Below are 63,923 nucleotides of genomic sequence, written 5' to 3' on the forward strand. Positions count from 1 at the left end.
ACACACATAATGAAAGGCTATTTGGCCAGGCCAGTCACCTGTGGCCAGAGCTGATTTCTGTTGATCTGAAAGTTAGATTGGTTCTGTGATGAATGAGGCTTGTGTATGTGAGTGAGCAGGGTGAGTGTGTGGACTATATGAACTCTATTACAGTAATCAGATTACATTGTGTTCACTTTTACATTTTTTGAGTTAATAATATATAGAGATTGCAATTGACTGTAAAAGTTGTGGGTACTGGTTGCTTATGGTGTTATATAAGTAATGAAATTAAATGTAAAATAAAGTAATGTTGATGGAAAACGGGTTTCTTATTATTTCAGTACCTATTTTACCAGCAAAACACAACAGAAATAAGTATAATATACAATGATTTTGTTATTTTATTTAGAGCAATCCAGTAGACTACCTTTGCATTTATACAACATGCCTTACGAGAACATTTTAAAGCAGTAGTCCAATCATGGTAATCAGTTAGCTGTGAATGGGAGTGGGAAAACAAATCTATCTGTGGGGTAATGGCCAAAAGGCCAAATGCAGTCAAAGTTCTTTGGACACACACAGTGAACCACAAATTCAAGTGTGTTGATGCGTGTTATAGAGTGGTCACTGGCAACCAGTAAGTACTTCACATTCAAAAACAGCCCGAGTCAAGCACTCTCTGACTGCCAAAGACCACTAAAGTTCACCATATACTGTCTCATATTGTAAATGCTGAAAACAATCCAAAATCAAACTGCCAAGCAAGGATCCTTAATTAACATGACATCATTCATATGACACAACCAAAATTCAAGGATTACAACATTTTCAACATTTTTATTTGCTCCTTTACAGCAGGTGATTCACTTCATTAGGTTTATCCCTCTTCATGCATCTTTCTGCACTCATCCCAGTTCTCAGCATCCATCACAGATCACAGATCACAGCAGAAAGTCATCTTCAATACAGAGCCCCTCATTTAATTTGTGTTCACTACTTTGCACAGAGGAACTCCATCAATGTTGGTTAATGCCTTAGATGTAAGACTGAAAACCTTTCAAGTACCAGCTCACAGCTGGGTTATAAGTGTTAATGGTGTTTATGTCCAGTATGATAAGTTAGCTGCTTTGAGCTTTTTGTGTGGGACTTTGTCAGGTTATGGCCATGTGAAGCATTATGGCCACACATACAACTGACACTGGCTGCACCTGAGCATGCACATTAACACTTAAGAGCAAACATATTATGTTCAGTCCCACATGTGCACATACAGCCACCACACCCACACCTACACCCACACACCACAAACAGATAAATGGGATCAGGGGCCTCTGCAGCCCGTGAATCATACATAGAGGCCCATAGGAGCCAAAGGTCAAGGTCTTTATGAGGAGCTGAAAGCCCCCTGCTCTGAAACAGAGAGATGTAATGTACTTTTTGCCCCCTCCTTTTCTCTTTTGTTTCTCTCCCTCTCTCTCTCACTCTCTGGTCATACAAGTAATTCAGGTAGAAAAAAGCTCTATACATCCATAGGGTGGATAGTTGCTATAGCATTGGTTTTGGTATCAGTTTCGGTTGGGATAGGCTGCCATGGCAAAACAGTCTACAGCTACTTTCAGTTGTCAGTACACCTTAAACAAATTGGGGTGCGCAACTCCCTTTGTGGTCCTGTAACTGCCAAAAGACAATGAACCTTATCATAGTGGTAGCCAGTATGGTGGGGTGCAGAATATGGACTGGCATATTATCTGATTGAAACCTAATTCCTGGGCACCCATGGAGATGCCTGCATGGTCTTCTATGTGGGACACAGAAGCAGCCACCAAAGTCTATATAAAAAATAACTTTACCACAAGGTGTTTCCTACAGTCTGTGTGGTTAATGTCATCATTGTGGCTTACAACTGGGAGCAGGATCTGCAGATGGTGGCTGCGGTCCTGGAGTCCCCATGGCAGGACTCACGGCCAACCTCTAAAAAGTGTGTAATTGGGCAGGGGGGAGATTCAATGTCTGGGGAACATCCTGGCCCAAAGGCAGGTGCGCCCCCAGCTAGATAAGTCCATTGCCATTACCGCCCGCCTGAGGTCCAGACTTACAAATGACGTGAGGTGGTTCACATGGCTGGCTGGCTATTGGCTGTTGGTACCTCATTATCAAATTTTTGGTGATAACCAGTCCCCAGACTACGGTTAAAGTGTCCCACTGGTGAACCACTGCTGCACACTCCTAACTTCTCTTTCATGTTTTGTCTCTGGACATGTGACAGACTCTGGGATGGGAGCTTTTTCGTCCTGCTCACTTCTAGGGAACAATAACAATACTTTCACCATTCCCTGGGATGATCCTAGTTAAGCAAGTTATCATGAAAGTGGTTTTGATATGAATCTGGGACAGGAGGCAGAAGGGGCTGCCATGGAGCTGCAGTCGTAAAGTCAATTGGTGCACTGAAGTTGGAGATCTCCTTTGCTTCTTTACACAAAAATGCTCTGTAAACTGGTTCCTTGCTCAAGTTGGCTTCAAAAGGGATGATGTTTGTTAACACAGGAAGTTCAACCCAGTGTTGAAGTTCACAAAGCTACACTGATGTCCCATCCATGCCATGGTCTATCAGGCATTACATGTATAATGATAGAAAACATAGAAGTCAATCTGCCCTGCTTTTATATTGCATCTAAAGTGTATTATACTGTCTACTGTAGCCATACATAAATCCTCTACACCATACAGTATAACATGCACTGATGCTATGCGATTGTTTAAAAAAAAAAAAATCCTCCGGAGGGGCTGAGCACAAGCTAAGCGAGCATGCAAAAAGGAACTTTGACAATTGCAACATATGTTGGTGCAGATGTTCGCACAAGAAGAGATTCAATTAATCATTAAGTCACTCCACATGTCACTGCCTCAACTAAACAAGGTTCAGTGTATCTGAGCCAGAACCACTATACGTTCCTGTGTGTGTGCATGTATGTGAGTGTGTGTGCATGTGTGTGTCCCTGTTTGTGTGTCAGGGCTGATTGCTCTTGACTTCATTAATCTCTGCAGTGTGGTTATGATTAGCTCTCTGAGGCATGCCAGAGGACATCTGACACACACACACACACGCTCACACACTCACTCTCAGGTCTGGCCACCTCTCCAGCCTGTCTCTCTCACGGTCCAACCAATTAGCTGGAAGCAAAGAGAAATAGACTAGCTCCAGTGGTGGCAGGACATATACACTCACATAGGCACTCTAAAGGTTTGTTCTACTTCACACAGAAGCAACAGAGTGTCTTCTGGACGTCATTGTTGAAGACAAAACAAGTAGGTGCTTTGGAGATGTGCGCAATGTTATGCTCCAGGAATGTAAGATAGTCATTTGTGCTTTAAGTGAAAGGTGAGTGAAGCATGTCTATTTATGAAGATTAAGAATTAGCTGCAGGAGAAGAGAAAGAAAGAAACTCAAACAGACAGAGAAAGAGGTTAATGTCAAAGAAACAGAGTGAATGAGAGACAGAGAGAGACAGTCTTGTGCAAAAAGCTCAAAAGCTCAGGCAGACAAAGATAAAGCTAGTAAGCGATGCAAACCAGACAGACCAGAGCAAGCAAAAGACAGACACGAATCAGAAAAAGAGAGAAAGAGATGAGCGTAATAACAAATGGGTACGGCCAGATGAAAAGAGCAAGTGAAGTGTAAGTGGTGAAGTGCTACAGAGAGGGAGAGGAGGGAGAATCCTCAGATGCGTGCCTACACCCTGCCATGATCAGAGTACAGACTGGATGATTTATTTTCTGTCTCCAAAATTGAGTTCCTGGAAAAAAAATCTACATCCCATTAAACTACTAAGGGTTTTATTTTGAAAGGAGAATATGATTGTGGGTGTGGATGTAAAGGAATGACCAACAGATGTGGCAATCATGCAGCTAAAAATGTCTCCCCTATCTTTATTCTCTTCTTCTCCTGTTTGATTGCTGTTCTGTTCTTCTTGTCCCTTGTTTCTTTAAAAAGTGTGGTGAATATACCAAAATAATAATAAAATGAAATAAAAACATATAAATTGCTTCCAATTAAGAGAGACAAACTCTTGCAACCACATTCACTAAGCCTTTGTTTCTGTGCCTTGTTTCTGGTGCATCGTGCACCTGTAGACCTACATGTTATTTAACAGACTTGCACAACAGCTGAGAAGCGCTGTTTGTCTTGAGTCAACCATGTATGTCAGGACTGAGGTGCACTTTTCGCAATGTTGCATATACACTTGAGGGAGGATTATACAAAAAACAGGAGGAGACCTCTAAAGTTTGACTGTGGGAAGAGATGGCAAAGGATCACACAATTTGTGAGGGTAGATGTGGGAAGAAAATTCTGCACCATTGAAGAGCAGATGCCAAAAGTAAAGTTGTAATCAGGGAGAGAATATTGGACAATTTCTAAAAACAGCGGATGGGGAGTTTTTAAATTAGACTTGAATTTGAGCTACACTCTGCTAATTGCAATCTTTTCTTTAAAACAAGTCTTGTTCATTTCCTTAAAAATTATTTGAATAACTCTTACTGGATTAGTTTGACCTTTTTAGAAATGATATCACTGAAATTGTATCAATGGGTCAATGGATGTCTGGAAAATTTCCACACTGAGTTTAGTTGCAACCAAATTGCAGTATAAGTTTTGGATTGTTATGATTTAATTTGATAAATTTGGCATCACTACATTTATTTTTTTCAAATTCAATTCCATGTTTTTAATTCTGGCCTTTACAGAAAACATACTGTCATATGAATCTGTGTGTGTGCATGTGTTTGTCTGTCAACACAGACAACGAAATGACAAATTGTTGAAAAGAAGAATGAGAGGAGTAATGATGGAACAATAATGCCACATGTGTACTGTAGCCTGTGTGTGTGTGTGTGTGTGTGTGTGTGTGTGTGTGTGTGTGTGTGAGACACAGAGACAGAGAGAGAGAGAGAGAGAGAGTGTGTGTGTGTGTGTGGTGATGAATCTCTCATTGTGACAGTGGGGCCGGCAGCAGCGAATGTCCTTCTGGGTGACACACACACACACACACACACACATGCATACACACACTGAGACATGCATACACAGATGGAAACGACCACACTAATGGATCACCCCTGTCTGCATGCAATCCGCCACAAATAATGATGAACCACCCCTGCATTAAACTATTTTACACAATGCTCAATTCATTACTTCTCTCTCTCTCTCTTCCTCTCTCTCTCTGTCTCTCTCTGTGGGAATAGGTGAGCTAATAAAGGTATGATATTTCTCCTCTACCGGCACAATCATAGTTTTTATCCATTAGTAGGATATTAGGATGTGGAATGAGGAAAGGTGGAAGGGAGGGGATGGGATGGAGAGGGAAAAAGAGATGGCTTCAAATTGGTTTAAAAGCATTGCCACTGTAAAAAGTAACAGCAGCCTCAGGCAGAAAATATGAGGGAGTAATTTCCATAGGTTTACTAAGAAGACCACGACCAGCTTCAGGCCTTTACAAGCCTTAGGTGAACTTTTGGTTTGAGGGCCAGCTCCATATCTTAACAAACATTTTAATGTCATACAAATGGCATCAGGTCAGAGTTGTGTGTGTGATGGGAATGCATTACTATGCATTACAAGTGAAGTAAGCAAACATATTTTTAATTTTAATAATAATAAAACTGTGAATATGAAACCTATGTTAAAAAAAATAGTCTGAATTATCCTATAAGGAAGATACAGTAAAACCTGGATGGAAACAGTGTCTGTAGTTTATTAGATACTAAACTCATTTTAGAGAGACAAATATCGTCTCACCAGAAAGCAAACTACAAAAAAGGAGGGCTCAGAAACTTCCCATCATACATCTGAGTTGAACATTTTTTTTTGAACGTTGTTTTTTTTTTGCTAGGATTTTATCTAATTGTTATAGAAAATGTCATCGTGAATCTTTTGTCAGCTACATATGTATTCTTTATTTTATTCAAAACTGTCTTAGACAAAGAAATCTAAAACAAAACATATAGATATAATTTGCCATGTAAATCCTTGGGACAAATATATTAACAAAAGTGCACTATTAAACACAGTAATTTTATTTATTAGAGAAATGTTTCAGGAATAATAGTCACTGTAATATGTTTTGTTTTACACATAACTAAGATGTTGTCTGTTACTGTACCTTAAAGGTGTATCAGGCTATTAAAAGATAATGGCAATAGCTGATAGAATGATTTGATAAAAAACCTCCCTTTTTGTGTAAAATATATTTGCCAGCTTCACTTTTCTCAGTGTGGGAGAGAAGAGAAGAAAGAGTCATTATGGATTTCAATTAAGTGATCCCTGGGCAGAGAGGGATGCATCAGAGTGGGGGAATTAATGTGCTGCGGACAGATGTTTAATAATAATGGCCGAACTGGCCCTGCCGAGAAACACACATTCCATCCTCTGCACCCTACTGTGGCTGTAGGAACACACATGCACAGACAGACGCACACCGACAGGCCCACATACACAGACACTCACATATAATCACTCATACACTGACACCCACACAATAACGATTCATACACACGCACAGTGCAGAGCAATGTGTGACAGTCTCACACGCATACATTCAAACACAGACACTGGTATCACCATGTAGCGTGTGTGTGTGTTTATGACCAGTGCTGGCCACAGCGCATATGGCCCTCATTTAGGAACAATGGGCATGGAGAATGACTGGTTGGATGAGCTTCCTGACTGTGAGAGGTGACTGGAGGCATGTTAAATGACATGCCCCGTATGGAGAGATAGAGCGTGAGACACAGAGAGGGAGAGAGAGAGGGAATATACGGGTAACACTGGATAATTATTGGCTCACTTCACATTGAACAACAAAAATGTTTTGACTGAAGGCGGACAGAGGATGCAGAGAACAGAAAACCAGCAGATAAAAGGACAGAAGAAGAAATATGCAAAGAAGAGATGAGAGGGGAGGAACTTGATGAAAAAATGTATTACAAGAGAAGGATGAGACGATGATGGTCTGGTTGGGTCTGGAACTGGGTCATTAGACAGTGTGTAAACAGCGTGTCTTTCCATGAAGTGCACTCACTCTCCTTTTTGTTTCACTCTCTCACCCAGATACACACCTGGTGACACCTAATCAGTGTTGAGGCAGGACAAATGGCTTCTAGCCATCCTTACTGTCTTGTCAAAAACAACACTTCCCTAAAAATCTTTCTCTTTCTCTCTCACTCACATGCGGTGTTCATACTGTCTTGTCACAACAACATTTCTCTGGTAATTACCAGGGTGGCCGCCCTCCCGCCGCCCCTCGATGGATGGGCTGAGCCACCATGGGTTCGCCCCTCTAGCCATAACTCTACCTAGGACATCTGCCTACTGCTCTTCACAACTGTGGTGGCCCTAAGACAGCAAATTGGCCTGAAAGAAAGACAGAGAGACAGAAAAATATACTCAAACAAGCAGGCATGCCGGTACACAGACATGAAAGAGCATGGAGACAGACACACACACACACACACACACACTCATTCACTTGCACTATTTGTGGTTTGCCTGTCTCTAAGGAGTAATCTATAATACAGACAGTCTTTTCCTCTGACCGTTGGCCAGACAGATATCTTTCCTTGCACAGATACTGTGCACACACAAACACCCCCCCCCCCCTCCCCGCTGATGTGATCATTTTGACAGGTGAATATGGTTGAAGAGGAATAGAAGAGTGAAGAGGAGGGGAAATACGGAAGGAAGAGAGGGGAGAAATAAACTGATAACTGTATGATGATGGGTGATAACGTCAGGAAAGGAGGGAAATGGATGGAGGGATGGATGCAAGAGGTGAGGCTGGCACTGGCAGATCAATACTCAGATGCACAATCTGCATCCACAGAGCAGGCATTTTTCTGGGATTTTTTTTCTCCCTTTCTTATGTTATTTACACTGCATTACTGCTTCAGTATAGTAGATAGTGAACAGTGCTGGAAAAGGTGGTGAAAGACATGGAGGAAGAATAAAGAGGATAAACAAGATGGTGTATTTTTTGTTATGTATTAGTGTTGGTGTTTAAAATGTATTATGGAGACTAGTAAATAAGGCTTTTTCTAAGTATTTTAGTTAAAATGTACAATATATGCTGACCCAATTTGTTAAAAACTTTTAAACACATCAGATTAAATTGGTGGTAGATTTGTTGCTCTCTTTAAAACATGTGAGAGATGTAGGAGAAAGAAAGAGGAGTCTGAAGGGTAAAAGAGAGGTGCATCAGTGTGATTCTACAGATGAATGGACAGCTACATACCAGAAGGACCCGAATAAAATACTGGTCAATGTTTAAATAAATTAAAAGAAACAAATAAACTGAGGCTGATTTTGCAAATCATCATTACATGCTGATTAGTAATAGAAGCTATAAACATATGCCTTTGACATCACAGATCATATCAACAGAGACTTCCCGTACATCACCAGAAGGTAGATATTTTTAGTGTTGTTTGGTACTATATAGCCTCCTTTTCAGCTGTTTGTCTTGTGGGGAATTCCTACTTCCTACATGTTGTGAACGCATCTCCAGTAACAGCTGTGTTGCCAAGACAACAGTAAACTTATGCCTGACATGGCGGAGTTACTAAAATTAAGAAGTGAAGTTGAGGACTTCCAAAAGGAACATTTCTACAGAAACAGGTATGTATTATACAGGTGTGAAGGACCATTGTGACCTTTGCTAACCATTAGCTGAATGACTGCCAAACGATAATAGAAATGTCAGCTAATGCTAGCGTTATGCTTTCACTAATTTACCCATGGATCCATGATTTTAGCTAACTTAACGTTAGCTATCTGACAGTTAGCATGACACGTTTGTTGTATCTCTTATAACTTAACGCTACGTAACGCTACTAGCAAACAGCCGTTGGTCCTCACTAAACGCTTGTGTTGATGAAGACAACATACAGGTATATTTCTGTGAAGTTTGAACAGAAACTGTGCTACAGTTGATACCACTGGTCTATAATTTCAGTTTAAAATGTAACATGTAATTAACGTTACTGCAATCCCAGGGGTGCCATCACTAAAGTAATGAAACAAGCAAACAACACATAGCACTCACAGCAAAGCCGGGCTGTGTACTTTGCAAGTACAAATAGACCTATAAATACTATTTCATGCATTACGTTAAAAGGCAACACCAGTGAGATAATGTAGCTACAGACCATTATTAATACAATGTGTGTGTGTGTGTGTGCCACAGTCTCGCTGAAGAGAACAGAGAGGGGGACAACCAGGCCGCTACCCAGATTCAGAGCTGGTTCAGAGCCTGCAAGGTGCGGGCTTACCTCAGGTATTACGTGTGTGTGTGTGTGTGTGTGTGTGTGTGTGTGTGTGTGTGTGTGTGTGTGTTCAATTTGAATCTGTAAACCAGAAAAAGAGACTTTTGGTTCTCCTTCATATGCCACAGGCAAAGAAAGAATACAAGCCTTAATATTTTATGTACCAGTTTGAGGTTTGCTTTTTCCTTCAGGGGTGGAAAAACATTCAGGCAGGACTCTTAAGAGTTAATTTCAAGGGAAACCCTGATACTAGCTCACTCCCATAATTATCCCACTTCTAGAGCTTTGCAAATGGCCTTGAGGAATAAATGTCACTTGTACTCGGTGCTCCTTTCACACAGAGAGAAATGAATGTCTCTATCTCTGTGCCTGTTCGTATGCTGTGACCCCAGCGCCATTCTGCAGGGTCAGCAGACAAACTTCCAGACAGTAGGTTAATTCAGATTACTTTAGTTAATTGATCAATGCGTTAAGTGGATAATTAGCAACAATTTTAGCTGCCTAAGTGCAACTCTGGGGTTGTGCTATCCCCACTATAAGCATTGATTTTCTGGGCATATAAATGGCCTTTTGGAAATTGATGGCCTCATTGGAGGCAGAGAATCGCAGTGGACTTGCATTTAGAGTATGTTTGAAGATGAATACAAATATGTGCCACTGACTAAAGGAGGTGAAAGGCTCATCGGACATGATGGAAAAGCCTGGAAGAACAGCAATGTTCTGTGTGTGAGTGTCTTTGTGAGAGTGTGTGTTTGTCAGCTGACCTTTTAACTGAAGTCCTTTACAACCTTTGAACCAACATTTGAAGCACAAAACAAAATCACAATTTTCTTTATTATTTTCCAAAAAAGAGGTCACAGTTGATTATAGCAATAGGGATTTTAGTGATTTTCTGTTAAATTAACTTGCATATATGTCATACAGTAATGCATTTCCCTTTTCTTTTAGTGTTTTTACCATGTTAGGTTACCACAGTTAGGTTTTTATCTAATCCTAACCCTAAACCCCAAGAAAATTCTTGCTTTTTAGAGTTTTTGTACTGAATTATATAATTGCAGAACATAAACTAACAAATAGATCCACAATTGCATTTCCATCCATGTGTATATGAATACCTTTTTTCAGTGTTTTCCCTCATTTCAATTACAAAAAAACCAAAAAAAAAAAACCAACCTCATCCAATCCTCTCTCCAATATGACTTTATTACAGCCATCTGCACAAGAAGGCAGTCATTATACAGAAGATATGGCGGGGCTTCACAGCAAGGGCGCGTTTCAGACAAATGGTGAAGGTAAGCCAGAAGCTGGAACGGCTATAGATATATTGATTATGTTATGATAGCATGCATTAGAATTCAATTGCTATATGCCTAAGTCCCTGCGTCTGACCTTAAGAAATATAATTCACTCATTACACATTGGGAAATTAGCACTTAGGAAATATGATGCAATATGATAAGGAATTCCATCTATATAGCAACTCCTGGGATGCATATAGAAAGAGTGTGGAGAGGAATAGAGAGAAGGAAAGAGTAGAGGAGTTTGTGTGTGTGTGTGTGTGTGTGTGTGTGTGTGTGTGTGTGTGTATATATGTGTGTGCTTTAGTAAAACAAGGCCCCATTTTCGGCATATTGCCTCCAACTGCTTCTTAATTGAACAGATTGTTGATACCGGATCCAATACCCAGCGCTCTCACGTATAATTTTCCCCTGGATTGAGTTTTGTAAACGTATCACAACAAGCTATTTATCATGCCTGTAAATTGACTGTTTGCTAAAGCATAACTGCCAGCCGCCGTTTGGGAGGCGTTCAAGAAATGGAAAGGGGGTGTGGGGGACGGGGGTGAGGGGTGTTGAAATAAACGATGAAGGATGTGTCACAACACACATATGGGCTAAAAAGAGGCTGTTTGGTCTCATTTGGAAACAGACGAGCACTAATTTGAATCACTCACAATTGCCACAGTGTACTATTTTGAATTAGCCCTGAGAGATTCTATTCCTCCCCTCCTCTTTCTCTCTCTCTCTCTTCCCTTCTCTTTTCTGGCTTTTTCTCTCTCACTCTTGTGGACCTTATCATGTGTAATGTGACTGGCACAAAGCCTCATCTCAAAACATCAAGCTGAATTTACAAGCTCCTTTCAAGTCTTTGTCTTCTTACCCCTTCCTCTCCTCCCTCTCTTCCCTGTCGTTATTAAAAAAGACGTGTTGAGATATGAATCCCTTTTATGGCCGACTCTCCAGTTTGCTCCTGAAATGTGCCCCCAGTGGTCGGCCGGCATGTTTGGTGTGTGACGGCTCGTCGAGTGCGCCGCTGAATATTCTCTGGCCTTTTGTTAGTCTCTTCTGGCAGTGCTGTCATTGATTATGAAATCCAGAGGAGAGCGTTTGGCCGTCATACATCTCCATTAGCTCACTGCTTGACTACCATAGATTTTCTTGGCCCTTGTCTGTGTTGGTGTATTAAGAGAGTACCGTCCTCCCCTTGATACAAAGTCCCCCTAATCACTCTCTCTCTCTCCCTCCATACCCCCTGACTTTTTCTCTTGTTCCTCTTGTCGCTCATGCTTTCCCTCTCTCCTTTTTTGCCTCCTTCCCTCCTCCCTCCCCTCTACAGTGGCCCTATCTGTGCTGCCTCTGTGCAATGTATTATGTATAAAGAGCTCTTTATCTTTGACGCCTGCTGTGGACAGATCAGAGGGCTGGGAGACAAGATGTAACGCCATCTTTTCCTTTGTGTTCACAGGCGGCATATTTTATCATGAAGATGAATTTCTACGAGGAGATGGCGGTCAGGGTAAATATCACCACAGTGTCTTGTTTTAGCAAATGGAGTGTCGTGGTGGGGGGACACTCTGTGTGCGCTGTGAATGGGAGGCCCCATGAATAGCAGCTTGTAAGCACTTCATCACACCACTTGGTTGCAAAAATTGTCCATCATAGCAACTTCTTTAATCTAACATCTTTTACTTTATTATTTTTCAACATGTGTCATCATGTTGAGGTTTATCTATTTGATTTTATATGCCATTTAGGTATATTAGGAACACGTAAAAACAGAGCATCTGCAGGTCTTGAAAAGTCTTAAAAAGCATTGAATTGAATTCAGTTCCCTCAACCAAAGGCCTTAGAAGATATTAAAAAGTCTTAATTTTCATTTACAAAATTCTTAATTATTTTCTCCTTCCTGTTATAGACAGTAACATTAATTACATTAATTACATTAATTTTTATTTTGGTTTTTTTTGTTTTTGGGATGACGAGAGACATTCTATATCTTTAAACTATGAATGAGATTGGTGTGACAGTGGATTGCACTGCAGGAAGCTGTTAATCTGGTTGTATTAATTTGATTAATTATATTATTGAGAATTATTGTTATATACTGCTCAAATATACTGTGATACAATAATAAATAATTGTAGGCCATGTCATACTTTTATACTTTTGCTGGTATGAATGTAAAAATGGTTAAAGATTGCATTCTGTGTGTTATTGAAAAGGTCTTAAAAAGCCTCAAATTTAACTCAGTGAACCCTTGAGAATCCCCCAAAGCACATAAGAAAAAACGTCTAGCTAATATGCTGTTTTCACTCATTTTAAAATGTCTTGACACTGTTAGTAGGTCCACCTACACTGACAGCATTGTCCACTTGTCACATATAACCTTCAACCTTCATTCTTTAGTTGCAAATTATCCTCTGAATGCAAGCCTATATATTAATATCTAGCTTGTGTCTCAGTTTTAGCTTTTTTTTTTTTGTCAGTGCTCATACTTATCAAATGTTCCCATTTATCCGGTTAGCAGCTACTACTGTTCAACTCATAAATCATAAATCTGTGGCTGTGACTGATGCTTTGGCATTTTTACACAAGGAATTTGCACAGAAACCTTATCTTTTTACAATTCCATACAGCCTACTCTTTTGGCTAACAGTTTCATTCTGCCGAAACTATTAAAGGATTTTATAGGCCAACAAAAAAATCCACTACTGTTTATTGGAGAGGGTGTGTCAGTGTCCAGCTGGACAGAGATGATTACAATGTACATTGGTGGAAAAGCTTGGAAACTGAGGGCTTCAAATTTTACACTTAATAGAAACCCAAACACATAAAGCTGACCACCCCATCGTTTCAGTAAGTGTCACATTACGGGGAGACATACATCCAGTAGTAGTGTTGGACCCAGCTGTTTTAGGTCATGAGGTGAAAGGTTATGGGTGATGTCACCATGTAGAGTAGAGCAGAAGCTTCTGAAGTTAGAGAAATGAGGCCTTTATTACCCATATAAACTACCCACAGTTTCCTATAGGAAGCAATAGGAATTTTAATGGAAAGGAAAATAAATCCGAATGAGGCAGCAAAGTGGTTCAGTGGTTAGCAATGCAAGAAGGTACACAGAGTTTGAACCCCACAAGGGCCAAATGAGACTTTTCTCTGCAGAGTTTGCATTTTATTTGCTGTGTTTGTGTGTATTTTCTTTGGATTCTCCAGTTTCCTTCAAACGTCCAACATGAAGATATTAGGAACAGTCCTGCTGTTGCCCTTGACCAAGGCACTGGCCATAGAAGTGATGTCAGTCCCTGGACACTTCAATGTGCACTGTCCACCGCCCACTGCTCCTAAAGAGATGTCATGGGGCAAATGCAGAGACAAATTTCCTAAAGTTGATTGATCAAGTGTAACTTAAAGCTTCAAAAGTGAAAATAGATATTAATAATAATAAAATGATTAATAAACCAGTCCCTTTTTACGATGCCACCTGTTGCAAGATATGCCAGCCTTAAAGATAAAGTATGTTAGGATTTCTCAGTTCATTTTTATGCTACAAAATATTGGCAGGTCTGTGAGAACTACACTGTAATCTCCGCAAGAGTGTGTGTACATGCGTATGAAACCAGTGACCCTGTGCAAAAATGAATTACTGAAGGACATCTGTACTCACAGACCCTCCTTTACCAAAGAAATATTCAGTGTGTGAGTGAAAGGGAGAGGGAAAGAGAAAAGGAGAGACACCAAGGGAGAAACAATCATCTCAGAATCCCCCTGTGACACTTCCTTTGAATCAATTTTGATTCTATTCTTTCTTCTCTCCCCTCCCGTTGTCTTTATCATGGCATGGTAGCTAACAGAGGATAATGTATTAGGGCCATAATAGAAACCAGTGTTTACATGCCGCACCTCGGATTTGTATTAGATTCAACAGCATCGATTTCACTAGTCAACAAAGGTCAGCAAGAACTCGGGAGGCGGCAATTACTTTATTTAAAATTATCTATTGACTGGCAGATCAATGCTAATTCTCATTTTGCTCTTTGTTGTTTTTCCCCATCCTCCACTCCTCTTCTCTCCTCTTCATTCTTCTCATAGTGTGATTATTCTTTTACCTGCCATTGTTTTAATCTCTTAATTAGTCTGAAGGACATCCGCCCCCTTGCTTTAAAATGGTCCACTGGTATGTGTGGGTGTGTGTGTGTGCCGGCTAATCTGCAGCCTCCACAATCAATGTGGACTGATACAGTTAAACGTATGGAGCTGTGACAGCTGTCTGTCCCACCTTGGATTGTCCCTCTATCACTTCAGGGGAAAAGAATATATCATTATGTATGGTTGAAGAGTGCTCTCCCATATACTGTTAATAGCATCATATGTGTTATTTTTATGTTTAATGTGTCCATCATGAGTTAAAGTAATAAAAGACTTAGTAATATGCTGGTCGTTTTTCTAATATTGTATGTTGGAAGAGCAGATAAATCAGAAAAATGAATACTTGAAAAGACAGTAACATATTAATGACTGATGAATTGTTTTTGACCTTACCATCTGTGTAAAGCAACCCTCCTTTAGTGTAATCATTTAAACAATTGCAATGTGAAACTAATTATTTATTTCATATTTATTATCAGTTAAGCATCAAAGTTTCCACACTACCAGATTTCCACATTGTAGAAATACCTCTAAAGAAAACCTCTGTCATGTCACTTTATAGATTCAGCGAAGATGGAGAGGATTCTTTGTGAGGAAGTATATCCATAACTTTTACGCACGCAAGAGCTATCTGCAAGGACTCTCCATGAAAAACAAACTAGTCAGGTAAAAAATAAAAAAGGAACACAATGCTGGTTGCTGTGTTGTTGTGAGGAAGAGGGCTGACCTTTTGACAACACTGCAGCTGAATTAATGTGTGCTCCTCCTTTTTTACTTTACTTTTTTAAAGTACGGGTGGCCAGATCATTTACAGCAATTACAAGATTTCTACTTGTCATTTTTTGAATATTTCATTCATTCTGTCTCCACTTAACCTTTACAGATTCTCACACATTTGCCTTATTTTCCATCCAAATCAAGTTCTGCTGTTTTTGCTAAATTTCTTAGTAATGCAGTTGGGTCAATGCAGCTTCAATGACAAGAAGAAGTGTGTTGCACATTTTTTTGAAAATGTTGTACACTTTTTTAAAAAGGAAATACAGAAAGGGAATATTGGTAAATACAATGCATCACTACTTCTCCTCTCTTTTCGTTTTTCTCTGCTCAGCCTAACGCTGTCTCTTATTTTAAAACCATTTCCCCATTATGTACTTTGGTAAAATCTATTTCTGCCCAGGGACCACTACAGGACCAGGAATGGACTCAGCTGGTACATTTCAGTCAAGATTAATTCATTTGATTTGTGTAAAAGCAGTTGGTTAAAAGGTGCACTTGTGTATTGATAACTGTGTGTGTGTGTGAGAGAGAGAGAGGGAGGGAGAGGGAGAGAGAGAGAGAAAAAGAGAGAGGGAGAGAGAGAGAGAGAAAGAGAGAGAGAGAGGGAGAATGTGTTGGTAAGATCTGTACTTTCATAGTTGTTACTTCAGAGGAAAAGTGAGGGAATGAAAGTGACAGAGAGACAAAGAGACAGAGAGGAAAGAAGAGAGAGAGAGAGAAGTCCTCTAAAGCGCTCGAGGCTAAGAGAGAGAAGTGAACGATGTGAAGAAATTAAAAATTAGCCTCTGATTTGAACCGCAGCTCGTGCATTAATAAAACATCCTGTGCTCCAGGGCTTACTGCTAGAGATACGCCATCTTTTATTTTTGACAAAAAAAAAAAAAAACATCACGCTTAGCTAATAGTCACATTTTTAATGTTGCTAATATATTTTACCGGAAAATATCTTTAGGCCTCTGCTAAAATTAAATGTAAATTTGTTAAAGTGCTCCTTGGATCACTGACTTCTCCCCTCACTTCCCCACCAGCGTTCCACCTTTCCTCCACACTCCTTGCCCCTTTTAGAGGTAGGGGGACTAGGCTGTTAAAGTCCATTAAGGAAGTGTTGCTACTTTAGTATTATAACACACAAAGACAATCAGACACACACACAACTTCCTAAAGAATTCTGACAATATACCAGTGATGAAAGATGTAAAACCGGCAAAATTGTACTTATAGTTGTTTATCTTCTGCTATAGGCTTTGTATAAACAGAAAACAGTCTTAGCCACCATATTAATATATAGCATATAAATACTTGACTAAAAAGTACTTAGTACTTAGAATGAGCATTTACATAAGTCAGTGAAAAGTATGTGTAATTACTAATATGATAATTTGTAATATGAAAACCAGTGAGCTAAGCAACTAATGTTTGTCTCAAACAGGCCATTATTTTTTAAGTCTCAGACTGGATCAAATCAACAGCATATTGCAGCTTTTCACAGTAACATTTGTATTTTGCAGTATTAATATCCTGCCTGCCTAGACAAACAATAAGGTTAAAATATTGCTATACTGCCATACACATCTTTCCAATCTCTGTCTTGTCTTCTTACACAGTATATTTTGAAAGCAGTCAAATACAAAGAGCAGTGTTAGAACAACTTATAGAAACGTGAAAGTAAATAATTGTAAAACATAATTGAAAGGAGCACAAGGTGTGATGTCATTTGTCATTTTACTGGTTTGGTCGCACATCCTCAGTCTCTTCACACACACACACACACACACACACACACACACACACACACACACACACACACACACATACACAGGGCCCCTCCTTCGCAGTGGTTTGGGGTGTTGAGGTCACTTTCTCTCCAGTTAATCACATGTTTATTTAGTGCTGCCGGGGTCACAATCAATTAACGCCGTGCCGGCATTTATTTAAAATATCCTTTCTCTGTTAGCTGCTGAGCCCTCGGATCACACGCTGCCTGATCACTCACCCCGCAAAGGTCCGCTTTTTAATCCACCAGCATGCTCCCTCCCTCTGTAAGTCTGTCTGTCTGTCCAACCCGCTGAATAAATTATTCAAAGTTGGACTAATGGTCTCCATTTAGTACAGGCTGATCGGCTGTGCATGGTAATGATATAGGAGTAATGCATAGACTGCCAAACCTCTCTCTCCTCTCCCTTGCTCTGACACTCTGTTTCAGTCAGTCTCTCTTTCTCTCTCATGACAGATCCCCCGCACGAAACCATCTGTATCATTTCATTTGGTACAGCATCTAGCTAATACACACTACTTTCACTAACCTCTTCTATTCCCTGCCCTCTCTGTGTCTCTCCTTCTTCTTTCTCCTTCTCTTTCTCAATCTATTTTCCTCTATATCTCGCTCTCCCTCTCTCTCTGCCACCGATTCACTGTGCTTCAGTGTCCATCCTCATTCATCCTTCCTCTCCTTCTGCATAGCCTAATGAAGTCAGGACCCCGGCACAGTCCCCACTCTGCCACAGTTTTCCTTGGTACCCCAACAATTTATCACTTTGTCAGGGAGACACTTAAAGTTCCTGGGCTTTAATAAGGGCATGCAGTGGGACGATGGGGGCAATTAGGAAAGCGGAGCAAGCCCGCTTTGCATATTTACTAAATGTGCTGGTGTCATCGCTCTCGCCACCAACACGGCCTGTTGACTGCATGAATTATTCCTCTATCTGCAATAAACAGCTGGGTAATTATTACTGCCATAATCAGATAAATAAGTCTCCCTGTGATGCTGCAACGACATGGCAAAATCATTTAACTTATCCTAAAGATAACAGAAAAACAAGGCTCAGGGCGAATTTATGGACTTGGTGTCGCTACACTGAGCAGTACTAGTGTTTTTTTTTTAATTCTCTTCTGAAGCTATGCTGTCTCTCTTCTTCTCTCTACTTTTTTCCTGTCTCTCTTTTCTCCAGCCTTCTTCATTCCTCCCTCTCTTGTATCCCTCTCAAGGACATTCATGAAAGGAGAGAGCTGCTATGGTGAAGAGAGTGGGGCCTGCCTGCACGCCTGCCCTGCGATCAGACTCTGCTTCTATGCGTCAGTCTTTCTTTTGCTGCTTCTTTCTGATCCAGTTTGGGTGGAGACAAGTTCACTCCTTCAGTCTGATTGGATTTGTATATGCAGTGTGTGTATGTGTGTGTGCATGTCTGTCTGTCTGTCTGTCTGTCTGTGTGTTGAAGTATAATCTGGATGCTGTGCTCTCCCTGCCTCTTTAGGAAATTACTTTTGAGCGGGAAACAATGGTGGGAAGTATTGAAAATGTGAGAAGGTTATTATCCCTTTGTAAGAAACATTGATTGGGTATAATTTCAACACTGGTATCATTGTTTGCTTCCACACCTTTTCACGGCATCAGTTTTAGTACTTTAGTGAATTTGTTAATCAGTTGTCGGTCACTTAATGTAAACCCTCTGTTTTAAGGGTGTTGAAGGCTCAATACATTGAGCTGTCTAAATTGACTAGCTGACTACCCCCTCCTTGCTAACCTATTGAATCATTTAATTGGAGCAATTAAATAAGCCAATCAGGTCAAACCTCCATTAAATATTTAGGACCTGGCCAATTAGCTGCTCTGGTACTGGCCTGGATGACCGCAGGTGTGGCCGGCTGTCCTACAATGCCTCATTCTCTGATATCCTATCAGCCCTTGACTAACCGTTTTAAACCAAGGTGTAAATTATTAAGGAAGAAGTGAGAATTTTAGCTGTACTATATTAGCCACTTAAATAAGTTAACAGTTCAGGGTGAAACTGTCAGTTAAGGTTTCAGTTATTTGAAAGTACTTCAAGTATGCTTGATTAGCATGTCTAACAGTTCAGCAGCCTTCAAAAGTAATCTGTATTCAGAGTGCTTATACAGCATAATATGACATGCTAAACACATTAAAAGCATCCAATAACCTTTATAATGTAATTAAATAATGCTATAATGTGGAAAAATAACTATAACTGTAATCTATATATCGATGAAAATTTGAACATATCTATGTATAATGTAATGCGCTGACATGATAATTAGAGCACATTTTCAGTGTAATGATACACTTATCTTGTCTTCCAATGCAATTACGTGCATGTATAATCATATCAGCTCTAAATATATTTTCCAGTGATTAAAAGTGCTTTAAATTACTGTTTTAATTACTTTACAACCCTGTGGTCCGAGTTGTAAAGTAATCATATACAAAAAAACCCTCCCCAAAGTATTTTCAAAAGCAACGTTCATGCTTTTTTAGAGTCAGTTTATCTGATGTAAAAAATTTTTAATAAATTGGGGGAAATTCTGGTTTTCCAGTCTAATGATATTAAACATGTCTGAAGGCTAAACAACTTGAAATAAAACCACTAGGGCCATATGATCTTGTTCATTGTAATATTGCTGCTAAAAAAGTTTTCCAAAAAAAATTCAAATTGGAATGTTTTGTCTCAAAAAGTGGAAACATTATTACATACTCACGTTTACATTTTGCTTTGCCACCTTTTCATTCCAGGATAATATAATCATGACTTTATCAGAATTTAACCCAATATGGTTAATTAGTATATTGTCTGTATAATAAGTCAATAATTAATAGTAAGAAAAACCTTAAATAGAATAGTAATAGCCTAAATTGTCACTCCGGAAAGATGTTCGATATTTCTACGCTAATCAAAGACTAATAAAAAATGTCTTTTTCAAACCTATGCAATTTTCATACAATTTTTCATGAATGTAAAATTTTTCATAACATATATCAGCTAAGATGATTCCTATCAAAGCATCAACCAAGGTTAATAAACCTTACATATAACAACCTAGAGAAGTTACAAGCCATAATACCAGTATTCTACAACACTCCTTCTTTCTTGCTTTCACTTTCATTCAGTCAAACACATACTCACACACACACACACAAACACACACACACACACACAAAGAGCAAGAGGGCACGTGCAGCGTGCCGAACAGGGCTAATGAGGGTTGTATGTTGTGGCGGCTGGTTGGGTCGACACAGATCGAGGTGCCTTCAGCCGTTACAAATCTGTTTGGCTTTTGTCCACTACACAGCAATTAATAACATTGGGGCTGGGGGCAGGGAAGCAAAGGTCAGCCTGACACACACACACACACACACACACACGTGTGCACACATACAGACACACACACACACACACACACACAGGGACACAGACGTGTGGACACATGTACAAGCAAAAGTGTGTGAACACTTTGTATGAACATTGATACACACACACTGATACAGTCACAATTACACACTAGCTAGTCAGGCACACACAGACATGTGAGAACAGGTCCTGATCCCCGAAAGCCTTGCCAGTCAGTTTGTAAATCAGTGTTAATGCGTGAACGAACATAAATACACACATATACTGTAGACACAAACATTCACCAATTGGTTTCTGAACCAGACTGTCCCACAATAAACCAGAACTTTATATTTTACATTAATAAGTAATATCCCTGTTTGCCAGCTCTATAAATAGAGGCCAAGTAACCTCTACATTTACACAGACACATACACACACTAGCACACATAGACATATGGCCTCACATTCATACACACAGTCTTAAATTACCGTGCTTCATATTACATAAACACACACATTTATACACACATCTCTCGCGCTCTTTCTCACCACACACACAGAGACACACACACACACACACACACGCACACACACACAGAACCACCCACATACACACAATGCTCTGCATATTTCATTTATTTTGTAATTTAATCTGGTGTTGAGGAAGGAATGAGAGTGCAAAGGCAACAGGAACAGTGTTGTGATTTCTTTTTAAATGTCAGTAGCTGCTGAATGTGTTAACCTCACTTTACAGACACACTATGAATATTCTGATTCCTCTGGAGGTTCGTAATAGAAAACAGGAGTTGGGTATAGAACAGTAAAGAAGGATAAGAAAGAGGAGGTATAGGAAAAGAGACGAAGGATTGTTGATGAGCTATGACTAAACTCTTATTGGTATTGCTCTCATGGAATTAGATTGGCTTTACCCCTAGCTTTGTGTGCGTGTGTGTGTTTTCACATTACCATGGCGTGTGTGTTTTAGTAATTGTTTCCAATTCCCTCCTTAAGTTATTACCCCCTTGTAACAATAAGGCTGTGTGATTGCAGAATGAAATTGCTGTGTATGGGCTTTTAATGCATCCCATTTAGCCAGCTTCGCTTAACAGATGTCACAGACAGACCTGTCCTGGCTGCGGTGATGAAATATATCCATCATCCTACCACTTATTGCCTTCCGCTCTCTCACTTTGCTTTTTTCCTTCCAAGCAGTCTCATTCTCTTGTTTTTCTCCCACAGCTCCTCTGTCTCTCCACGTCTGTCCCAGTCTCTCTCATCATTAGGAAGTTTTTTATCCATCTGAAGGACACTTCAGGGAATTATGTTATAATGTATGCACAGGCTCACTTGCATGAAGTGTACATTGTGCAAAAGTCTCTCATTTATATAATGTTAAGATATAAGGTCAGCTCGTTGTAATAGGTTAACTTGGTGTTGGTCATCAAGTTTATGTTTGCAGATTCTAAACAGATATCAAAACATTAGTCTCACATGATCATTATAGCAAGAGATGTAGAATTAGATTAAATTAAATTTAGGCCAGTCAGTTGTTGTCATTTAGAAAACATACATAAGTGTATGAATATGACAAAGTATATGATTTATATTTATTTCACTACATATGATGCCATAAATTTATGTCAAAGATGTTTGTGTAAAATAATGAATAAACTTTATTCTCTAAAGACAAGCTAAAGTGAGTTCAAGTCAGTTAAGGCTGATATAATATGCACCCTTGCAATCAGTTACTGGATATCATATAAATTAATGACATAACAAAGGACTGAAATCAGAAATTTAAAAGAACAATATTCTTTTGTATTTATTGTACAATGTATGCAGTTGAATAACTCACATGTTTGACTGTGATCTCTGTTAAATGCTCATCATGTGAATCATTAAGGAAGAAGAAACTTACTAGTTAAGGAAGTTTGGAATTTTAATTACAAAAAAAAAAATGCTTATGGGTAAATGTGTCCTGTAGGAGAGAGCTGGATGAACTTGAGGAACTCCAGAAGAGAGAGCGATACTGTCAGGAGATGGTAAAAGAGCAGACAGCTAAGATCTACCAAGCTCACCGGTTACACCACCTCCTCAGTACAAAGCAGGTTGGTCTACAAGAACACAAACACACACACAGTGTCACACCGCTGACACAGAAATTACTATGAGAAACGACTATTAGACCAATATCTGACCAGAGGCCGATATTAAATCAAGGTTCCTTGTTTACTACAGCTACATGAAAATAGTTCAGTCAGAAACATTCTTGTCATTATGGCAAATACATCAGACTTGACTGCTTTATTCAAAACAACTTTCATGTTCAGTCAGAAAGCTGTCTCATATTGAGCAGGGAAAATAACAAATCAGACATAAAGTATCTCAAGTATATAGCTGCAATGAGCATCAAATAAGTTTTATGTGTTACATGGTATGTGGTCTGATATATAAAGGAGTGAAAATGGGTAGTGGGTGATACTCTGGGAGATCAGCTGATGATCAGTTAAGTAGTGCAAATGGCAAATGGCAAAGTGCATTTTTTTAGTTTTGTGGAATATAATTATTTAAAGTTTCTCTAAAGCATTAATTTCAAGTTTGTACCATTTAATTGGCAGGAAGTGATTGAATTTCAAGTTAATCCCTAGTAATTGCTGTTCAGTAGTCGCTGTGCAATGCTTAATCCCAGAATTATATCTGACATTGTAAAAATATATTTGCTCTTCAGATTTGTCAAATTTGTGTTTGCTATTATATTTAAACTACAGGTAAAAGTGCAGGGAAACAGTTATATATTTTTAATTCTATCACCTAAGAAAAGTCAATAAAACAATCTGCTCTTTACAGTCATGTAGGTACAGTATCTCTGAGACTGATAAATGTGATAATAACACAATTTATGGTTGCAAAGGTTAAACATCACTACCAATAGTGGGTCGTTATAATCCTATAATAATTATTAAGTAATATCTCCAATAATTACCATATAGTAATTCTGGTTATTATAGTTACAGTATAATAGTCAGTAGTACTCACTTATAAACCCATGTTCACCTTATAATAATCCAAATGCAGAATAGTGACCTTAACCAAGGTTGCATGCATAGATGGGAAGCCATGTCAGATAACACACTGTTAACCCTTTTATACTGACAGCACCTTTGTGGTTATCTGGTGTCACTGTGTCGGTCTGTCATATGACGAAGGATTGTTGATGAGCAACAATCACATACCCAAGACTGTCTGTCTTGGGCATGTTAGTGATTTTCTTTCATGAAAATAATCTCATTTTGGTTGTCAACAAAGGTTCAACAGTACAAAACTGGCTATCAACAACTAATGAGGTGAGATTACTACCATAAGCCTCCAGGAGTTTTTCTAAATCTCACCTGCACAATTTGTTTCTTTTCTTTTGTTGTTGTGTTTATGCTGCTTTGTTTTTACTGTGCAAAAAAAAAAAAATCCCAAAATCTCAACTCATTTATGTGTGTATACAACTTCACAGACTCACTAGAAACTTTCTACTTTCAATGAGATAACAGTTACAGATATAGAGTTACTCCAGAAACTGGCAACAGGGAGGAAAACAGAAGAGTCTTCGTTCTTTCCTTCATTAGATAACACAGGCAAGCTGTGTGGACTCGAGTTGAGTGTGTGCACACATGAGTAAGTATGTGTCCTCATGGCTCCTCTGATGTGCTGAGTGGAGTATTTTAGTGCTTCCCTGGCACAGGTGTGTGAGTGTATGTGTAGGTGTGTGTGTGTGTGTGTGTGTGTGTGTGTGTGTGTGTGTGTGTGTGTGTGTGTGTGGCATGCGCGCATCTTTGTGACTCCCCACTGGGATCATAATGAAGACAAAGCACACTGGTCACTGTTGATTCAGCACCACCACTCGGCATGTCCCATCGCATGTTGACACGACACACACATGCACACAACTTTCAAACACCTCATTATGAAGATGGTCTAAGTTGATATCCATTAGAGTTTGTACTGTCAAATCTTGACTGACTCTCTAAATGCTTTGGATTGGCTGTGTACCCGTATATTCATTGTTTATATTAAGTATTTTATGAATTAGCATAAAGAATAGAAAGCAAGAAGAAAGTTTGTGTGCTCTACCCGCCCTCTGTCCATCTTTTTCTCTCTATATATCTTTCTCTCTCTTTCTCTGCATATGGCAGGGGACTCTTTCCCTTCGTAGCTCTGACCTTGTCAGCAGTGAATAGATGGCTCTCCCACACAGTTCATCCTTCCTCACTTCTCGGACCCCAGCCCACACACACACACACAACTTACCAAAGGGCCCCAAGTCCCTCTGACAGAGACAGAGATGGTGTGTTCCTGGGGTCAACATCATTGCTCTTCCCGTAGCTAGGTTGGTACTTTTGGGCTTGCATGTGCGCATGTGTGTGGTTGTGTGTGTTTGTGTGTGTGTGTGTGTGTGTGTGTGTGTGTGTGTGCGCGCGCGCATGTGTGTGTGTGTGTGTGTGTTAAGGAGTGGCAAGTAATATGTTTGTGTATGTGTTTGTGTGGTGTGTGTGTCCCCAACCTTCTGTCCCTTCCTGTTTAAGTTAGATGTGTAAACTCATCCCTAATGTATTTTTAGGCTTATACTAAACTAAACACAAAAGAAATGGCATCAAATACCCAGAAATTCATTATAGGAAGGATTTTAGGTCAGTTGTTTAATATATATATATTTAATATATTTAAAGTGACATACAGTTATTAATATATTGCTGAGTGGTTTATTTTCCTAGTTGTGTGTGTAGAGATAAACAATTTTAAGGGTCCATCGTATTGCATTTTAAAATAATGTACATAGGGTTTCGTAAAAAAAACATTTGCTTGTTAGCCATTTTGTTTTTGTGATATTTTTAAAGGATCAGGGCCTTGATAAGAGGCTGTGTGTGATTGTACTAAACACAGGCAAGTGCAATGCTGGTGCAGTGCAGTGCAGTGCAATTTGAAGAAAATAATAGAGCAGGAGTAATATTATACATATGAGGAATGGGGTCAGCTTCTTTTGAATGTTGCATTAAATTAGTCATAATTTGGTGTGTTCACATGCTAATACTTCAAATATTGTGGTCACAGCAATAGTGCGGCCACTTACATAATTGAATAAACTGAAACATTCCCACAATAATTCTGTTGCTGCTGCTCTATGGTGGCTAAGGTCATTCTCTTTTGGGTGTGACTTTATACATTCTGTAAGCAGTTGTAGAAGGCATTGGAAAGAATCACCCATTAATCTAAACCAATTGTGACTGTACCTTAATCACATAAAAAAAATATATTTTGATATATATATATTTAAATATACACTACATGTGAATGTATATCAAAGTGAAAGAGGCAACTCTCAACATACATGAAAATGTTTTTTTGATGTTGGAGAAGTCTGTATGCTTCTGCTAACTAGAGTCATACAACTCATGGTCAGTGGAGTTGAAGTAATTGCTCTCTATTCATTCTCAAATACTTGACATTAACATCAAAAGAAATTGTGGTGTAATAGTAAAACATTTACGAAATTAAACAATCTGTTAATATGTTATTTTAAAAGAGTGGACACACTTTCTCATTCAAGTGAATGGGAAAGTGTGTCCAAAATTTTGACTGGTATTGTAGTTGGAGCAATTTCCCACTTTTACCCTTTCGCTCCCCCCTCTCCCTGTTGTCCCAGTCTTTTACTTTGGCCTAAATAGCAAGCGGTGTTATTAGCATATAGAGTAGATACAGAGTCCTCCAACTCAAAGCTTTGGTCTGGTAATTAACACACATGCAAAAGGATCACTGTGATTTGAATAATTATTACTAAGGCCGTCTGTGGCAAATCTCTACCCCACTTCAGAACAGAGGAGGGCAAGTTTTGTGTACACACATGTGTATTTGTGCTTGTGTTTGTGGACAACTAAATTCAAATCTTGTATAATGCCACTTTTGAGACAGACTCAGCTAGGTTTTCCTTCTCTCTCTCTCTCTAATAGTAATAATATGATTTATTATCTCCGCCAGGCATAAGCCTGGAGGGCATCATGCATTTGGTCATGTGTATGTGTCCATGTGTTTATCTGTCCGCAGCTAATCTCACACACTACTGGACCCATCAGTCTGATATTTTTTGTGCACATTTATGACTGTATGCTTAAGGACCTCTCGTGGTTGTGGTGTTTCACAATTTTTGAAAAACCTATTTTATACCGCCATTGATTGCTGACTCCTCACTCCTCTTAACTGGCCGGTAGGGGCCGCAGGTGATCAACATCTACTTCAGTTTGGAACCTCGTTGCTGCTAGGGACAACCAATCATAAGATTCCGTATGAGCTGAGACTTTCATCTTTTCAGCAGTCCTTGCCATTTTACAATACAAGTTCCGACATAGCAAAAGGCATTTGTGGCTATTGGCTAGGCTAAAAAAAAGACTTAACTAGTCTGTTGCAGGCCGCATTTTGGCCTTTTTCATGGCTCAAAAACTGAAATCTATAGAGAAGTTTGGTCTCATCTTGAACTGGAGCATCTGCAGATTAATTCCATACCTGGTATGTTACCATCCACTAAAGTTGGGCACGATATAAGATGAATAAATCCCCGTTATTGTTATCTTCACTGCCATCTTGACTGTACACACCTGGTGGAGATATGGACATATTTTCAAATGTAGCACTGTAGCACAGTATTTCTACTACTATTTCTATTACTTTTCAGAATAACTTGAGACAGACTCCATCTGCAGTGTGAAGTGTACACACTGAACTACTCCAGCCGAATATTTAACCTGGCAAAAGCCATTTGGTTGGCCAAGAGCCATAGTGTATGCATTTAAGGCAGTGAGGATCAACAGCTGTTGTCAGCTGGGACACAAAGTGGTGAATTTTTCAGGAGTATTAGTTTTACAAAGTTTTACAAAGTTTAGGTTAATATGGATAATATGAAGGGCGATAAAATAAAAAGTTAGTTCAAAACTGTATTAAAAAGTTGTTAACAAAACTGATGTTTCAAATTACCTCAGAATATTGCCAGTAATAGTTTAAATGACTAACAGTTGTTAGTTTGATTTTAAGCTGTCCCATGAGGTTCCATCATTTGATGCTCTCCCTGATGAATAATACTACATTTTGGTTTTCCCAAACTCTAAATAGATTATAGTGTTTGGGGAGTAAAACACCCAGGAGGACAACACCCTTGGATTGAATATGGTCGGGGTCCTTTGTTGCATGTCTCCCACTCAGCTCTGTCTATCATATCCCTGATATTTTCTGTTGCATTCTACCATTATTAAAAAAAGAGAAAATTGATAAGGAGAATCGAGTAAGAATAATAACATTGCAGCCATTCTGAAATACATGTACCTGTCTAATCATATCACATTGCTCATACTGACGCTCTGTGTCTCTCTCACTTGCTCTATAATAGAGGATTAACCTTAATCTCTCTCTCTCTCTCTTTCACTGAACTGATGTTAATATATGTTTTTTCTTATTGAAAAAAGGGGAAAAAAGAGTGACTTTTGAATTTCCTGTTTGTTCCAGCAAAGTTGGCAATTTATTTTAGTTGGAAAGAAAAAATGGATAGAGGACATTTATGTGATTATTTATTAGTTTTCAAGAGTCTAGTTAGAGCACAATTATTACATTGTTATTATGTTAAAATGGAGGATTTGAATGCTTTTCAAAGTGTGTGGGATTTTGAAGGCATATTTTTTTTCTTCAAAGGACTTGGGAATCACTTTTGTAGATGTGTTGCTTTAATTTAATTTAATTTATTTACTTTTGGTTTCCTATTGTAGTCTGTGATTGTCTTTGTTCTAAACTATTGTAATTGTAGCATAACTTTTATCTGAATAAATGATTGTTTAAACATGGGCATCTCTCTCTCTCTCTCTCTCTCTCTCTCTCTCTCTATCTCTCTCTCTCTCTCTCTCTCTCTCTCTCTTTTTCTTCAGTGCCCAGGGGTCTTCAACTCTCCATTCAGGCCGGCCCCCCATGAGATGGAGCTACTGCTGAGGCAGGTCAAGTACCAGGCCCCTACCAAGCTGGCCTCCAGGGAAAGGGCTTGTCTCTTGGGCACGCCAGCCTCAACAGCCCCGAGTTTTCCTGGGACTCTTGGATCCCCGTGGATCAAAACTAGAACCCCCTGCTGCCCCAGACCCATACTGCCCCCCATTGCTAACAAGAGACAGCAGGTGAGATGGTAAAAGCTATAAGGTGGAGGCAGACAGAGAAACAGATTGCAAGAATAAAAAAGAGAGTATACAGAAACAGACTGTAAGCAGGAAGAAAGCAAAAAAAGAATAGAGCCTTTGCAACAGGTGAAAAAGAGTATTAGTTTTACAAAGTGTCATTCTAATAATTAGAGCCCCCCAACATCTCCTTCTCGCCCCATGGGCGATGGTTCTTAATGAAAGCAGAGACCCTTTAAAACTCCTTTTTAAATAAGAATGACATCATTAAAACATGGCAGACAGCTCTCCCGGGGCTACTGCAAAGAGCCATTTGGTGTCTGTATCTCAGTGAGTATTGTATGTGTGACTGTGTGGTTGTGTGTTACTATCAAATGTTTGTGTACAACAGTGTTTAAATCATAAATGGGTCTTATGGAAGGAAATACTACACAGTAGATTTGCTAGTTGTGAATTGAGTTTTTTTAAAATCAAACAATTAATGTCAGTCAATGTTGTGCTCCTTGGCCATGGACAGTAAAACTTGGTTACTACTGAAGGGAGACATGCTAACAATCTCAGCTTATGTTATAGTGGATAAAAGCATTGTCTCTCTGCTCGTTAAATACAGCCCCGTGCACACTGCTCTGGCAAGTGGAGAAATCCAAAACAGGCCTCCAATGCTTAGTTATGATTGGACAATTGTGCAGGGAAGGAGTTCAGCAAATTTGAATTAGTGAAATTTTCTTGAATATATTATGTAATTCATTTTTTTTATATGTTAGGGCACTGAAAGAGGATATCCCATGCTTATAAGGATATGTAAGAGTTCATATCATATATTAAAGCTGCATGAGGACAATTTTGACCACAGTCATTTTTGAAAAAGACAAAATCACAGGAACAGTACTATCAGAACTATCATTTTGGGTATTTAGATCAAACATCAAACTGCTCACACATTCAGCAGACACAGAGTGACATGGGCATCTTTTTCTTTCTGGCTACCTGTTGGATGTTAGTCCAATATTCAAGTGAGTCGCTGGTAAAATGAGCAGAATGTGCTGAAAAGATACAAAAAGCTGAAGTAACATCCTGATTCTCAGTGGGATCGGAAATACGAAAAACACTTTCACAAAAAAAGTAGTGAATTAATTTAGTGTTAAAATAAAACCCCCTTTAAAAAGAGGCTGCAAAGTAAGAGTCCTTCAGGTGCTCTGAAATGAGTATTTATCTTCCAGAAATTCATCAGACTCCAGTTATGTGTCCATTTTTGTTGTGCATTTATCTATGTAGGTATGTGATTTTTGTGCATGTATATGTGTGTATGTTGATGATTTGATGTTGAGTCATTTCATCATTTGTGTTATTTACGCTCTGCAGCTCTTTATGGCAAAGTGCTTTCCCTATTATTAGTTTCTAGTAATGTAAAACATAAGTGAGCAGAAATGAGGCGTGGATTTGTCTCATTTTATTAGTTGCACTTCCCACACATATACTGACACATACACACACACACACACACACACACACACGTTTCATTACGAGTTCATTAATCGAAAGTCTCTTGGTGCTGACATGGAGAAGAATACATTATTATTATTATATTATTCATCTATATTTATACATATCTGTCTTTCTCTGTCTCCCCATGTTTCTGTGTTTTCTGTGTGTGTATGTGTGTGTGATTAGTGCAGGAAATCCCCCTTTCTTTCTTTCTTTCTTTCTTTCTTTCTTTCTTTCTTTCTTTCTTTCTTTCTTTCTTTTGCACTCACCCCTACACCCCACACCTCCTCCCTCCCTGGTGTGATAACTATCTGGTGGTGATGGATAAGGTTGAGGTGCTGGCTGTGGAAGTGGTCAGGCCAGGCCACCGATCCCGTGGCGATAGGAGCAAGGACAGGGTCCCTGTCCCTCCCTCTATCTCTCCCCCCTCATCCTCCCTCCTTTTTTTAACACCAAACAACAATTGAAGGTCACCTCAAACAAAGCAATAACATTTAACAGCAAGTTAATCTGCACTGCACAAACTTTACACATTACTCTCTGAATCACTCTCACCTCAAGTTACAGAGGTAGCACTCTGTTATTCTTCTTGAGCACATTCGTAGAGGTTTCAGTATATGTTACTCAAAAATGTCTTGGCTTGTAGGTTTGGTTGCCTTTTACACTAAAACTAAGGGATAGTGGCTAAAACTGAAACATTCTCCATATTTTTTGCATATTTTGTAATGTAACATAAGCTAATTTACCCTCAGATGAACAAAACTAAAAAGAATCAACACCACTGAGCGTTGCACTTCTGTAACACTAAGAAATGCAATATTCTCAGCTGTACTTGAGTAACATACTGTATTACTGCTTGCACTTTCAACTGACTGAAAGCTCACTCAGAAAATAAATGCAGACAACTAGGATTTGTTTTTTCTGTGAGAATACTTTTGCATTTACTCGTCGAGACTGAGTCTGTTGGACATTTTTCAAATGTTTTTGATGCCTTTAGTACAATAGTACTAACAGTACTAAAGGCATCAAAAAATACTGTGATGACCATGATGAAATCTTAAGAGGATATAAGAGAGAAGTGAGGTTAGACATGGTACACAGGGAGCAATACAAAAACTTAAAATGACTTTTCTTTGTCTGCAACTTTGATATATCATCAGACATCACAAACCCATCACTCCAGGGAAGGAGCCACAATGTCAAGAAGATGTACAAGGGATAAAATGATGGACAGCTGTTCAAAGTTTAACTGACTTGTTTTTGAGATTTCGTCCCAAACATCTGTGCATGCCGAGTATCAGTTGGATGAAAACAGAAAACTGCCTACACATTTTATGCGATTGTATTTCAAGCACTCTAAGACGAAAGATTTGAAGGTTGATGATGGTGTTCCTTTATCTTTGAATTTTTATCAACAAATTCCCAGAAAACGCCAAATCTATTGAACTGGATGACATATTCCTTAATTTTTGTCTTCTGTGTTGCCTTGTGTTGGCTCCAAAAGATTTTTTGATGCATTAAGTAAAAAATACTTTTTCTTGTTTTACTAACAATCTTTTTAGTTGTTTAGTTAAGATATTGGTTTCACATATTGATCACAAGGTTAGATGTCAGTCACAATGAAATTGAATTGAATTCAATTTCTCTTTATGTTCTTTTCTTTATACATTTGGTTTAATTTAATGTAATTTATTTAATTTAATCTGATTAAACCATTAGTGACAGTAGATATGCAGCTCAGTGTGTATATTTTTCATGTCTTTTTACTGTCTTGTTCACTCGTTGGCCCTCCTGTCCCCTTTCTGAGTCCCTCATTCTTACTCTGACAGGCTTGGTTTTACTCTCCCTCCCTTTTCTCTCCTGATATAATTTTCTTCACTCTTTCTCTCTCTCTCTTGGCCTCTTTCTTGGTCTCTGTGTCACAAGAGGAGAGATGAAGAGGATTGGCCTCTGGTTTTAGCAGTAAGCCATCACTACCTGTGGGAGAGGGATCAGAGGAAGAAAGAGGCGAGGGTCTGAAATAGAAAGATGCAGTGATCATTATCTGATTCTTGTGTGTGTGTCTCTGTGTGTGATGGTGGTTGTGGTTATTCCAGGGCCTGTTCAGAGAGCCAGGGGAAGTGTGGGAGCAGCGATTGCGTTTTCCTGAGCTGTCTTTGCATCTGCAGACCTCTTACACACACCTGGAGGAGGCGCAGAATGAGCTACAACAACAGGAGTCTGTAAGACTCCACAGTGGCACACTGTGAGTCACACCTACACACAAAAGTAGACTATGAATGCAGTTTTGTGTAATTACACATAGATGAACATAAACCAGAAGTGTTTCTTTGAAGGCTTTTTCAAATTTTGGGATTCTTTCTGCCATGTACACCAAGGAATATATGCATGTGAACACATAAATGAGTGGACACATGTATACTGTATGCACACATCACAAACACGTTCATGCAACATTAAGTAGCAAATGGACACATCCTTATTATGAAAGCTAATGTTTGTGTGCCAGGGTATTATTTTAAAACTGTATTAGAGTGCAGGTTTATTATAAACAGTGTCACAGTCTCTCCCTGCTTTATTTCAAGGCTTGTATTAGTTTTAATTAGGAATTGTGCATGTGTATCTGTGGCTTTGTGTGTGTGTGCGTGTGTGTGTATCTGTGTGTGTGTGTGTCTTTGCTAGAACACTTGACTATAACCTCATTACCACTTACAGGCTAATCTACTCAGTTGTGTGTGTGTTTCTGTGTGAAGTACTCTTATTAACCCTGTGTTTGATCTGTCTCACACAATAATTTCCCTGACAACAGAACAAAAGACCACCCAGTTTTCTTGCCACTCTAGCCTTCTATATTTTGTCCCACTGTAATCAAAGGACTAAGTAGACATTTTTGTTGTTTCTGAGTTTGCTACATTTACAATTGCTAATCAGTGTTTGACATTTTAGTAAAGACTAACATGAGCTGAACTGCAACCTGTATGACCAATAACTTTGTCTTTTTGTTTTTTTCTTGCCATTCACCAACCAGAGGAACAGGAAGGATGCTCCACCATTTCTGTCACAGCAGCAATTCCTTTACTCAGCCAGCCTTTGCCAAGAGCTTCAGATAGGTGGGTTGAAAACTAAACACATACACTGTTGTTATTATTATTATTATTATTATTATTATTATTATTATTATTATTATTATTATTATACATTTAGATATCTAGTATAACTACTGCATGTAACTAAATTAAGTCATTGTTAGAGACCACACCAAGCCACCCTGATGATGAATGCTTCCTTACCTGCCTAGCCTCCACACACTGAATCCATCAACGTGTAAAGCCTACATGTATACCACCTTAACAAACCTGCATATGACTCATTTATACCAGACTGCTGTCACAGATGGTCAACATTGTTCATCAAAGACTTGGGAAGCAACTACTGCAGTTATACAAGACCATGTATAAATGTAGCTTTCTGCTTAACAAGGCTATTGTCATTTAAAAGTAATTGCTGTAATATTTTTGCTGGAGACAGAACATGATTGTGTGGGCAAAGATTCTTTTTTTTTCTTTAATGGTCACCTCATACTTATGCGACAATCTGCAATCTACAATCAAGAGTCAACAGTCAAGGAAGTTAAGTCTGGAATAGGTTTTCAGCAGGGATGCACGGTATTATCGGCACGTCATTGGTATGGGCTGATAAAAACTGGTTGGATTTACATGGACCGTCAGGGTGAAACAGTTCATCGAGGAGCTGCTATGTTCGGCTGCACAGATAGGAAACACTTCGGCTGACAGGATGTATCACTCTGTTTAGAAAAAAAAACTTCTTTTTAGTTTATAACGGTGGTTGGCAACCAGCGTATTAGGTGCATTACCACCACCTTCTGCTCCGGAGTGTGGACCAGAGATTAAATCCTACACATTAATCCTGTCTGTCTAATAAACTCAAAGAAAACTCTACTGCTCCATCCACTTGGCAGGTTCATTAAAGTTTTAACATTGAGCTCCTGAGCTCCAGTGTTCCTAAATTCTTCCTTCATATATTGTCTTTCTTTATCATACTTAGTACAATCTATGCTTGCATGCATAATAGTCTCGTCAGCTAGCTGGAAAAAAATATGTGCATATATCGGTATTGGCATTGGCAATCAGTCACAATGAGTTGGAAATATCGGCATATCGGATATCTGCAAAAAATACAATATCGTGCATTCCTAGTTTTCAGTAATCCTCTCCTTTTTTCATAGTTATTGTACAGTTATGATGTAAACCCATTCAAGCTGTGTCAGACCTGCGTTAAACCCAAGTCTGGAGCTGGATCATGAAGCCAGGTCAGACAACACCTCTCAGCTCATGCAGACTGATGGCAGTCATGGGTTTATCCTGGGGTTGCTTGGGTTTCGGTCTGAAAGGTATAACAGTATTCTCCCTCTAAAATATGAGAGGAAAAACAGAGAAGCAGTGCAGCCTAACCCTTTCAACTTGAGTTGCACAAATTTGTCAAAAGTGACAGCAATTTAATAAATCGCCGCTCTCCATCACACGCATATGCACACCCACCCACACACATGCACACAATTCCCAGTTATGCCCTCCACTGCCCCCTCTCCATGTATACGTAAATGAGGTGTATGCATGGGTGTGTGTGTGTGTGAGTATGTTAGAGAGAGAGTGTGTGTGCGTGGGCCCTGCGGTCTGGTCCAGGCATTAGGTAATTGACTGTGTCTTTGCTCAAGGCCTTTCATGGATCACCGTCCTTTATTAGCTCACTTCCCAGCACACACACATACATGCACACACACACAAAGTTCCCAGCAGCTCCACCCCAACCTCTTACCCCCCCACGAGCACCCAGACCCAATTGCCCGGAAACAAGGAGTGAAACAAGAGAGAGAGAGAGGAGCAAGGGAAGAAGGAGAGAGCAGCGACATGGGAATGAACTAACACGGCCCCAGGAAGTGGAGATAAATAAGAATGGAGAGTGAGTGGGCAGGTGAATGGGGTCTCCTGCAGCTGACAACATGGGCTGGGGGAATAGGATCTGCTTTGCTCAGTGCATCTATGCTGTATTTGTGAAATACAGAATGGACAACTTGTAGAGTATTTGTGTTTGAGCATGTGTGGTAAATGAAGATTTCCTCTGACCACAAATAAAGCAATCGGGGATAATTTAGCTCACCACTCTATTAGAAATATGTTGTCTCACCCTACATGCAGACATTTGCTAAAGCTGAAACGCATTGCAGGACGCAAATCAAAGCATCAGCTGTCACTGAACCCCATTTGCAATAACAAAAAACCCCCCAAAAAAACAACTTAACCTTGCATTGTTGCTTGCCTCTGTTTTGCATAATTTTGCTGTTTTGCTGCTTGCCCACCATAAAAAGAAAATGACATGTTTTTAAAATTTAAGTGGAGTGACAGTTTAACTACTTATTTTATGTGGGTTATAACAGGATGATACAATGGTATAGATGTTAACTCTTAACTGTTTCATGTCATTATGTCATTCTCCATGCACAATGGTGTGCATGTGCCTGTTGTTAGAGCATGAAATACAAGCAATATTGGGATCTGTCTGTATTTTCCAAAAACAAAGTCAAGAAAGATGGCAGCATTCCATGGGACAAGAACAGAAAAAGAATCACCTCTTATTTGACCAGTAGTCATACAATCAATAGGTTGACCAATCTGCTTATTTGAGAATAGTGGTATAGAAAGTATATAGAATAAAGACAATAGTGGTGGAACTTTGTCATTCTTGTTTGTTAAGTATCTTTCAGATGTGCTCCAAACATGAGATCCACTTATACAATTGTTTCAGAAACCAAATACATCCAAATCAACAAAAATCTTAACAACAACAAACTTTTCGATTGCTTCACTACAAAGCCCAACCTCTCCATATGAATCAATATTTTTCTTTCCTGACTAAAAGAATATCTATTGTGCGTTTGTGGGCGTCTGTGTGTGTGTGTGTGTGTGTGTGTGTGTGTGTGTATGTGTGTGTGTTTGAGCACACAACACAATTCTTTGTCATTTTATGTGTCTCCTTGATGGATGCTGTGAAATGACAGCAACCTACCTGCCAGTTGCCTAGACAATATGTATCTTATACACACTTGCACATGCACACACAAATGCATGTGTTCATGGACACAGTCACCACACACACACACACACACACACAAACACACACACACACAGCACATATGACGTACACTTACATACATACTGGCTAAACGTGACCTCCCTTTTCTCTGTGATAACATTGCTGCTGTTGCAGGATGTTGTTGAGGAGGATGATGAAGATAGCATTGCCTATCCTCAGCCCAGTCGCGTCATAATGCTGTCACTGAGAGCTCATCAGACCTCAAAATTTCCCCCTGTTCATCTCTCTGTCTGTCGCTTCATCTTTCTGTATCTCTCTCTACCTCTATTTACTCTCTCTCTTCTCTCGCTCTGTGGTAATTAGTGCGTTAGTCCTATCGTTGGCAGCACCCCCAGCTACAGCAGCAGCCAGCAGAGCTTCTTGTCACAGCTCAGAGGGCCAATGGAGTGGACAGCTTACCCTGGTACTCATCATCTTCATACCGTGCCGAGCCAGCCTCCCCCCAGCCACATTATCTAGCTGTGTTATCCAACCAGGCTCCTAATTATTTTCAAATCCTAGCCACAGCCCTATCACCCAGCCTCTGCCACATTACCTTGCCCTGCTTGTAATCATCACCTTAAGCCCTGCTTCAGCCCTCTACACAGCCTGAAGCCTCATCATTAACATAGCCCAGTTTTTCACTAGTTCCAGAGCACAGCTCTCTGGCTTGACCATCACAGCTCTTGGCAGTATGTACACAGCATCCCCAGTCCAAAGCAAGGCCTAGAAATAGCCCATGATGCCTGGACCTTTATTTACCTTAGCCATCTGTGTCACAGCAAGAAAGTCTATCAATGCAAATATGCCAGCCTACACCTCTCCAGGAACTCAATGGCCCAATCTTAGACCAAGGGGGGTTATGTAGTGGCTGCCCTTCTCGAGCTATGTGCCCTTGCCCTCACTGAACAGGTTCCCCACCAAAGATTCGCTTCTTAGACCTCAGACCCTCCTCTGCAGCTCTGTCCTTGATCCATTCACACTTTATTCTGTTGTCTAACTCTCTTGAAGCACCACATTTAAACACCAGCCTGAAATTTTGAACTCTCATTGAGAATTGCAGCTCTGTCTTTGCTGCTTATGTGTAATACCCTTGTCATACCAACACTGTGATGCTGCTTAAACTTGCATTTGTGGTCAACCTTAATGGGTCATGCGAGTCTCACTGTGCAGTCTGTAGACTGTCTCCAGTTGCTCAGGTAGGGGTCTATCATACAGTCTTCAGCCAGATGTAGCTGGTGGATGCTGCTTTGAATGCCAGTGTATGGCAAACATTGCATGTCATTGAGGTTGCATTGGTAGTGTCGAGTGGCTTTGTTTATTTGGCCAGATAAACCTAGGGGCCAACACAGCGCAGACATGAGTTGTTACAGCAAGTCTTTGCTGTTTCACTACTCCATCTACAGTTCTTCAATTCAGTAGGAAATACAGCCATGCAGGCTGATGTGGAAATAAAGCCAAGTGCCCAAAAGATTTGAGCGAAGAGTCATGAAGGGATAGGAATGAGACAGACTGCTTAAGAACATGTCCAAACCAGTTATTGTTTTAGGTTAAAGGAGCGATGACCAGGGGAGTTGACACTTATCTTGGTGCGAACCTCTATTAGCAGATGTTCCCTATACTCAAATTTGGATATATTTTGTGGGTTGCACTAGATATAAATTTGAGAGTAGTTTTTCCAAAACCATAATTATTTGTGCTATTTAATGACAACAAACATGTCATGTCTAGCACAGTGGAAAGAGAAGTCATCCTGACATAAATTATTACTGCTGCAATTAATGTCAAAGATATCAGTGACACACCAAACTGGAGTAAAATCTGCATGCACAAACCTTCCAATACATGAAATTCTGCTATTATCAGAAATATAATTTCCAAAAAGTGGTTTGTGTGTGTTATCAGATATTGTCCTCCTCTTTCACATACACCAACATCCTGTCATGTAGAAAAAATACTGCTGTTACCTAGCTCAAACTGTTTGTGTGTGGTCTCTGCTGTTTTGTACAAAAGCATTATAATATTGTTGTAACACATACTAAATGGCTGGATAAGACAGTAGAGTCACCATTTGCACTCAAACATGGCAGGACTATGAATTATCTTGTCACGAAAAAAGGCTACCGTTTTGTGAGTGAACAGTGCCTTAAACCTCTGAAAATTGGAAACTTTAATACAACCAACGATATAATGTTCATCGTAAGATGAAATACTAAAATATTTTTTTTAGCTTCTGCACCAATTAAAAGCACCAGCAATGAGTAATTTCAAATGCAGACATGGGAAAGCCCTCTCTGTCTATGCTAATTTTGGCTAATGTTATTAGCCATGTCACCAGCGGTACTGCCTGTAACCATAGAGGATAGCTAATTAGGAGGCTACGTGCTAATCAAGTACACTACAGTGAGTGGTCACGTCTGTGTCTGTCTGCGCTCCAAGCATTTCCTTCCCCTCACATTAGACTGGCACCCATCACAACTTTGAAAAGCTAACGTCTGATCAGAACCAACACACACTGATACACACCAGATCACACTTTTCCACAGGCAAAGAGACATATATGCATACACATAAATACATGAATATACACAGACCGTTGCCGATAGCCTGACCACATATACACTTAATGTTGCCCCATAATCCTTGTTACCGCCACTTGCCACAACACACGCTCAAACACACACCCCTCTCCCCTACCACCCCCAACAGAGACACACACCATAGTCTCCTCCCAGCTACTCTGCAGTGTGGCTTTATTATTGTCATTATTTTATTGTGGGTGCAAAGCTTCAGGCAACGAGGACAGAAAAAGTCTGTCCACACACACACGCACACACACACTGGCTCGCTCTTAATGGCCTCAGCCATAATGTATCACCATGATGCATACAACTGATGTATGAGGGATCTTTTTAATGGGAACAATATTCATTAGCAATTAATATCTAAACTGAAATAGGCCACAAGTACAGACAATGGAATTAGGTGGGGCAGTAGCAGAGGCAGCATATGCTTGAACTTCTATACGTCCACCTTTTATGTGTGTCTGACTGTGTATGTATTTTCTGTGTTATCATGTCGATCCATCTATCCAATTCTGTTGCATTAGTGTCCAGGTTACTGCGGTGAAAAAGAAGGAACGCTAATTCTCCATAACGATTTTACGGCGTGTATAAAACTCTGCAGCCCCTTCATTTGCACAGCCATAAAACATTCCCCCTGCCACACTCCTTCCTACTCAGGACCTCAGATTTATCAATTAACCCAACACTTCGCTTCCATTATAGTGGCATTTTGCACTGCGAGGCCTGCATACAGAGTAACGATGAGGGCCGAGTGCATGCAGCATGATTTTAAATAGACAGTCTCAATTAAATGATTAGCGATCATATTTTGGCCTGACTTAAGAGAATGAATGACTTTAATATTTATGTTCAAAGCTGTTGGACCCGACTTGACCAGATTAACTCGGGTTAGTTCAGGCCAATTTTTTTAACTTAATTGTATGAATTTGTGTCAAGCTCCTGTTCAAAACTAATAAATAAAATTTGTGTTGGCAATTTATCATTAAAGAATACTCATTATGTCTGGCTTTGTTGTCCATAACCCAACACAATGACTGAAGTACTACAATTCAGCAGGAAATGATGCAGTTTAGAAGTACCATATTAAAGAGTGAGAAAGAAAGAACATTGCAATTATAGTGAAATCTATCTTTACAAAAATCTTTTTTGTCTATTTGTGGTTGACTTAACACAACCAACAAGACAGCACAACTACTAGCATAGTTATGTGCAGTGTAACAGCTTTATTATGATGCATTAAAATACAGAGATGACTCTTTCAGTGCTCAAAGAATACTTATTCATTTTTTTTTGCAATGTGCTATCGGTCTGAATGCATGCAGCAAATTGGATTTGTAACATGATTAACACAAATTAATTGTATTGTTAGCATAAATGCGTGGTCATTACAAAAAAGGTATTATTTCTGGAAACAGCAATAATAAGCCCAATTTAAATGAGATCAATAAGCTATATTTAACTAATACTTACTCAGTATTTGTTAGCATTAGTTTCAGCCTGACAAAAAAATGAAAATGGAAATACCTAATGTATAAAATGCAGTGTCATCATGATTATTTTGAGGCAAAGTCAGGATTTAGATATTTAGATAGTTTCCTCTCCATGTGTACATGGATGTAAGGAGAAAGCAAGCAGGGAAGCAGGATAAGGATGTCTGCGCTTTAATGGACCGCCTGTCCCTGTGCGGATATGCTCCACTGAACCATACTGTATGTAGTGTGGTATAATCACTGCCTATCTCTATCTCTATCTCCTGCCATCACTCTTTCTTTCCCTTGCTGTCTTGTTTATTTGCACACTTGTTCGTCTCTTTCTCTGTCTTCTTCATCTGCGGTACCTCGATGCAACTTTTTTTCTGACCCCCCACAACCCTCCACCCCTTCTTCACAAAGTATGTGTGGTGGGTGTGTGTGTGTGCTATCAAATAGCTGAGTGCACAATACACACACACAGACCTACTTGAGGAACATGACAGCCCTCTCATACAGAAGTATGTTGGTGATAGAAGTCAACCCTGGCTGTGAAATGCAAATGGATTGTGATGAAGCTACCGTGTAGATGCACACACAGAATACAGCAGACAGGATACATAGACTTACATCTTTTCGTTGTCCAGAAAGCTTAAGAATACATTTTCTAATAGCAGGTAGAGGATGTTTTTTGAGTCTCTTATGTTGCCTGTTTCCTCCTACATTTTACGTGTTCTGTTTCTCCTGAGGAATCCTGTTCCATTGTTTTACTCTAAACTGACTTCTCACAGATGAAAGAAAATGGTGGACTTCCAGTAGTCTTTTGGTGTGCATATGTGAAAGCATGTGTCATTGTGTGTGGGAAACTAGTCTTTCCAATGTGTTTGTGTTATATATACTTTGTTTCGTATACTTGGTGAGCAGCCTGGTGTATACAATATGTGAAAGCCACACCTTTTCCTATGCCATTAGATGGTTGATAAATGTGTGTGTGCGTGTGTGTGTGTGTGTGTTTGTGTGTGTCTTATTGCAGGCTCATATGCTCACTAGCCAGCACAGGGAGCGTGTGTGGGGGGTTGGGGTGGCAGTTGAATCTGGAAAGGGAAGCAATCACAAACACTTAAACCTGCAAATGGCCTTGATGTCCTGTGCTAAGCAGCCTGTGTTGACTGATGAGCCTGTTAACCCTGGCTGAAACAACTCCAGCACAGGGGATTAGACAGCCACGCTGGTCCTGGCTGTTCCTGGCCCATTTTGCATGGGAATTGTGCATATTTAATCTAAGGTGTGCCGAGGTGCAAAGACAAGCCCCCCTCTTCTCCGTTTCTCATTATAGATGTGTAATAGCACCCCGAGGCTGGGGGCCTTAATTCACCAGCCCCAGCCCCAGTCTTAATCTCAGCCCCCACCTTCCCCCAGTGCATACTCTCAACCTAAATCAAAGTCCTAGTCCCAGCCCTCTTCCCAAGCTGTGTCTCTCCAAGTCCTTTCCTTCTATATGTCTTATGGCATCAATATGTGTCAACCAAAGTGCTTGACAGTTTGTTGAACAGTGTCCGTTACCCCCTCCCTCCTTATGACATCGGAATTACGTGTGACAGTTTTTTGAATGGCTGTGAGCAGTCGAACCATGTTGGGTAGGTGCAATAGTTGTAAAAAGTTGTTTACCCTAATGATGTGTTGGAGGTGTGCTGGTTTGCAGAAAACACACTAAGACCATGTCCACACTAAGCTGGCTAAATTTGTAAACACATCTTATTCTCTCCGTTTGGCCCTCTGTCCAGACTAAAACTGCGTTTTTCTCCCCCGAAAATGAAGCCTCTCCAAAACGGCTTCCAGAGTAAATCTGAAAATGCTGGCTTGATGTTGTAGTGTGTACAGGGAAAACATAGCTTTGTAGGAATGCTGTCATATCAGTGACAAAACAGATGGTGGCAGTAGCATGGCATTTCAATGGAAAAGGAAGAAGAAGAAACACAACAACAATAATTACAATGGCAGACGGCTTCATGCGAGTGTTGTTCACTTTATTGTCCACTTTGATAGCTATCTAGCATCTTTCTCTCACTTTAATTGTTGTAATCTGCTTGCAATAAACAAAATGTCAGGCAGCCGCTATGGAAACAGAAATGGTATACCGTCTTTTCTCCGCTGGTATTCTGTGGCTGACTTGCTTCTCCGTCCTCCATGCATGCCCAGTCGGAGGAGAATTACCTGTTTTGGTGTTTTAATGTGGACGGAGGTATTTGTATAAACAAGCTGAAACTCCTGCAGTGGAGGCATGTTGTTTTTGCTTGAAAATGGCATTTCAGAACTTAGCCGGCTTAATATTGATGTAGTCGAAGCCACATTCAGACAGACTTTAGATCTGCGTTAACAAATGCAGCCCTCGCTTTCACTTGAATGGGAGAAGTCCGCTGGCACTGCAGGGGTGCCAACACAGGGGGCTCTGGCAAAACAATGCAGGGTCATCCAGCAGAAAAGCTGAACCAGCCACCAACTTTTGCTGCAACACAACGCAACATCATCCAGCAAAGTGCGGCATTGGCCAATCAAACACATGCAAGCGCACAGTCCTGGTGGATTACTTTATGGTTTGAATGCTGTATTTCTTCTCTTTATGTTGAAATCATCTCGACAAATGATGAAATAGTTACCATTGTGATCACTTTCCAGACCTGTGAGTATTGCAAACCATTTTGCAGTGTTTTGGTTTCTGATAAGCCTTTAAATGCATTAATCCATTACTCCAACCAGACTCCATACCAACTTCCTGTATCGTATTTCATTGTCTAAGAAAGTTTTTCAAGTTATTTTATTTGATTCAGGTGAGGTCAACATTTTTAATGGCTCATGTGTGAGACTGTTTTCTTCCTTATTACTGAAAAATCCTTTTTGTGACTGTGACCAGACACCAACTGTAGTGGCTTACTCTTTTGGTAGTTTTGTCCTCCAATGGACTTGCTGTTGCTTTGTGTTTAAACGGTTTCTGTCTCTGTTTCTGCATGTTGAATTAGTTGAGAATTCTGCATCCGTTCCCTGATTAATGCGATTGAGTGTCAATGACAAGTGCTCTCTGAAGCATCTATCCATCTAATTTCATCTATCATGCCATCTCTCTCTCTCTCTCTACTCTCATCCCCCTCTAATCTGGCCAACACTTCTATCTGCGGGACAGAACAATTAATGTGTCTTCTCGTTTACTCACTCACACTTACCCTTATCTTTTCCTTTTTCCCTCCTCCTTTCCTTCATATTCCTCTTCAGACGATGCATTTTCTCATGCATTTCTCATGCCTCATATTACTACCTTGTGAGTAAAACGCACGTGTGGAGCGAGTGTCTGTGTGCATGTACATAGTTTCAAGAGGGACCCCATGCTGTGTGTGTAATTTCTTGTTTGTACATGGCTCCAAACATCTTTGGCCACTGCAGAGAGGGGGAGAGATATATAGAGAGGTTGAACAAGACAAAAAAAGATTGAGAGAAAAGGAAAGAGAGGGGGTAGAGGGGAAAAAACAGGATGATAACAAAAGCAGCTCGGATTTCACAGACGCATATTTCATCAATCATGTGAATAAGTCGTGGTGATTATGCATGGCGGTGGCAGGCAGAGGGGGGGCTGATTACCATACACCATAAAGGCTGCTTTCTTATCTCACACACACTGATTAGTTTCTGTCTGCAGATAGCCTCTCACTCTTCGCTCTTTCTTACACACACACACACAGACACTCATGGGGTGCGTCTGTCGCTGGCATATACACACATGCATTTGTGCACATGCAAACTCATACACATACACACACATTCGCTGCTTACATTCTAGGTAAATGGAACTTACCGGGTGGCAGTAGGCCAACCCCGCGAGCCAGATGAGAATAGTTCACAGAGCCTCTTGTAGCTAACTGGTTTTTACTTAATCAAGACTCAGAATAATCAGAATATTCTTCCAAAGACTGGAAAAATCATGGGAACAATTCCCACAAAAATGTACGTTAGAGGTGCATTGGAATTCTAAAAGCAGGAAGAGTCAGGGTGGTTAAAAACTGCTTGTTGGAATTTGAGCATTTTGTTGTAAGATGTCAAAGTAAGGTCAATATCAGCACATTACTCACATGATTAGACATGTTTCTAGGCCTATGTGCCAGTAAACTGCTGTGGAAACTGGGTAACTAAAAAGGTGAAGCATGGTTTTTACAGTAGGCATTTTACTGTACAACTTGTACATTGTCTACTTCTGCTTTATGTAACTTTTTTGGTGGACTCAGATCAAAAGGAAGTTGAAATAAAAGCGGAATCCTGGCCTTTACATGACACAGAATGAGAGAAAGAGAGACGGGAGGAGGATGAGGAGGTGAGGCTGGGGCAAAATTAGCTACGTATGAAAGGCCTCGCTTTGTGTCTCCACAAGGGAATTAGAAATTACTCTTTTCTCTTGTGCTCCCCTCTCTCTCACGCTCTGATATATAATGTAAACTCATTTGGTAACCAGGCTAGAGCTGCGTTGCGCTGTCTGAGTGCCTGCATGTGAGAAGTGTGCCTGGGACGCATTAGGGCCTCCTGACAGGGGCCTGGGTGAAATAAGTGAAATTAATGGAGCTCCTTTCATGTCGGACAAGGCCGCGGCACCCCTTTCACGCCGCGTACAGTCACAGAAAAGTCAATACTTTTTTATTACTCCTCGCTTGCCCTACATTCCCCGCTACAAGTGCTCTGCTCACTAATTGGTTTCAGTTTGCAGAGAAAGAGAGAGAGAGAAAAGGGAGAGAAAGAGAGGGAGGGGACTCCATCCCAAAGAACACTGAAGCAAATAAATCAATCTCATATTTTTTCTCTTGGCTGTCTTTTTTCATTGAGTAACATCATGGCAGAGAGAGGGAGAGATGAGAGAGAGAAATAGAGGAGAGAGGGAGAGGGTAAATGGTTGGTTAGAGCACGCCTGGTCCCCAGGGAGCATAATGATATCTGAGAGCCTGTTAATGGAGACGAGTGGTTAAAGTGGTCTGGGGCCCTGGCCATGTCACCCCTGGGGGTTTCTAACCAGCAACTTCACCTTTGTTGGCTGCTTACGCTCTGGGCTCAGAGGCACATCACCAAAAGAGGAGCATCTCACCAAAATACAATTTCTGGCAAATGCTTTGATAGAATTGCAGAAAAATGACATTCAGCTCAACTACTTGTGTTTGCAATATGTTGGAATCAACTTCATCAAAGCCTCTTTAGTGACGGTTTGCCCGATGTTACATTTTTCAAGCCTTATTGCACTGATGTCATCTTGTATGTAAAATATTTTCAGAATGTGCTGAATAATTAACACAGCTTTTTTTAGCTGAAATAAGAATGTTTTGCAGTCCATGCCCACATTTCTGTGTAGGTCTGCAAATATATGTGTGTATAAGTGTTTGTGCATGTGTGTGTGTGTGTACTGTATGTGTCCTGTCTGCCAGTATGTTGTTCACTGTTGTGCTAAACTTAAGTGGCAGTGGGGTTAGCCTCTTTCAGAAACAGCACAGCCACAAATTGATGTGACACTTTGAACCCCCACCCTCCTCCCCTCCCTCCCCGCCAGCCCACCACCTCCCACAAACACATACATACACACACACACACACACACACACACACACATACACATACACGCACACCAATCAGCCTCCAGTTAAAGGGAGATTCCACCAGTCTCGTTTTCTTTCTGCATCCCAGCTTTCACAGCTTTAGAGTGTGGACTAGGGTAGGTTTGCGGGGGTTACAGCATTGAGTGTGTGCGTATGTGTGTGAAGGAGCTGTCACAGAGGGCTGGCATCACCATCCAGTTTGCCATCTCTTCCTCAGCTTGACAAGTCCCTGCTCCCTACCCTGTGGCTAACACACACAGACACACACAAACGCAAACACACTGTCTCTCTGTCTCTGTCTCTCACTCCTCTGTCACACACGTATTATATGTGAAAACACCGCTCACAGACTTGCATGTACAGTATAAATGCATATAATGAATACATTTATATGCATACATACACACACACACACACACACACACACACCTATCCAGACGCACAGACAACCACATGCTGCGTATTACACAATGAATGTGTTGACAAAACACGCAGTGTTCTCTGGACACCCTGACAGTAAAACATCACATCTCATCATTGTTACTGAAAAATGTATCTTTCTATTTAAATTTAAACTAGTATTTACTTCTTTTTTGGTTTTGTGCAAGAGTCTCTATTTGTGTGGCTTCACCGTGTGATGGTGGTCATGTGTGTTTGTGTGCCAGTACGTAAGTATGTCCGTGTGTTTGTGTGTGTGTGTGAGTTCTCTTCTCGGCAGTTGTTGGTGTCAGATCGCAGAGGGGTTCTGTTTGTTACAAGGACAGGCTTGTCCCCGCCCCCAGGCGTCGGCAGTACGATGATTGTCATGACGATGGAGTGTGAGTGACAGGCGGGATCACATGTGGTACCCGGGGAGCAGGAAGCCCGAACCGCCCCAGTCCCTGACATTAGTTTGTCCTTCATCAAAACTTTACACTCGTTTATAACTACTCACTCGTTCTGTTGCAAAATCTCTCTCGTTTACGTTTTTTACCATCTGTCTTTCTCATGTACTGATCTCTGTTTCTCTTTTATTTCTGTCTCTGTCTCTATCTCTCTCATTTACATTTCATTTAATACTGTCATATCTCCATTTATGTTTCTCTCCTCGTTTCTCTTTCTCTCATTTACTTCTCAGTCTTTTGCTCACTCTGTTACTCCGGTGCCAAGCTCAATATATATATATATTTTTCTAGGCATCACAGCAATCATTCAGTAGTCTAAGTGTTCTGTTAAGAGGGCCAACTGGAGAACAGGTTGTATTATTTCACACCTACATACACACACACGCACACAGCAGCAACTAACGTATGCCTCGGCAGGTTTTTTTGTTTCGTCAAGACGTATGTGTTGATGCAAGCTTATGCCTGTGTGTATGTTTGTATGTGTGTACACAATTGCATGTGTATGCGTGTGTTTTGGTGAGAGAGCGTGAGCTTTTTGTGCATCACAGCAGAAAAGGAGGTCAGGTTTGCATGGAGACTCGGGCATTCATCATTAGCCTGCTGCCGCTGCCGGTAATGTTGCCCGTTACAGCCGTGATTAAGAGCCCCGCTTAGTTCCAGCAGCCGGTGCAGACACACAAACACACACGCACATGTGTGGTATCAACTACTGCTCCGGTAATCTGTAGTTTTATAGAAAACTCTCTCTCTTACACCATCACCCAGTTCAGTGTGCATTCATGTGAGTGTGTGTGTCTGTTGTTTGGGGGCTGTGCTGTACATGGTCTCTAACTCGAGCAGGCTTCAGGGTCTGGTGAGAAACCTGTCATAGTCACTCATGAAAAGAGCAAGTCACCACTCTCTCCACACACACACACACACACACACACACACACACACACACACACACACACACACACACACACACACACAGTGTTTCTTTGAGTCATGATGGATGGATGTACACATTTACCTTCATTTATGAATGTTCTTCTCCCATGAGAACATAAGATGCCATCATACCACACCACATCACATTGCATTCTGACAGTTCTAATTGAAATGGCATCAATCTGTTTGCTGCTTAAATATATATCTGCATTTATGGATGATATGTAGCGAATGATTTATCATTTATTATGTATCTAGATGAAATCCAGCAGGTGAGATGCTCAACCCCAGACAAAATAAATTCTTGTCTATAACAGACAGAGTCCACTTTTCCTGTTGCATAGATCATCCCCTAATTGTCTTAGGCTTGTGATTGGTTTGCACATGAGAAATTTTTTAATTAATCTCAAAAAGGAGTTGACACATTTTAAGTGGGTGACCACTGGTGTTTGGTTTTTAACATTTTTTAGAGTTAGAGAACAAATCTTTTAACTTAACCAATGTTAAAAAATGTAATGTCCCGTTTTTTTTTCTCCATTCCTCCGCCTCTTTTCCTCCTCTGCCTTGCCTCTCCTCCCCTCCAGCCGTTCAAGACAATGCTCACCACCTGCAACGACTTTGATAAGTTTGCTCGTCTGTACTCCAAGGCAGGCAACATTGTGCAAAACACCTTCTTGGCCTGAGCAAATGAAGAGAAGTACAAATAAAGAAAGATTGCTTTAAACGACTGTGTTGATTGAACTTTTTTATTAATTTCAATGCCTGATACGTTCATGTTCACTTTATGTTCTTTTCTTCCTTTGAGTCTGTAAGCTCAGTGTTGTCAGCCAAGTTAGGGTTCACCTCATGTATCTTGCAGCTTTTTGCTCAAAGAAACACTTCTCAGTGCTCTGCTGCCTGATGTGCCAGCTGTGTCATCCAGGATGTGTGTGACTGAGTGTGCAACCCTATAATCTTACTTGTGGATTTATAGACATGCAAAACATGTTGAGCAGCAGTGAACTATCCTGGTGGTAATTCCAATCTGGTGACCCACTCTAAGAGACAGTCTGTGTGCCTTCAGGCAGTCATAGTGGCAGCAATGCACAACGTTCTGACATGCAATTCACCAACAGCCACCGCATACTGTATATTAACACACATATTACATCACAATGTACAGAATATAATCAGAATGAACTGTTGGCTGCTTGTTGTGTCTCAAATCTGTTGTACCTTGCACAGGAGTAGTTTCAGCTGCATTTTTCAGTTGTCCCTCTCATGCACGGGATAGATATGCTTCTATTTTAATCAATACAGCTCAAAATCAAAATTGATGCTAAATAATTATCTGTCGATCACGTAATCGATTAAACAACTAATCATTTCAGCTCTAAGAAAATAACTTCCACAGACGTACATCATCCTCCATTTTTTCTGAAACCTTTTGAAAGATGTATTTTAAATTAGAGTATAAAATATTTAGACTAGCACTGAACTTTACTTTTACTTTTACTTTTACTTCTACGTCTGATAAAGAAGACTTCACATGACACCTCTTCGTCTAAGGCCCTGAGGCAGAACTTCCTCACCTAGTTGTCTGTTCTGATGGTGAAGTAAAAAGTGAGTTCAGAGTCTCTACTCCCCATCACTGTCTGTCTCTAGCGCAGGCACAGACACCATTACAGAAGACACAAAATTCTTGTCGCTATTGTAATTCTCCACCGCTAACTTCTATGTCTCCATTCCTCCCACCACCCATGGGTGTAGATTTCAAGATTTCAATATCAAGGTGTTGCTGGATTGTCCCTACCAATATTTTTACCGATTTCAAACAATCTAGCTGTTTTAACTCCACGTAATGTTCATGGTAAGATCTCTGCAGAGTTGCCAGGTTTGTGTGTTTTCTGCATAAAAGTACGCTATTATGATAAAGAGTGAAACAGCAGGATATGTGGGATGCTTGACCTGATGATCTGGCAACCCTCAACTTCAAGCTGTAGACATTGTTGACTAGCAGCAGTTGACTGGCAGCAGCAGTAGTGGAGTTGGTAAGGTGGAGAATCTGAAGTGTTTAGCATTTATAGTTAAAATGCTCCAAACATCACAGAATTGAAAACAACTTCACTGGACAAAACTAAGATGATTTGATATTATATTTAATTTCAGGTGTTAGGTGTTGTTAGTTAATTTGTGATTATTTCTCAGACATGCTGTTTAATTAAACAACTTTATTACTGTTGGTGAAAATTCCTCCCAAAAGCAAATTAAGACATCTGGTCCTTTTTAAAGAAAAGCCAAAGTGTCAGTAACAGTTGAGCTTAGTTAATAAGAAGGTTCTGTAATCAATCCAAATATTAATCTTTGGAATTAGTGGGAGAAATATTTACTATTTAATGCCATCTCTCCCCTTTTCCATGAATGGATCAAGAGTTATTATTCCATATGTCATTAAGACATGAACATTATTTATAAGCTAAATTAGCCACAGCTTGTCCAACTGATCTGTTTGTGACTGTCAGGCATCAATTTATGAAAATCCTGTCAGCAGCAGCCTGAGCAGCACAGAGACACACAGACAGGTGAGCTGCAGCCACTCAGGTGAGCTCTGATGTCATAGTGAAATATCTAACCATAAGCTCAGGAGCTGAATGAAAAATAATACAAATAGAAGCTTTTAGATGATTTAAAGATAAGTTTGAGCATCACTGCGCATCTGTCATGAGACTCTTGAGTTGTGTCGTCCAAATCCACAAACTGAACTGGACAGAATCTCAGGTGAGGCTTGAAAACCTTTACAGCAGCGAGTTTGTATAAACAAAGCAGCACATTACCTACAGGTTTCTATACATTTATTTTATTGTAATATTTATTGGGACAGTCTATCATATATTATTTTAAAATATTAATTTTGGTCTCAGATTTGTAGTTAGGTAGTCTATCAATAAAATAAAATTTAAAAATCAGAGAAAGTCCAGTTTCAGGCAAGTCAGCAAGTGCGTGTTCCGTAAAGTTAACATTTTGCAGAGTCAGGGTCTTTATGTGTGTGCACATATGTGCCTATGAAGGAGAAAAAAGTGATAGAGAGCAAGTACATATACACACTTATTTTAGCCGTCTGACAAAAATGTCCCTATCAAAGTTAAAACCAAACCTATGCCCTTGCCACCACCTACTTTTCCTTTCTTTCCTCTCTCTCTCTGTCTCTTCACTCTACTCTCCCTCTCCTCCATGTTGCAGGCATTCCCCCGGGCCTGTGCTATAAGGCATGGAAGACGAGCAGAGACAGAGCATTTAGTAATGGCTTCTTAATGGGCTTGTCGACAGCCACATTAGAGCGCACAGGCAGCGGGCGAGGCTGGGCAACGATATGCCAAGCCAGATGCCATGCCAGCTGTGGCACTCCGCTCTCTCACTCACACTCTCATTTGTAATCACATTTCTCATACGGATGGACGTCATGTGCGTAAAGGAGAGAAAGCATGTCCCCTCCCAGTTCCTGTCAGTAAAATCTTTTCATCTGCTCTCCTGTGTGTTTCCTCTTCTGTGTGTTTCAACCTGGTTTTACTGTTCTGTTGGTTTTAAGCAGAAACAGGACTGTTTTTATAGTGTTTACATGGCAACCCTGTAGCCTAGGAATTACGTTTATATACTAATATTACATTGCTTTAACAAATGTAATTGCTGTTTAGACTATGCAATGATTTTTTGAATAAGTTAAGCGCTAAATTTACATGTCACTCTGTAGTTGTGGGGAGGGGGTCGAGGTGCTTCAGGTCACTGTGGACTTTTTTTCTGTATTAAACCAAGACCATGATCTTTTCCAAACGTTAACAATTGCAGGTAATTATTATCCGGAAAACCAGCAACATCACTAAAAAGAAGTGCAATGGGGAAAGACACGTATCAATATAATTTGAAACACTTCATTTAAAGGAAAACGAAAAGGGAGCACACATTGTCGGTAATAATCTGTCATTGGATACAATTAATATGCTCACCCAGCCATTAAATTGGCCAGGCCGATATATTGATAGGTGGTTATTAGGTTATCACAGATGTGTTGGTATCTGCGTATATGTTGATTGATAACTATCAAGAAATTTGAGGTAGTTTAGAAACAATGTCATCATTACATTCTAGCACAGAGCACTGACAAGTTTATTTTTAATGATAAAATGTACCACTCAGCTCATATCTTTGTCACAACTGTTTAAGAAATGTATTTAATTAAGGGATTGTTTGATTATTCTACTGTATATTAAAAATGAGTGTTTCTCTATAACATTATTACATATTCATGATTAAAAAAACAACATCAAAGTTTAAAAAACATCTTAGGTATCATTTTATAAGAGTTTAACAGTGAAAAATTCATCAAGACTTTGTGGGTGTGGTTTTAGCCAAACACACTGAACATTTTTCACCTAAATTATGAAGTATCTGTGGTATTGCAGGGCTGGGTTTCAAAGGACATTAAGGACATGAAAAAAAGAAATGAGGAACACAAGCATGGAAAAAGAAAGGAGAGAGGACAAAAGGAAGGAAGCAAAATGTAGAAAGGTGAGAGAGGAGAGACTAAGGAAGGGTATGAGTTTAGGAAGTAAATGAATAAGAGGGCACTGCAGGAGGGAAAGAAGGAAGAGTATGATAAAGTAAGGGGAAAGGGATGACAGAGAGAGGGAGGAGTGATTAAATGAATAGATGGATGATTGAATCAATTAATAAATGTTAATGTGCTACAGTGTAACCAGGGACTGACGTGTCATTGCCAAAGGTCTTATAGGTCTCCAGTAGGGGGAGCCATGTGTCGGTGACTCCAGTCTGTGTCAAAGACCTTCATCAGTACAATAATGTGTGTGTGCACGTGTGTGTGCCGCCAAAGACTGAATAGTCAGAAGGTGGTTCTTTGTTTCCCCATCTGATCTGATCTCATTGCCACCAAACCAAATTTTCCTGCATCAGCGATGATCAAGTGTGATGTGGATGCATAGAGAATAAAGTATGTGTGTGTTTTTGTGCCTCAGTGTGTGCAAAGCCGTGCATGTGTATGTTTGTGTGTGTGTGTGTGTGTTCATGTATTGGCAGCTGATAGCATTTTAGGAGTTGAAGCCTATATACAGACTGGCGGCCCTCTACGCTGTATCGACAGCTGCCAATTGTCACTCCAATGACTGACAGTTCTGTATTGATGGACGGGACCTGCTGACAGAGAGATGGAGGACAAAACAAAAGGAAACCGAGCACTGATGGTGGAGAGGGTCAGAAGAGAGAGTATAGAGAGGGAGAAACAAGGCTGGGGGAATACGCTGACTGGGACCTGTGAAACTTTCTCAAGGTCATGGTAAGGAAAGAAAAGAGGAAAGGAGTGGGAAGAAAAGTTTCAATCCTGGGTCTGGATCACTTCACATTCACCTCTATCATGAGAGTATCCCCCTGCCCCCTGTTATGCATGTGTCACAATTGTTTAGCCACCAAGGATTCACTCATCCAATCTGTGGACACACATGTATATTCACATTTTTACGTAAAGGAATTATTTTCACTGAATCAGAGACCATGTACACATTAATTGTTAGACATAATAGTACTGCCACATGATTGAAGTAAACCTAAAAATACTAGGGGTCATGAAAGTTGACAGCAAGTCAAGCTGCATTACATTACCTTCATTTGACGGACACTTTTGTCCAAAGCGACTTACAATGGGCCTTTTTTCATATTGACTTATGATAGTACAGGTGTTACTAATAAGATTAATAATGGCTCTGTACTGTTCAAGTGTCCCAGTAAGTCATGACAGCGAGCCAGCATGCACCACACCAGGACCCTGAAACTGAATCAGCTAAATGGAATTCAATTCAATTCAGCCATTATTAATTTTATTAAGTACTCCTGTGCTTTTCCTATAATGTCCCCTATGAAAAAGGCCAATGAGTGCATTCAACCTCCAAATATGTAGTTAGTTTCCAAAAAACAGCTGAGAGTGGGTTCAGTGCTACAGTACAACTACTGAGAGCTTTTGTTGTTGTTGTTGTTTTAGATGTTAGCCAGGGCTTCTGTGGCATGTTTAGGTGTAGTCTGAACAGGTGGGTTTTCAGTCTGCTGCTGAAGATAAGACAGAGACTGTGCTGTGCTGGCATTAGTGCGGAGTTCAGCCCACCACTGTAGAGCCAGAACAGACAAGAGCCTTGACTGTGATGAGTGACTGCAAGGGAGTGACGGGGCAGCCTGTGATCCAGAGGCAAAGAGGTGTAATGGTCATACCACTGTGTTTCTACCATGGATTGAAGGTAGGAAGGCAACAGAGTTTTGAACTGGAGCTTCAACAGAGAGACGGTGAAGTCTAAAAATGAAGTAACTTGTGTATCGCATATTAAAGGTGTTAAAGGCATTTTCAGAGTTAAACAGGCTTATTTCATGTCTGGCTGGCTTTTGACTCACCGACTGGCTGACTTACGGGCTACTGATTTGCTTTTTTTTTTGTTTTTTTTTGCTCATCTCTGATATGTCTACACTGACTGATGTCATGGCTTTGCTGAGTAGGGAAGCACTGATGATCACCTGTTTTAGTGTTTAATTGTTGTGGCAGAGTAGTTTTGGACTGAGCAGTAATCTTTGTGTCTTCTGACTGACCTTCACAGTCCATCCCCAACACACACACACACGCACATCACCACCAAAATATCTTGTACATATACACACACATACAATACACATACTTGTGTCTATAGGTCTGTGTCTACGTGTGTGTTTTGCCTCACCTCAGGAAACTTGTGGCTAATTCCATTAGTGGGAGGAGAGAGTATGTAAATGAGGGGAGACAGCTGGTGGTGAAGGGAGGTTGATGGAGTGAGCCTGGGGGGCCACAGACACACACACACACACACACACACATTGCTACACGTTCGCACATGTGCAGATATTGTCTTTATGACAATAAAATGAGAGTCTGACAGAACTTCACATGTATGTATAAAAACACATCAGACACACACTGGGATTTTTTTTCTTAAAATCTTGTGTGTGTATGAGAGCAGAGAGAAAACAAGGGGACAGAAAGAAGACTGCTATATGTGCACCACTGTATAACTGCACTTTATCCAACTTGCTTTGCACACACTCAATGTACGTACATGCATGACACACACATACACACACACTCACACACAATGTCTTTCAGCCATATTTCATAACTTCTGTGGATATGTTGAAAATTTACACATGTACACGTGAAATAGTCAACATGTGTGTATAAATGTGTGTGTTGTGTGTGTGTGTGTGTGTGTGTGTGTTAGGGCCGGGGGGTGAGGGTTAGACAGAGGGTCCAGATGGTTGGGGAGATAGATGGAGTGATAGTTAAAGACAAAGAAAGAGAGAGAACAAAGACAGATGTAGTCACTGTTTATCATTCAGGAGCCTCTCCCGTTGGTCACTTGCACTGCTCTGCTTGCACACACATACACACACACACACACACACACACACACACACACACACGCACACATACACACACGCACACACACGTACACACACACACACAAACATGCACAGGTAGGTGTTGGTCATAATCCTATTGTGTATCAGCAGTGACCACAGCGCAGGACTCTCTCATCACCTGTCACCTCAGAAAAACACACACACACACACAGACAGACACACACACACTCACACACACAGACACTATAATCCTGTCAGTAACTGTGATTGAATTTAGAGGGGATTTAATTTCTTATAAATCTAACAGCATACTGTGAATCATGGGAGCAAAAAGTAAAGTTCTGGGCATGCATGTCGACGCATGCACTCCTCCTTTCTATCCTTTCTGAATTATGTTTTCATGTCACTTTGATCCCTCTTGTCTCTGTTATTCCTGTGTTGCAATATATCAGTCTGCACTCTGTGCACAAGTCTCACTATACATTCACTGCATCCATTATTTTTCACAAAAATACTTATTCTTTTTCTCCCTTGTGGCAATTTTGCATAATATTACAGCCAAATTAAAGTGAAAGCTGTCTACAGTATATGGGACTGGAAATAGCTGCCGGGAAATGGCTGCAGATGGGAACCGTGAGGGTAAAGGCTACTAAATGGTGCTGAATGTTCACAGATATACATTAAACTGTCCTAAAGCACAGGAGCAGCATGTTAAAACTGTAATTGGGTGGTTTTCCTCTTTCAAGTGAGGTATTGTTGGCTGAATGTGATGTACTGTGGTTGATTGACAGGAAATGAGAGAGGAGGCTGGGCAGTCTGTCATATTGCTAATGTGATAGGTAATGCCCCGAGGACACACACACACACACACGCACACACACACTCACACACACACACACACATATTACAGAGTGACTCTCTTTCTATCTGTCTCTCTACACACACCTCAGTTTCTCTCTCTGTCTCAATCTCCCTCCCGCGTACACATGAACAGTTTGTCATTTTTTTTTCCTCTTCACACACACTCTCCCTGTCTCTCTCTCTAAATCACTCACACACACCAACATACACACTCAATGTTTGGCTGCGTGGTCGTTTTACTGCAGGTTAATAATGAGAGGAGAGGTGTGTGACCCTGTCAGAAGTGTGAGAAACTGACCCAAAGAAATCAGACAGGGGCCGAGACCCCCCAACCCTGAGGGCATAAAGTGTGTGTGTGTAATAGAGAATGAAAAATGTGTGTGTGTCCATCCACAGCTTTTCATGGATGACATATGTGAGGTCATTTACATACTATTACCTTTCTACTGGATATGATGCACCCCACACACACAGCTACACACACACACACACACACACACACACACACACACACACACACACACACACACACACACACGGATTGGCCTGGTGTGATGCCCCTGTCAGATGTCAGGATGCAGATGGGAAGGGATGGAGGGGGGTAGGTCACGTCTGTTTCCCTCTCTCTCTCACACACACACCTGTCTTACCCCCCTATGATGCCCAGTTACTAAGAGAGTTGTCAGCACGTCTGTGTGAGGCTTCAACTGTTTGACATCTGCCAGCAACCCCCCAAAACACGCACACACATATCTCCCCTACCACCTCATTTCAGAACAACAGAGCATCTCCCAGTGATCAACATTTAGACACAGTCATCACTTACCGGTCCCAGCTGCCAACACACACACACACACCCATGAGGAGAGAGAGTGTGAGAGAGATGAGGGATTGGAGAGAAAGGCCTGAGACATGAAAAAAGCCAGAAAAAAGGAGGGAGTTTACCTGTCTGTCCTGCTGTGTGTGTGTGTGTGTGTGTGTGTGTGTGTGTGTGTGTGTGTGTTAAAGTTTATGTTTTTCAGCTCTCCACAGCTCTCCATACTTACACTCCGAGTGATAGAGAGACAAGCCTCCATTTGTCCCACTTTCATACAAGATAATGAAGCTGTCATTCTCAGACACCCAGACAACTTCACTGGATTGGTACAAGAGCACAGGCTGCTGCTCAGGGACACACACGCACACATACACACACTTACATAAGCACACAACGCTGCGAGCTATTCCCCAGGCCCCTGTTAAGCATATGTCAAATATAACCATGTATAGAAAGTGAGATTGTGTGACATATGTACAGCTGGCTGAATGGCAAAGACACAAAGCACAGAGCAACAGACACACACAGACACACACACATGCACAAACACACACACAGACACACACACATGCACACACACACACACTTTTCTCATATCTTTAACATGCAAACAAACAGACAGACAGCCCTGATAGCAAATAAAATGAAATCAACCTTGAATGGCAAAACCCTCTGTGAATACTTGTCTCCTCTTTACAAGTCAATTTCATATCCTGTAGCTCAAGACAAATCTAAAGAGATTTGGGAACAGTGTAGAAACAGACGGAAGATGGAGGGGAATAAAACAGGTTACAGAGAGAAAGAGAGAGAGTATGATAGACAGAGGGAAAGAGAGAGAGAGCTTGGTGAAAGCTGGGGTGGTGTGTTAAATTGGGGTTGAAAAGACATAACTGTGCCACAGATTCATAACTACAACTAGCATGACTTATGCCAGAAGATTAGATAGAATTTTTACTCTTTCAGACAGCTCAGTGGGTTAAGACACATACCATTATTAAATGATGTTGTGGGTTTGAGGCCTTTGCTTTTTTGTCAGACTATCGGAATGAATCACAATTCACTATTAAGTATCTTTGAATGCCTTTTAAAAGTGCTGTATAAATAAAATAAAATGAAAAAAAAGTATTACTATTAAACAGCCTGGGTGGTTTTTAGAGACAGATTGATCAAAAGTGTCAAAAGTGTCAAAACTAGCATTAAGAATACTGACACCATAAGAATGTAATTCTTTTTGCTTGTCTTCATTTAATAATTGCTTTATCTATATGATGATGATCTATATGAGGTGTTGTGTGGTATATTATGTATATTAACATTAGCTATTAGAATTACAAAAAAAAAGTATTGAAATTTGTGGTTGGAAATGTTCTAGTATTGCCGTTTCTTAAGGGGTTCCATGTACATACAGTTGGAGGACGTGCAAGAGACAGATTTAAAAGGGAATGGTCAAAATTCATGCAGCACAGGCAGACATAGCCTGACTTTTAGTCTCTATCTCTAAAAACACTGGATCCTACACTTCCCATAATGCAACTCAATAGCTTTTTTTTTTTGTGTACGCCTGTCTTTCAAATTCCACACCCACACTTTTTCTGCAGGCTTTCTGTTAAAGATTTTAAGTTTCCAAGCCCAAACAAAGATAACTCTTATGACATCACTGTGAGCTAACCAGGGTTATTTTTTCAGACTTAAAGCTCCTACAGAGCCACAGAAAACATAAGACAGTCTGCGTAGTGCTTCTCCAAATGAGTAAACTGAACTTCATGTATAAAATCATAATGGGTTTAAATAAACACCATTTGAATACACTTAACTGCTTTACTTTACTTTTTAAAATCTGGGTGAACAAAAACACGATGCAAAACTCCAGACAGAAATAGAACAGAGACGCAGAATGAGTGTCTGAGTTGTGTGAATGTGAGCAAATGAGAAAGAAGGGGGGAAAATCAGGAAGGCGGTTAACTTTTTTTATCCGATCATCCTCACACCCACTCATCTCTGTCTATTCAAAGAAAGACATAATTACTGCTTTGAGTATTTAGCCTCATAATTTACTCGTTTCTGTCACATTATTTACAAGTCTCTCTCTCTCTCTCTCACTCTCTCTCTCTGTCTCTTTCTCAGCGGGGGTTCACCCCTATAATCTAGTCTGTTAGGTCCAATCCATATTCCAAGTTATTATCACTCTCATTTGCTTATTAAGTGCTCCCTTGTTTTCTTCAAATAAAGTTATAATTAGAGATTTAGTGTCGGCAGCTTGAAATACTATCTCCTCTTTATGGAATCTTGGGTGGGATGAGAGAGAATCGTGTTTTATCATACTCGAGGAGTTAATGAGGATGTGCACAGCTTGATATTGTGTTTGTATGTGTGTGAGAGTGTGTGCGTGTTTTCTAATTATGTCTCTGTGACAGCTTTCTGGCCTCCAAAATACCCATATACTGTATACCCTCTGTTGTTTTGTCCTCCCACTGATTTATGTTAATGAAGTAAAGCACAAATGAGGGAACATACAAGCCTGTGCTTTATGTATTGCTTGAAATGAAAAACATATTGACTTCATGTTTCAAAACTGTTTTTCATTCTTCATTTTGTTTTATAAAAGTAACACATTTTTAGTTGGAATTGATAGGAACTGAGGAGACTTAGGCCTCATAACTCGGACACCGTTGGCAGCTTTGAATACCAATCACTAATGTTTCCTGAGGATGATCCACTGATCCATTTTTACCTTCTCGTGACCCACCCTGTGGGCCCAACCCTGTCTTTGAGAAACAGCAGAGTAGAGTACATTAAGACACGCCCCAGCAACACACTGATTACATATGCTAGCTACGGTAATGAGCTGAGCTGGACAGTGGAAGACTGCTGCTGTTTATGGCAACTCATTATCTGGCCCATTGACCAGAACTGTTCTACACATCACAGAGCCCTGTGTCCTCTACATCTACCCGACCATCACTCTCTCTGCTTGTCTGGATGGGGGGGTGTGAGTGTGTGTATACGCGCGTGTGCACGTGTGTGTGCCCAGATATGGGTGTCAATTGGGGGTTGGTTGAATGGACTGGTTTGTGTGTATGAAAGTGGTAAGACGTGGTTGTTGGATAGATGGATAAATGAAGGTATGAATGGATGGTTAGAAGTGAAAGTGTGTGTGTGTGTGTGTGTGTGTGTGTGTGTGTATTTGCTTACATGCGTGTTTACATCATGAAAAGTAAGATGATTCCTAAGCTAATGATCTCACACCCGCACATGCAGCATTACACATTCATTTGAGTAATACTTTGTGCCGTTAGTTCTATTTAAGTGTGTGTTTGTGCATTTCTATATTCGATTATATGCTGAAGTGTCTTACTCAAGAGTGCGTCTGTGTGTGTGCACGCGCATGTTACTATGATCGCCTGCCAAAGTAAAGTGTTTGCAGCCGAGAGAGACAGGGGCGCTAAGCTCAAGGGCACATTTGTTTCAAGCTAATGATAGAATGTAAATGGAGCAAATTTCCTCTGCAAGAACAGAAGCTCTCTCGCTCAAACACATACACACACACACACACACACACTTTCATACTTTCACACACACACATTTTCACATGCACACACACACACGTAGCGGCATCGTGTTGATGGAGTGCAGAATCTCATTACACATCTAATAGAATAAGTGTAGTGTGCGTATGGGGAGAGGAGAGGAGCAGCCAACCTGATTAGCCTTATCACTTTATTATGCCGCTCTGCACGCAGCACACAGGACAATTGCATTAGAGAGGAGCAGATGAGCTGAAGGCAAGGAGAACTCAGCAAACACAGCCTTAATTGATTCCTCACCAAATTAGCAGGGACAGGTGGGGGGCTCACTGGCTGGGTGGCTGCTTCACTGAGTGGCTGACTTGTTGACTTGTTCACTGGTCGGTTGACTGAGTTACGGCAAGAGTAGTTGACTGACTGATTGGTTTACTGACTGGCTGGCTGTATCAGGGGCCTCCAGTGATGCTGAAGGTGAGGAAACTCAACAAGCACAATGCTTTAATTGATTCCCCAAAAGATTAACAAGGACAAGTGAGTTGACAACTTCAGTGACCTACTGACTGACTGAGTGATTGTTGGATGAATGACTAGTTGACTGATGGGATGGCTGACTTAGAGGCTGAATCATGAGTGCTATAGCAACAATGAAGTCTTGTATCTAGCTTATATTTGCCTTTCATTTAAAAAAAAAAAAAAAGAATGGCAGCCAGTCAATGTGGTCCACCTAGATTTTATATTTTTGTGTATGGCACAATTTATTGTTATTATTATGATCACTGGTATCCTGTATTTTGATTGGAAACTTTAGTATCACACAATATGAATGCTGCTTTGAGCCACCCTGCGAAAAAAAACCCACATTTTATTTTGTCCTACTATGGAATTATGTATCTATGTAAATTAAAATAAAATTATTTGTTTATGGATTTATATACACTTTATGAAATTAAAATATCTTGATATGGAAATGGTAATTGCATAAAGTTTCAGCTATCAGTTGCTTCAATCTAAATTCTGTAACAACCCAAATCAACTCGGCTGAACCACGTGGCAACCATCGGTACACCTTGATGTTGGATTATTAGAACTAAGACTTGCAGTAATTTCCAGAATCACAGTGATTTAATTGTGGGAAACTTCGCAAAAAGCGGCCCATAATGATGGTTCTCAGGCTTTTAGATGTTGTGGCAAGAGGAGAGCTGTACTTTGTAAATTGTGCTCTGTTGGTTACACCTCATGTAACTGAAGTGGGCTGGGGGGCGGGGGGATCAGGGGATGGCTGGGTGGGTGTTATGGTGCGTGGGAGGGGGAAAGGTGGGAGAGAGAGGGGGAGACACAGGACACAAGGGGGAGAGAGTTTGTCTTTGTCTCTGTAGGTCCCCCCAGGGGATTTTGGGATAGCGGAGGTTAATGAATCTGATTGGCTGGTGGGAGTTTTTCTGCTGGTGCTGCGGTTTGCACACTCGCAGAGCTTCACTTTTTTATTTCGCCAAGTTTGGCTTCGGCACAGCGCGGCATGAAGGACAGAGTGGCAGACAAAAAGTGTGCTAAATTTGACTATAGGTGTGGAATAAGCTGTTTTGGATTTCATACTGCTTGGGTGCCGAACTGCAGATTTAAATACACATTGTTTGTATACAGATACTAATAAACACAAATTTACTGACACCTGCAATGATTCAAACCATGATGTGGTTCCACATTATATTAGAATATCAGTTTTTTTTACATTATTTTACCAATAGCATATACATACTACATATAATTTTCATCTTAGATCCCTCTTTCCTCCATCTTTTAGTTTGCTCAATCTGACTATGGTCTTGATTGGTATTTGTTATTTGTTTGTGTCTTTAAAGTGGGTAAACAAAGAAATTAAACAGTTTTACAGCTTAACACACTCACACACTGTAGCTTGTATGAATATATGGTTTCAGTATCAGAGTGTGTGTTTACTGCGTAGCTTGCTACAACTCGGCTACAACTCACAAAAACTGACAAGACAGAAACTCATGTGAGAATTTAGATTATAAAAAGATATTGAAATACATATAGTTTTCAACTATCTTTCTATCTTTCTACAACTTTTTTATCTATTTAGATTTTTATTAGTAAATTCAATAAAACTACAGAAAACTTTGGGCATCATGAAAGTGCTTGAATCTGGCTTTACACTAAACATGTGCCCACATAAGACAGCTTTTTCACTTGACGACAAAAGTTGACAGCTTGATGAACACCTTTAAATACAAATATTATATTTTTGTTTGGTGAACTATGGATTTTATTTGTATGTATATATATGTATATATATACATATATGTGTGTGTGTGTATACACACATACACACACACACACACACACGCACACACACACACACACACACACACACACACACACATGAATATATATATAACAATGAACAATGTTGAGCTTTTCCCATAATCTGTGATTAAGTACATTATAGTCATTCCTGATTAAATGAAGCAGACATTTTAGAATTTTTAGTAAACACTGATATTGTAGAAAACTGTACCAAATCAGCATGTTTAAAAAAAAAAAATTGTTATTAAATTATTATTAATTATTAATTGTTCAACTCTTTGAATCTCTAATATCTTGTGGGGAAAGAACTTAGATGAATCCTGAATTGATAGTTTGTGTGTCTCAACACACGCCTATGTATGTCTTTGTATGTTAAGCTATGTGTGTCTGCACATGTGTGCATACATTTGCCTATATGTCTATGTGTACAGAATGTATGTGTCCCTCTTTTTGCGTATGTGTGTGTATGTGTGTGTGAAACGTGAAACCGTATGTGTGTGTGCTAATGAGAGTGGGGGGGGGGCAGGCCGTCGCAGCAGTGCGTCCTCTGCTCTCCCGGCAGGTCACTAGCGACAGATGTTCTCAGCATATGTGGCGAATTAATTAGCCACTAGTAAACAGAGGGGGCTGCCACCATGAGCTGCCGGTCTGCACCGCCGCCGAGCCGCAATGGGCCGCCTTTTGTCCAAATTCCTCTTTTCTCTCCATCCTCCTCTGGTAGATAGTTACAGGGAGCATCATTCTTTTTGATCAGTGGACCTATAATGAGTAGGGGCCACGTGTGTATTTGAGTTGTGTTCATGTGTCTGCTTGTGTTTCCAGGGGGGCGGTGTGTATGCAAGTGTGCGTGCACACATGCATGTGTATTTCTGTTGATCAGTGTCTCTTGAGTTTGAAGCCAGACGAGGATCGTGGCTGTGTTTGTGTGAATGTGTGTTTGCGCGTCAGCAACCCATCATTTGGACATGGCAGTGAGCCTGTTTTTGTGATGAGAAATCCCCTTGATGACCTAATTGGTTGATTGAGGTGCATCATCTCTGCG

The 63,923-nt window shown here is 40.3% G+C and overlaps 1 protein-coding gene across 2 annotated transcripts; it reads left to right on the forward strand.

Annotated features, from left to right (window-relative positions):
* Positions 1-8,505: 8,505 nt before the first annotated feature.
* spata17 (spermatogenesis associated 17) lies at positions 8,506-48,659 on the forward strand. Of its 2 annotated transcripts, XR_010928718.1 has the most exons (11): positions 8,506-8,653; positions 9,222-9,311; positions 10,511-10,592; positions 12,046-12,096; positions 15,289-15,392; positions 22,611-22,734; positions 28,579-28,818; positions 32,397-32,545; positions 33,329-33,410; positions 34,547-34,630; positions 48,520-48,659. XR_010928718.1 is itself a non-coding variant. In XM_067592742.1 (10 exons), the coding sequence occupies exons 1-9, from the start codon at positions 8,577-8,579 to the stop codon at positions 33,408-33,410; spliced, it is 999 nt and encodes a 332-aa protein (XP_067448843.1). In that variant the 5' UTR covers positions 8,507-8,576; the 3' UTR covers positions 48,520-48,659. The 2 variants fall into 2 exon arrangements, 1 of the variants encoding a protein (XP_067448843.1); XM_067592742.1 differs by lacking the exon at positions 34,547-34,630 and having other exon boundaries at positions 8,507-8,653.
* Positions 48,660-63,923: the final 15,264 nt, after the last annotated feature.

This window comes from Thunnus thynnus, chromosome 1 (genome assembly GCF_963924715.1).
Source record: "Thunnus thynnus chromosome 1, fThuThy2.1, whole genome shotgun sequence".
Classification (NCBI taxonomy): domain Eukaryota; kingdom Metazoa; phylum Chordata; class Actinopteri; order Scombriformes; family Scombridae; genus Thunnus; species Thunnus thynnus.

Coding starts and splice junctions, on each gene's coding strand:
- spata17 (XM_067592742.1), top strand. CDS start 8,577: ATGCCTGACATGGCGGAGTTACTAAAATTAAGAAGTGAAGTTGAGGAC. Junction 9,312..10,510: donor AAGGTGCGGGCTTACCTCAG/GTATTACGTGTG, acceptor ACTTTATTACAG/CCATCTGCACAAGAAGGCAG. Junction 22,735..28,578: donor ACCTCCTCAGTACAAAGCAG/GTTGGTCTACAA, acceptor CTTTTTCTTCAG/TGCCCAGGGGTCTTCAACTC.